This window comes from Cyprinodon tularosa, unplaced genomic scaffold (genome assembly GCF_016077235.1).
Source record: "Cyprinodon tularosa strain WSP-4 unplaced genomic scaffold, ASM1607723v1 ctg228, whole genome shotgun sequence".
Taxonomy (NCBI): domain Eukaryota; kingdom Metazoa; phylum Chordata; class Actinopteri; order Cyprinodontiformes; family Cyprinodontidae; genus Cyprinodon; species Cyprinodon tularosa.
In genome coordinates this window covers 2,104,876-2,176,964 of record NW_024038851.1, presented here as the reverse complement: position 1 = coordinate 2,176,964, position 72,089 = coordinate 2,104,876, and the positions used below count along the sequence as shown (strand labels likewise).

Genomic DNA, 72,089 nt, shown 5'->3' with positions numbered 1-72,089 from the left:
ACTTGCTGTTCCATTCTAAATTTTGTATAAAATAAATACTGTGTAACTCCTGTTTATTTGTTAACAAACTATAGTAAACAAAACAGTTTTACCATGTCAACTCATTATGGCAGTAAAATTATGTGATTATTCACATTATAGTTAAAAACATATTTCTCTTCTCTTTTTTTTATTTAACCATTTGATTTTGTCAAATCACTAAAGGAAACTGTTAAAAATTTTGGAATTTGATGGGAACTTGAAAGAGATGCTGAAACTGAAAAGAATATGACACAAATGATAGGCCGAAAGCAATAAGTGACACCGAAGAACTAGAAAGAAAACCAAACAAACAGGACAAGTGGGATTTAAAAAGCAAACATAGATGGCAGTGCTGTGGAGACAGGTGGAGTTTCTGCAGTTAAGCAAAGAAAAATGTCTTGGGGAATTTTATTGTAGGATAGAGAAGTGACATGAAAATGAGACGATCCAGTCACAGAGAATGAGCTAGTTTCTTGGAGGTTCTCTGCTTGTACTACTTCTTGGTAAGCAAAGGTCCCGCTTTCTATTTGCATTGTCACTTCAGGCCACCTTTGTGTATATAGTTACCATAGAGTAAGGTGGTGTTGTGAATGATGGCAATCAGGCTATGTATGACTCATACTGAAAGCAGCTCAGCCCGACCCTGCATACTGACAGAAGCCATGTGGAAACGACTGATCCATCCTCATTCTTGTTGTGTCACAGTTTCTAGTGTAACCATCGTTACTTAGCTACAGTTACACTGCGTGGTTCAGTGTGCAAATACTGTGGTTGGCCTCAACTATGACACAGCCTATTGATGATTAATTTTTTCTGATATTTCATCATAGAGTAAAAATGAGTCCTAAACCTGCATTACAGAGACCAAATAACTGACAGATACCAAACAACCCAATAGCTATGGAAACATAGTGTTGCAAAAGCAAACTGTACTCAAGATACTGAATATTATCCAGCAGAGATGAACTGGTAAACAGTGCCAGAAGGTGCTGTCAACACAACACCAATGATTAAGTAAGGGAACACTTTATTAGAAGCAACCGGAGAGTATGATCTTAAATACACATGTCAAGAAGGTCACATTTTATTTTTTCTCTTGCAAAGCTCTGCAGGACTTTAAAGGATGCTTCTGTGCCTTGCCAGCATGAGTCCACTTTCTCTGCAGGACCCCACAGACTGTTTATCATAAGCACTTGTTGGGCTGTCACTGTGCATCTTGAAGAGGCAGAGGCCATGTGGTGTCTCATGTGTAAAACAAGTGGGACCTCAGCAGGTGGTCTATCTGATTTTATCCTGAAATTGTCACTAGCGATTTGCTCAAAGGAATCCTTTCCTGCTTTTGTAATAGTGAGAGGTTTGCCCGATGAGATGATTCATGCTGTCTCTTGGTGTTATTTAGATAAAAAGGGATCAAGCTGTAGACAAGTGCAATATAATGGGAGCTCCCAGGAAGTGTTTGGATAAATTTTCTAGGTACACTGCATCTAGTGTGACAGGAAAATAAAAATCCCAGCAGAGCTTACAGAATTGAATGCACATGGTGTGACTGGGCCTTAAGTCTTTCTGAACTCTTAGGTTTAATTTGGCTATAACTATCATTAGAGAGTTATTTATTTATGTTTAATACATAATATGCATCCCAAGACATGTGTAACTGCATTGGTTTTACTTAAAATTAAATAATTCAAGTAACACAATAAAACAATTAAACAAAATCTCTGCATATTTTAAACATGCCACAATCCAGACCTTCAATCTCAAACCATAAAAGCTGATTCCGTATGATTCCTATTTGATTATCTACCCTCAAAGCTGCCATTTCTCTTTTAAAGTTCGAGAGACACACAGCTTTGCTTTTTGAAAAAACTATGGAGAAATTCCAGTCATGCTTCAGGGTCCATTGTAGTATGATGTTTGCCTTAAAAACAGAGAGAGCAGGGGATATCCATAGGGTAACTAAACTCGGCATCTAATCAGAAGCCCTCTCCAGTGGAACAGATAACCCGTTTTACCATGGCGATGGGAGAACAGAAACCTCTAGAGCTCGGCTTGTGGCCACACTCCCAGGGCAGAGGGAATAAGAAAGAAAGATGGGCTTTCTCATTGGTCTTACTATGACCTGGAAGTGTGGCCTCAAAATTAGAACACAGTTTTTCCAAGATTTACCAATACATACTTATATTTAGATTCAACATTTTTATTTAGGATATATATTTAGATTTAAGCCATGTTTACTAGATAAAAGATATAGATTTGGATATATACATAAAAACTAAGATATAAATATTGCATTCATAAAAGACGCAAAAATAGATGTAACAAATTAATATAACTTTAATATTTATATATATATTTAACATATATATTTAACATTAAGGTTCGATCAAGAATAGTCAGGAAAAAAAGCCCTTTGAAGAAATAATGCAAAATAACTAATAAATAACTGGGCTAAATTTTCAGATTCCGGACACAACTTTGTGTGCATTAGGCATGTTTCAAGGTGCTACATAACTTTACTCCCCCAAAAATGTACTGTCTAAAACAGCGGTCCCCAACCATTATTGCACCACGGACCACTATATGTCAGACAATATTTTCACAGACCGACCGCTGGTCTAAAAGACAATTGTTGATGGAAATGCAGCATGAACAACACTAAGTATCCTGTTCATCAGGCTGTTGTACAACAATGAACTGTCTTCAGTTAGAAGCATCTCCAGATCTGCTGACAAGCCAACAAGATCTTCGATAAGTGCATGAAAAAAGAAAAATAAATCTTATACCATGCCTTACAACAAAGTACGATTGAGTTAAAAAGAGCTGAATTGTCCAGCCTTGGGTTTTTAATGTGCAATTCACACTTAATTGATATGTTTTCTATTTTTGTCTTAGAACTTTGAATTATGTATGAAATAGCTGTTTTATTAACTCCTCCAACTTATCCATACCTCACATTTTTATACTTCGTAACAGCCACTTTAAAGAGAGTAAAACAAGGATAAAATAAAGGTAGCATTTTTTGGCAGCTGACCAGTTTGCTGTCATTTAAATGACAGCTTTCCCATTTGTTTAGGTTTCATTATCTAACAATCCAAGTTTTCATACAAATCTGAAAACATTTTTAACTCCATCCTTCTTTCAAAGCCTGTAGTTCCTCCAGCCAAATTATCCTACTGTGTTTACTGCGTGTGCCTGGTGATCTCTCTGCCGTGTTTGCTGTGCCATCTGTTTGCAGTCAGATGCACCACAAGTACACAGACCGGGAGGGAAAAAACCTGCTCAAGGCCATTCACTTTGACAATCATGGGTTATTTTTGCACGAATTAAGTAACCACCAGAGATATTTTTCTATAGTTCAGAAAATGATTCTCAGCCTTGTTTGGGACCAATTAATGCTCCTATTTTGTAAACTTAAAGCCACAAGTTTTTAAGATTTTGTTTAACATTATAAAGCATTGCATGCTACTCTGCATTAACTATTTTCTTGATTAAAAAGCGAGCTGCTTGTCACATTAAACTTAATTTTATGAGCTTTTGATGTCCATTCAACACCATTGAATCAAATTATTAATATGCATTACCAGTATGTAATCAAGTTTTACAGATTCCTCATAATAACCCCATCATCAAACCTCCAGACATACCTAAAAGGTATAGGATTCCAGGCGTAAAGGAATGCACTAACACCTGCGACAGACACAAATAGATCCTTTTTTTTATCCGTATTCAAGGATGTTATTTAATCTTTCTGTTATGAAGTTTAATATTTCAAATTTGCTTATAGGTCACGCCTTGTTATTACCGCAGCTGCAGGATGAAAACTAATTAAAGGATCCTGTCTTCAAATAAACATTGTGATTAAACATTTGCTTATCAAAGAGCTAATGTGCTGAGACAAATTTACACAAACACATGGTGCAACTGAGGCATGAATAAGACAGTGAACTAATGAGTGACAGGGTCTGTTTATAAATTGTAATCACATATTGTTATTGGTCATTACAATTTATTCTGCATGATTGGTTGTGTAATTGCTGCAAAATTGTGTGACTATTAAACATGATTATAAATGGAAGGAACAGAGGAAGATTTCGATCTGTGTATGAATTTCACCTCGTTTTTAAAAACTATTTTACTCTATATGTGTTTTAAATCCTACTGGGAACTGTGGTCAAACAAGGGATAGGTTTGGAGATTCCAACTTCGAAGCTTTGACCCTTTAAAAATCATAATTCCTGAGGTAAGGTTAAGGTTAAGACAGTCTCCGACATATTAGTTCACATACCAGTAATAAGTGAAAGATGGTGATAAATCATGTTTTTGCAGGAGTTAAGAGCTAAGAGAATAGGGTTAGAGGTCTGTTTGTTTAATTCCTGTTTTTTATGGAATCATGTTTGTTTCAGTAGGTCTGTTCTCTATTTGCATAAGCTCTACAATAGAGTATAAGACACCTTTAGAAGCATTGTTAGTTCGATGATTTTTGGGTAAAGTTTTGTATCCTTCTTGTATCTGTATCCTGCTTTGCTCTTATCGGGGCATAGTCACATTATGCCTTTAAAAGAATGATCAAAAAACATTTGATCATGATTAAATAAGTATATATATATATATATATATATATATATATATATATATATATATATATATATATATATATATATATATATATATATATATATATATATATATATATATATATATAATCTGAGACCTCACCTTGGAGACTGCTTCCCCAGAGGACATGCTGGATGGGGTTTGGTTCAGCCAGCTGTTTTTTATGACATTACACACACATACATTAATGACTAAAAGCAATAACTCAATACAAAATAAAGCTAAAAAAATACTTTTTTTTTTTGACATTATACTGGCATCAGCTCAAAGTGGACAAAGACCTGATGATACAAGGACACAGCATTAAAATAACAAATATTTCAATTAAATGACTAGAAAAAAAGTAATAAGCTGAAGTGTTTTCATTGGAATGAATGCCAATTTGACGTGCTGCACCTGCGGCTCAAAACGCGCTGCGGGACCATTTGCTGCACCTATACGCGCGTCAACCATTGACTTTGCATGTAAACACGCTGCTTCTGCTGCACCTGCTGGGTCCGGTTCACACCGATGTCGAGCAGCGTTAATTTGTTTCCCCATGTTTTTCACATCAGCTGTGAGATGGGCACGCATGGAGTCACATATTAACAGCAATGGTGATGAGTGGAAAAAAAACACCTGGTCTCCTTACATTCAGCCACTCTTTCATCATCTCCTCAATGAGGTGGTCTCAAAAGTCGCAGTTACAACACACATAAGGCGCACCGCACCAAAGGGCGCACCGCACATTTTGAGGGAAAAAAAAGACGTTTAAGTGCGCCTTATAGTCATGAAAATACGGTAAATGCATTAAGATGTTACTTTCCTGGTAAGCACCTTGTTGATGAGATTTGAATCAAATTTGACCCTGATAAGTCAGCTGTGTTTTAGCCAGCAGAAATCTGTACCCCAACTTATGATATAATTTTATTATTTTTCAATCAATCAATTTATGACGGCTTTTACAATTTAATGTAGAGATTAGAAATAATTTTTTTTATCATAAGCATCAGTCTTAATTATCCACCCATCATCTATGCAGCAACATCTGAATGCTGCATACATATTTAAGTCTTATCTCTCTTGGAGCCTTTTGTTTTTTTTTTGCATTTTTCACTATGGATTTGGACTTCATTATTTCCACAACTTTCCTAGAAGTTGTTAAATTGCTTAGCACCAGTGTTTCGTTGTTTGCTGTTATTGTAAATATACATGCAGGGCTTAAGTTACTAAGAAACTGAGCAAAAACAAAGCTTTAAACACAAAAAAAAACAAATCATACAGCAGTGGGATTCAGTAAATTTTGGAAAACTTTGTATGTAAATGGAGTGATTAATTTGAAAAATGTCATTTGGCGTTATTATGCCCATTTAAGAGGAGAAAATGTGAGGCAACCACGCTAAGGGAAAAAGTACCAACCTGGGACAAACACACACCCCATATGTTTTTTTTATTTTTATTTTTGTTCCTGCTTCATCCCCACCCAGTTTCAGGGTGAGACACCAAAACATATCTTCCCTAGCCTGAGCTATTATAAGTCTCCTGTCTAAAACTGGGATGAGTCCTTGTTTCCTTTCATTTCTCACTTGTCACCGCTGCCCACAGTGTTTGTGTCAAAGTTTGCTTTCATCTCTATAGCAACAGCAGCAGAGGGAAACCCATGATCAGCAGACAAAATCTGACGAAGAAATTCCTCTTGACAGCACCCTAGAGCTGTCCCAGAATAGAAGTTCTTAAATCCTGAGGCTTCGTATGTTACCTCATGTACTGAGACGGAGGGATGGCCCAGCTGTTTTATGTTACACAACTCATTGGATGTGAATTTGTTCTTCAGTTTTCCCAGGCGTTTAACGGAGATGCAAACAAGCATAAACAGAAGAAAATGGTTCATGGTCTGGTCAGCCGTTGAAATCCTACACAGCACAGATGTGTGTCACTAGGAGTCCTGGCACAGCTTCTTTCAACAGAAAATCCGGCCAAAGTCTACTTTCACACAGTGCCTGGTGGCTATTGTTCTAACTGTGATGGTAAAACCTCAGTTTAGCAACCTTAATTCCATTAAGGCTCTTTGAAAGATTATCTATTACTAGAGCTTTTATAAATAAAACTTGGTTTATACTGTGTTTATGCTGTTATACGTGTTATGCAATAAGATTTGGGTCAATTTTATCCCATATAACAGTAAAGTATAGTTAGGAGCAGGATTATGCATCCAGCTGTCTAAATATAGAGAGGAGCCTTGAGAACTCTCTTTCTGTGTGATCAACCAGGGAATCTACATTTAGTCTGCATGGGAACTGATAGGTAATTTGGACGACAAAAAGCTGTAGATTATTATGACATGAAACATAATAAACATGCATTAATTTATCTTTGGCGAAGGTTAATAAATAAGCCTAAAAATCAATGTTATAGTATTAGCAAATAATAATAATATACATGCAATTGTATTTGTGACAGAATGTAAGAATGCCATTTTCCTCCCAAAAGAAACATTCACAAAAGAACCTCAAAGGCTAAGCATCAACAAATGGAGCTTAGATATGTATGCAAAAATGTAAGAAAAAAAGAGAGAAGAAAAAAACATAATTTGTCAAAGAACTTGAAATAAAACTCCTTAACATTACATAGTTCAAAAATTAGTCGTTATGTTGTATTTAAAAATTCAACAAAGACTTTCTTGCTTCTAAAATGGCTAGACAGCGTGAATTTTATCACCACAGGGGGTGATTTGGGGGATTTTAAAGCCTTTAATTTTAATCAATCATTCTGTCACTTCTTTTATGGACCACCAACACTAAGAACATTTTCAAGGAGTAGAATTAACTTGAAGAACTTCCTAAAATTACAGACTGCTGCTTCTCTCTAAAGATTGTTGATTCGTTCTATCTTATCAGAATTTCTGCCCTGCAGGAGGTCTGGGATGCTCATCTGTGATGAATTAAGGGTTTTCCATTCATCAAGTGTTTCATCACAATGGAAGGCATGTTGCTCAGTGAACACACAGCACTGAACATCTTATTATTCTGTTGGAAAAGATCAATCAAAAATAACATTGGCTTGTTTCTAAAGACACATGAGATCTTTTTTTTCTTTTTTTGTCATCAGTATTTTTGTCCACAGTCTGTCTACTGAAACCTCCTGAGGGGAAAGGAAATGAAAACACAGCAAGACAGCCATATTCTATGCTGTGTTTATTTGGGTATCAGGTATAACAGTTATATTACTTCAACAGTGTTTCTGCAGCCCAACTAGACACAAAGCTTCAGCAGAAATTCAATCTGGAAGACTCTTATCAGCTGTACCTGAACCACCTGCAATGTCCCTCGTTAAGCTCCAGCCAATCAACTTGGGAGTCACACCTTCTCTAAAGCCAATCCTCTTGCAAGTTCCCCTTGTGTTTAGCTCCTCGTTTCTCTCCACATGCAAGCGAACTTTCACCCACCTTCACCCCATCTCTTCCCCCACTCTCAGTCCCACTCATGCTCTGGCTTATTCCACCAGCAGATTCCAGGCCCCAGGGGAAGACTAAAGGACTACTCTAATTCTTCATTAGGTTACTCATCCAGCTTATGCTGATTCACAGCATCAAAGTCTTATGCCGGGGCCCGAGCACCTAAGAACTTTTTTCGTGTATGTCTCAATCTGCTTCTATCTCCTTGAACTCAGTCGGCCTTGGCAGATGGTCACACTGAGCCTGGTTCTGCTGAAGGTTTCTTCCTGTTAAAAGGGAGTTTTTACATATTATATTATAAACACTTAGGATAGTTGTATTTCAAAATGTTGGTGTTGCCAAATTCTAAGTCCATCTGAAAATATTAGCTATATTTGGGCTGATCATACCAGGCAATATTTTTCCAACCATTAAATTTCTGCTATTTCAGGACTTGTGTGAATTGAAGCCTCATTTCCTTTTCTTAGAAGATTGAATGTCCTACCCATTGTTCTGCTACTGCAGTCTAACTGCTTTAAGAGTCAACTTTTTATTGAGATTTGGTATTCCACATATTTAAGTAGTGCATTTTGATCCACACACCTACCATTCACTGGATAGTTCCTCTTTTTGCAGCATTCTTTCTGAAAGGTAGATAATGCTAACACCAAAATAATGACACCAAATGTCATTATTTTTTATTGTCCTCATAGTAATTTGCTAAAGATTGTTTGATATTTGAAAGAGTCCCCAAAATTAATAAAGAAATGCAAGGAATTGGCTCCTCAGTATGAGATATTTGACCAGTTCCAACCCATTTACCACCTGTACCAAAATGTGCTCCTTAACATTGCCTTTAAATTAGGCAAACATTAGTGAATACAAGGGAAATTTAATGGGGCAACTATGGTGAGTAAAAAAAGGGACGATTCAGTGATTAACTTTTTTTTTAATTTTCTTAACTGAATGATGTTTTCCCAACTGCACAAAATATTAAATTTGTTTTAAATTATGTTCCCGCCAACATAGCTTTTAATCTGTAAAGCTTATGAATATGATTATTTTCTATTATTCATGTATGTGCATGTTAAATAATACCTAATAATACCTGCCTGTTATGTGTTAAGGCTCTGAAAAGCGAGCCCTGTGGTAAGTGCTGCCATTTGTAACCTAAGCCTTTTCTCTGGTCTGAGAATGATTACAATTTTTGTGAAAATCTGTTGTCATGTCTCATAGTTATATATGACATATACATTATTCAAAATGTTTGTTCAAAGTGATCTCTTCTTGTGAAAAGAACTGGTGAGAGAAAGCTTGACAGTATAGTGGAGGATTTTTGCGAATTTTTAAAAAGACCAACCCTCTCCACTTTGAAAAAAAATGCACATGCACAACCCTGTACCTGCTCGCGAGATGGGGAACACCTATTAAACGTGTGCAAGAGCATGCATGTTTCCATTTCTCCTTGTGCACACTCTTTGTAAAAGTGTGCATTTCTCATACAAGCTTACTTTCCAAAAGAAGATTTGCAATTTTTCCAATATGTCAGACCTGCCACCTGTAAGTAAAGGTGGGGACGAGCACATAGGACGGCCTTATGTAAACATATCACCGGAATGATTGACAATTAGGAGGACCACTTAATTTGATGATCTATACCGGAAAAAGAACAACTTCCACTATAACTTTAAAGATGAATTGTGAAAACAACTGGTGAGAGAAAGCTTGATGGTATAGTGGAGGATATTTTAATTGAGAAAGATTCCTGGAGGTGAAGCGAAACATCTTCAAACCTTGGAAAAAAAGTCCAGTGGATTGTTTTTTACAACTTTTACGGAATTTAAAGATAAAAACACAGAGCTTTTTAATTGTACAGTTACTTTAGGTATTTGTATAAATGGTGCATTTGTCATCCTGTCCTTTTTGAATTCAAGTTTTGCTTTAAGCCCCTAGATCAATAGAACCACAAATAAGACACTAATTTTGTGAAAGTTCCAACATTATGTCCTTAGACTTAGGACAGTGTTTCTTCAAGAAGATTAAGTGATCTATGGCTCTTCTTCTGTTAGGTGTTTTTTTGTGTGTGTATCTCAATCATCTCCTTAATTTGTACTGATGAACAATAGTCCCCACAGTGCCTTTGCACCAGAATGTTTTTGGATTAAATTGTCTTCAGGGCACTTCCTTTTGCATGCTAATTTTTTCCCCTTTTATTTAGTTGGTAAAAACAACGTGGTATTATCATTGCGTGACTCATTTTTGCTTGTGTATTTGGAAGGTTTCACCAGAATTTGACAAGAATGGTAGATCTCTGTGATGCAGTTGCAACCGATATAAACAATGACTTCCACTGTTGTTATATGAGAACGCTCCTAAAGGAACAGAATGTTTAACATGCAATGTCGTTTTCTACAATGATGGCATTCTTTGTGCACACTGAACAGAGTTGTTTTCTAGGACATCAAACTGAAGCTGCCAGTCCAGTCGTTCCTACGAGGATTTCTTTCCCACAGCTTGGTGTGTGTTTGATTCCAACTCTTAATTTAGATTAGTCATTTGCGGGATTGTAAAGAGGGCTTTAAAGTGGATTAGAAAATACAGCTTCAGTAAGGCTGAGATTTAAACTGCAAGCAAATCCTCCACCCTGCACACCCTGGATCTGATGCTCTATTAAAACCCCTTCGTTCATTTCAGCAACTGTTTTCATTGACTGGTTTTATGGGTATATTAATAGAAAGCCTGTCAGGGTATTTAGTGCTTTAAACTTTGATGGTGGGGTGTCATGTGTTAGCATCTGTTATTTTACTCTCGGCTACCAGTAAATAATTTAAAGAGAAATATAAAACACTTTGTGGATTTTCTCTCCAATTAAAATATAATGCTCCTTTCTTTTAATAGTGACAGTTGTTATCCATCCACCACAGCAAATTTACTGCAAATATATTTTAGCCTACTTGAAATTGTTTATTTTAGCTTTCTCTACTTCAAGCAAAGAAGCCATCCTTACATGGGCACAGCACAACATAGTTCGTAAACATATTTAACTTGCTTCCATATTTGTGAATTGCTGAAGATGACATTTTGAAATAAGGAATACTCCTTTACTCACTAAGTTACTGAAACTGCTAACTGTATTTACGGGTCTTGTGCAGGGTTGAACTGAGGTAGACATTACTCTAATTTTCCTTTAGGGTCTTAATCTGATAATGAAGAGAAGCAAAAAATATCAAGATTAATTTTATTCAAGCATTTAAAATGTCAGCCAACAGTAGCTCAAATCATAAAAGCTTTTCGACTATGTTGTTGCAAAATTTGTTTCATGTGTTTAAGAAGATAAGGATCAGGCACCGCAAAAGTAAATGTGCAATGTGTGTATATTATGAAACAACAAAATACTTTAACCACCTGCAGTTGCTATAGATGTTATATCTACTTTTGTAGGAATATTTCCCCAAAATAAGGAGTTTTTTTTCTCCTGTCTGTTCTCTGTGTGTGTGTCTTTTTTACTCAGCACCACAAATATGCAAAAATACTATAAACTGTACATATTTGGGGTAGTTTAGGAAGAAAATGCTATGATAGATGTTGATTGAATGATTAAATTAAAGCTGAAAGCAAAGCCATATTAAGTTACTTTGCATTAATTGAACTGAGTTAATCAAGTCAAAAGAGTTCAATACAATTGATTTCTTTGAGTCAAAGAGAAAATAATGTAATGTATGCAATGTGTAACATGGGTTGAAGGAAACAAGGTATTGGGCTTCTTTTAGCAGAAAGATACTCCATACGTTGGAACTTAAAAAGTTTCAATCAATAGAACCATGAATGAACCCCTTACAGAAGTGCTGGTTCTAGTCCCCCCAATACACCTGCTTTGGATATTAGACTTCTCTCCAGGATCAGAGGAAAATACATATTCTCTTAAATCCTGCATACATGGTAAAGCTTTACATTTAAGAAAATGTAGATTACTAAAATGTATGCCTCCACTGTGTACAACTAGCCAGACAAGGTCTGATGAGACAAGAGACAGGGTGACATCTGCTCTGGATAGATTATTGCTCTCTGAGAGGTCACTACTGGCCAGATCTTAATCCAACTACTACTAAGGTTTAACCAAAACAAAAGGATAAAAGACAATAGAAAATGTAATGAAACACGTATAGTAAATCTTTAAGTTGCTTTCTTTTTGGTGAAAAGGTTTCAAGCTTAAAAAAACATTACATTTGTATTGGCACCCCTCTATTACGTTTCAGCCAGTAAAAGGTCTGCTAACGAAAATCTGTTGTCTGATTTTCACATGACCCAAAAAAACAAACCAAATGAAGCAAAGATTGTAGGTTAACATGCAACATGAGAATTAATATAGGTCAGTTGGTTTAACACCACATACTCACGTGTGCCATAATTCCAGAAAAAAAGATTACAAATGTTCTCCGCTCTATAGTTTGGATTTAAATAATCTGTTTTTTTCAGTATTTATGGTTCTGCTCACATAAATAAATTTCTGAGAAATCTAGCACTAGATAACGGGCCAGAGGCAAAGCTGAAGGAACATGATATCTCCTTGGAGAGGACAGATAATTAAAGCCACAAGAGCTGAGTCACAGCAATGCTACTAAAAAATGGTGAGAAAGAAATACAGAAGGCCAAATTTTTAATGAAAAAAAAACATAAAATACTCAAATAATATTTACCATTGTATTTGCAAAAAATATTTCAAACTAATCAGATATATTCTTTATGTTTATGTCAGCATATCTATGCAAAACAGTAATAGTTGTCCTTCAATAAGGCTGAGTGATCTAGCTCGTTGTTTGTAAAAAGATAAATCTGTTCTCTTTACCGATCAAGAATTCCCAGAAAGCATTTAAAGGAATGGAACAAACAAACGTGACCCAATGTGACAAACTTTTTATCACTTTTACCTTTAGACAGTCCTGTTGCAGCATTTACTCTTAGTATTTTAATCAAAGCTCACCCTCTTCTGACTCCTTACATCATCACTTCCAAAGACCGACCACTTGTATTGATGTTCTTACTTTAAGTTATTGAGGAATGCTAAGGAATCCTATTCCTTAGCATTCCTAACATTCTGTTAACTGTAGGAACAGTAAATAAATGCAGTAAAAGAGGGATTTGAGCTGAAAAGACATGTGACTCTGCAAGCCAACACCATGTTGAGTCTAACAAGTCATCACCTCTGGCCACTGTTTAAAAAGTCAGTTTTGCAGGGTGTGCAACATATAGTTGTCTTGTCGACAGATTTTCCCATCTGGGCTGCCAGTCCCTGCAACCCCTTAATTTAGAATAATGATCCTGACGTGTTAATTTAGATAGAGGGCATTGACTTTACTGATAGGTTTTAAAGTCAGCCATAACTGCTTAAAATTTTAGATGAAAGATTTAACAGTGCTTCATGAGATGATCAACATTTACAAAGCCTTGTCTTAGGTAGTTTCATTGCTTAACCCTTCTTTAGAACTTCTCCTTTTTATTTTTAACCTGTCTGCTGTCTTACTTGGGCTCGGTCAACATTTATTGTTGGTAAGAATGCAACTATGAACAGCTGTGCAAAATCTTGGCAGTTGTTAGCCATCTAAACATCATTAAACATGTGAAACCTACTTGGATAATTGGAGCTACAGCATTTTGAAAGAGAACTAAAGAAAATGCAAGTTACACAAATGTAGCAAACTGTTGAAGCTTTCCATTACTCAAACCAAAACATATGAAGGTACATATATTTGCATGTGTCAGAAATGGTAACATGTTAAGCAGTGAGGTATTTTGTTGATTTCCTTGAAGTGGTCTGTACCTTTCATTTGGTTCTCTTTAAGTTTTATATTTGAGTTTTAATTGGTTTTATTTCCATTATGTGATATTCTAGTTAGTTTTGATTGTATTGAAGGTCTCAGGTATTTGCCCTCTGGTGTCAGTCTCCTTTTTCCTAGCTCCCTTCTAGACAACTCTTTTCAAACCTGCTCCCATCTGCTGATTAGCCTGGTCTTTGTTTCTCTCTCCCATATATGCACCTCCTGCTCAATCACTGTTGTTGGTTTGTCATCATTTTTCCCCTTTGTGTAAGTTTTTTTTCTGGATTAAAGTATTTTTGGACTCTGTGTATTTCCTTAGTTTGGATTCTGCATCAGTTACCACCTTTTTTATTAAACTTGCAAGAAACCACTTCAGCTTCAGTCTCTGCATTTGGGTCCTCATCAAACCTCCACCCAACCTGACAGTACCTATTCTTCAGCTGCATTCAGATTTCATACAGGTACCATTTCTTACCTCCTTTCTTACTGCCAGGACTAGTCAGACAGAACTTGTTATGGCATCCACTGACACACTTTGGCTAAGGAGGCCTTACCAATTTTCTGCTTTTGGATCGAGCCTTGGTCTTTATGAGAATGTTCTATAATGTTCTCTAACAAACCTGTGAGAAAATAGAACAGCTATATTTTGACTGAGCCCAAATAAAAAAAAATCTGATTTAGTTAGTAAATCTTGAATGTATTTCTCAAAGTAAAAGATGATGAATACAAATGCACACTACCTTTTTTTTTTTTTTTTTTTTTTTTTTGCATTATTTGCTAAATACTTTTGAAAACCATGCATCTTTTTAACCTTCAAGCTATAATTATCATTACCTTGAGCTGGTCTTAAAAATCCTAACAACTGCAGTTATTAGAGATGAAGGTCAGGTAGTTCAGCTAAAAGCTCAGCCCTAGGTGGCTAAAGTCCTTTTTCCAGTATTATAAGGGAGGTAACTCTTTCTTCGGAACCCTAGCGGGGCTTTGACAGCTGAGAGGAAATGACTGTGAAGTAGGTCGATGATCCTTCCTTTGTGGATTTCAGGCCCACAAGTCCCTGTATCCAAAGAAGAGAGAGTGAGCTTGTTTGTGTTGTCCGTAAGCCAGGACACAGCTTTCCCTCAGGAAACTCCTGAAAAATGCAGCGTCAGACCTGAGTTGTTCTGTGTGAGTCCCACAGCTGAGGCAGCAGCAGGAAAAGCTAGAAGGATTTCAAGCCCTTTTCCTTGGTTTATTTGAATCTCTGTGACACTCTGAAAAGCCATTGTTAGTAGATGGCTCAGGTAACAGGATATGACAGAGATATGGAACAACTGAAGATACAATGTCCTGGTTTGCACTTTTAAAACCATATAATGTTCCATTTCACCCTGTACGTCTGTAAATTTTAGGGAAATTCTTGGAGTAATTTCATTTTATGCTACAAACTGTCAGTCACACATCAGTAATCACTTACAGCACATGTGTCTGAATTTGCTATATCTAAAGGATGAATTTTTTATTTCTTGACTATAATGGATACTTGAGACAAAACTAGGAGAACTGACTTATTCTTGACCATGTTTTGCCATGTAGACCTTGCCCCATAGGGAATCTGCTCAGACAAGTAGGTCCTGTGTTTTTACTTAAACTCAATGTGGTCTTTGCTTTTTTTGATTTAAAAAAATACAAATGGAAAATCAGTGACCAGAAAACAAGGTTTTCCAGGGTTCAGGTCACAGAAATTACAGACCTTTCTGAAATAGGGGTTATTGTTATTTTCTTTGTTTTATATTTACAGTCATACATTTTGATGTGTGATGATGAAGATTGATCTGCATTCTAAAGCCATGTTTGCTCTTTATCTTGACAGTCATAATAGTCAATCCTTTTAAAGCAAACAACATGGTGTGCCACTATCTCACTTCAGCAATCATGGATTTAATTGCTATGAAAAAAATTACAATGAATTCCTTGTCTTTGTCACATAAAACAACTTATGCGTATAAGAGAGTGTACAGTGGTACAATGATCTGTATCATATGTATTTTAAAGAAGTAATTAGTTTGGAGGAAATACTACATAACTCAGTTCATAGAAGTGCATACAATATTAATGACCCAAATACACATACTCACCTTCTGAGCTGTTTAAAGCACCTCGAAAGCTGCTTATTAAAAATGTATTCAGTTTGGATTTTATAGGAGTAAATGCCAGACTGAACATAATATAGCATAACATAACATACCAAGTATAAGTTTCAGCAGAAAGGCTGATGTGTTTGCAGAGAATGACCCAAAAAAGGAGAACATATCTAATAAGTGTGGTTCGTGTGGATGAAAATATACAACTGAGGTATAAAGTATACCACATCTGAACACCCAGTACCATAAACCCTGCAACAGAAGGGCTAAAGCAGCAGAGGGCCGCTCTTGTTGTCAGCTCAGTGAAGCTAAAAAAATCTGACTCACTGATAAAATGTTGCTTGGTCAGATGTGGTTCAATGTTGGCTGCAACATTTATATGAATAGGTTTAGAATTTGCTATTGTCATCATGGAAAATAAACTTCCTGCTTTGAAGCAGTGATCCAGATGCAACACTGCAGTCTGGATATTGTTACTGATGTGACCATCAGCTGTAGAATCCCTGAATCAGTCAGTGAGCAACGTAAACCTCTTTTTGCATCTTTCCTTTAACTTTTTACACCTTTATAGAGTCCTGTGACACTCTAGTACATATGCACATCAAAACTGAAAATATTCAAACATTTCCTGTAAAGAAGATTATATTTAATGGTCTATTTACTTTTTAAGTAAACTAAACTATTAGGCGAGAAAATCAGAGGAATTAAGGCTAGGTTAGAGCTAAGTCAGCATAAACACACACACACACGCACACACATAATCCGTGTGTACATAAAAGCTCTGACGAGAGAGTGTTGCGTGTGAAGACTGTTCAGACTCCAATTGAGACAGTCCCGGCACTGATCTCTGTCTGTCTCAGCATTATGCAACACTGGCTTGGCTGCACCACATGCTGACTTCTGATTGGTTCTCTGGGATTTGCTGATTTCAAAGGCCTGCCCCTCAAAACAGTTTCACTCTGGAGTCACTCTGACTCTTTGCAGGGTTGTTTTTAAAGACTGTTCTCTATTTTGCAGCAGTCATGGTGGCATTTTGGCAGCTGCATCAAAGATCTTAAGCCAGTAAGCAAAATAGATAATTTCTTTTTGCAGAAGGTGGATAAACTGAGGACAGGAAAAACATATTAAAAGGAAAGAAAAGATCTTTGAAAAGATCATCAACCATGTTAGAGTAAAAAATGTAAACTTATCATGATAGTTTATAAAATACACGAGACCACCAGAGATGAAAAACAAAAAGATATGCAGTATTTAAAGTATTTTATCTCAGAGGTGAACAAGAAGAGTTTTTACTTGCCAGCAGAACTAACGGTTCAGGCTTCTAACACCCGAAGATTTCAGATATGCAATAACCTCCATTTTTCAGTGGGAGAGCTAAATGATCACCTCGACCTGTAGAAATCAGATTACAGAGAACAATAAAATATAAAATTATATCTAGATAGATATCTAGATAGACAGACAGATAGAAACCTATGTATCCACACATATGGATATAGATATAAACTGAACTAAATAGTTATATTAAAAGGATGAGGAATATTTCTGTCTGGGCCTGTGTTACTATTTAGAGGGACCAAGCTTGACTTAATCCAAGCACATGATAGACACTTGGGACAGTGACCTACCTGGCAACAACCATGGGACAGTCTGTCTGTGCAAATGAGGTGGTGTTCTCAGAATCAGGTTAATGTATTGATTTCCAGCTCTTTACAAAAGTCCGTCAGAGTATATCCAATCACATATCTTATGTAATTAATTGCTTATATTCTTTCCCTTTCCCCATCTTTGAATCTTTTAAATACAGGTTTCTGCTTAAATACAGAATATTGAATCTGTTTCAGTCAACAGCGTTGTAATGGCTGTACTAGATTACTTATTGCAAAGGAAAGATTTATCAGAAGCAGCATTGCAAAAAAAAAAAATCATGTGCCTGCGGTAAGGACACCAAACAACGTATTGCCTTGTTCCAGCTGATTAATTAAAAATAAATTTGTTGCATCCACTAAAAATGCTGACTTGGGCTTTAGCAGGCTCAGAGAGGTTAAATGAGATTTCTGGGTTAAAAGGCTCAGTGATTATGCAGGCAGGTAAACATGCAGTAGGACAGCTAATCCACACAGGGTCATCTACATCCAACTTGTTCCCCACAAACACAAAGTTCTCTCAGGTGGCAGAGACTCTATATTAATTCAAATATTTGCAATCTTATTTCAAGCTTTACCTGAAGTTTTTTTTATTATTATTATTACTTTCTCATGAAGCATGCACATAGCCGAGGAATGTCATCAAGTGTGCTTTTCAACTTACTATTCATCACACTCCTGCATACTGGAGAATTATGAACTAATCTTTGTCCCTGACCAGCCACCTGAGTGTGTTTGTTTAATCTAAATGTTTCTTTCACCCGAGCACATGCAAACTAGATATTGAATACAAGTTCTGGCCTGCCACTGTTTGTCCAGCGCATCTGGCTAACATAACAACTCATGATGCAAGAACTTAAGTAAGCTATATTAAAAACATGTCCGGCGGTGGGTGTCTATTTCTTCAATCATATATATACACTATATTGCCAAAAGTATTTGCTCACCTGCCTTGACTCACATATGAGCTTAAGTGACATCCCGTTCCTAATCCATAGGGTTCAATATGACGTCGGTCCACCCTTTGCAGCTAGAACAGCTTCAACTCTTCTGGGAAGGCTGTCCACAAGGTTTAGGAGTGTGTTTATGGGAATTTTTGACCATTCTTCCAGAAGCGCATTTGTGAGGTCGCACACTGATGTTGGACGAGAAGGCCTGGCTCTCAGTCTCCGCTCTAATTCATCCCAAAGGTGTTCTATCGGGTTGAGGTCAGGACTCTGTGCAGGCCAGTCAAGTTCATCCACACCAGACTCTGTCATCCATGTCTTTATGGACCTTGCTTTGTGCACTGGTGCACAGTCATGTTGGAAGAGGAAGGGGCCAGCTCCAAACTGTTCCCACAAAGTTGGGAGCATGGAATTGTCCAAAATGTCTTGGTATGCTGAAGCATTCAGAGTTCCTTTCACTGGAACTAAGGGGCCAAGCCCAGCTCCTGAAAAACAACCTCACACCATAATCCCCCCTCCACCAAACTTTACACTTGGCACAATGCAGTCAGACAAGTACCGTTCTCCTGGCAACCGCCAAACCCAGACCCGTCCATCAGATTGCCAGATGGAGAAGCGCGATTCGTCACTCCAGAGAACGCGTCTCCACTGCTCTAGAGTCCAGTGGCGGCGTGCTTTACACCACCGCATCCGACGCTTTGCATTGCACTTGGTGATGTATGGCTTGGATGCAGCTGCTCGACCATGGAAACCCATTCCATGAAGCTCTCTGCGCACTGTTCTTGAGCTAATCTGAAGGCCACATGAAGTTTGGAGGTCTGTAGTGATTGACTCTGCAGAAAGTTGGCGACCTCTTCGCACTATGCGCGTCAGCATCCGCTGACCCCGCTCCGTCAGTTTACGTGGCCTACCACTTCGTGGCTGAGTTGCTGTCGTTCCCAAACACTTCCATTTTCTTATAATACAGCTGACAGTTGACTGTGGAATATTTAGGAGCGAGGAAATTTCACGACTGGATTTGTTGCACAGGTGGCATCCTATCACAGTTCCACGCTGGAATTCACTGAGCTCCTGAGAGCGACCCATTCTTTCACAAATGTTTGTAAAAACAGTCTGCATGCCTAGGTGCTTGAATTTATACACCTGTGGCCATGGAAGTGATTGGAACACCTGATTCCAATAATTTGGATGGGTGAGCAAATACTTTTGGCAATATAGTGTATATAATGTGCATTAAATTAAATACTACTTATTAGTGCATTTTAGAAGTGCATTTCTGTATATCAAAAGGATAAATGTGTAAACTAGACTGATAAAAAAAAAACAGATCATCCATTGAAGTAATATTCAAAATCAGTATTTTGAAATACTGTTTTGAAGTTCTGTTACTGCAAATAAATACATGTACTCATGTTGTTGAAGAGATACGTTAAACAACATCTTGAAGTGTTCTAAAAGAAATTATGCTCAATTGAACATTCATATAGACATCATCAACACTTCTGTTGTCTCTAATTATAAACATATTTTTTCTGTAGATAAAGCTGTAGGAAAGCTGCTCTTTACATATTTGCTTTATGAATTGTTTAGATGTCAACTGAAGCACGTTCGTTCAAAAAAAAAAAAGCTTGTTCTTGCAGATCTAGGTTGTATTTGGTATGTAAAGCACAGCATGTACGTACTTTAAGCATTAAGAGATATGTCTGCATGCCTGCAAACCTCTCGGTGTCTCCAAGAACTGAGTATTGAGTGTCTCACGTGTCGACAAGCTGTCATGAGTCCAGCCTTCTTTCTATCAGGGTGTCAGTTATCTGAACACGAGCAGCTGGGAATGTTGTTTATAGATATGTCTCCTCTGCAAATTGACAGTTCCAGACAAATGATTTACAGAATGAGGAGGCGGTGGACACACGCATGGTTCTGATAGGTAAATCGTGTCATTAAATTTCAGATTGCAATGTGCAATACTAAAACCCAACAGACATTCATTTAGCAGAATCTTGGATCCCTGCTCATTCTAGCTGTATATATTAGTAACGCACTTTCTTAGTACCATATATTGACTTGCAAAACTAAGCAAGATATTCAAGTTCAAGAAGTATGATACTTTTGCAAGGCATTGTTTTTATTACTTTGTTTACACTAATAAAGTCACCAGACAAGCTTGTCACTTGATCAGTCACTTTAAATCAAGGGTGTTGTTTTTTGTTTTTTTTTCTGTGTACCACAGGTTCTCAGCTGGCTTTGTCTTTGGCAGTAAAATAACACTTTAATTGCCATGCAGGATCATGTGAAACACAGAACCAAAGGGTGCATTATGTGTTTGTGTGTTTTCGTACACTTAGTATTGCGTGCGACTGTGCTCATTTGTGGGTCTGATCATAAAATGTGTCATGATATAACAGTAAAATAACTGTTTTTCACATCAGGGTTGCTCAGACTTTTAATAATCCACCAAAGATTACTGTTAATACACCTAAACAAAACCTTGAGTGATGTTACACAGAAAGACAAGGGCGTGCTGCTTTCACATCTAATTGAATCAGAAAGTTGAAATAACTGACTCGATAGAATTACCTAATTCATTAATCCACCAATAATCCTGGGTTTTCCCTCAATGCCTAGATATTTGTTTCACAGTCAGTTGCAGTGACTCATTTCTCTAATGTTGTACATTGTCTGCTCTAAGTTCGTTCTATAGAAGGTATTCTAAGGCATTAATCATTGGCATCTCTCCCTTAAAGAGTACAGAGCAGAGCATGATGGAGGTCTGAGAGACAAACAAGGTCAAATGTGAATGAGGGTTTTCTGCCATCAGTCATCCCGATTGAGGGGAATTGCACCAAACAAACAAGTAATCCCTCCCATATACGAAGCATTTAAATGTAAACTTAAAGCAATTTTTTTCCTATTTTGACATTGATAATAGTGAACTTACATTGAGCACTGTTAGCATTTAGACCCCTTCAGATTTTCCACTCTTTGTATCAATGGAGCCATCTGCTAATATCAATAAAATTAATTTTATTTCTCATTAATGTACACTAAGCACTCCATCTTGACAGGAAAAAGAACAGAAATGTAATTTTTTTTTTGCAAATTTGTTAGTAAAGAAAAACTGAAATATCACATCATCAAAAGTATTCAGACCCTTTGTCAGTATTGAGTAGAAGCACCCTTTTGAGCGAGTGCAGCCATGAGTCTTCCTTGGGAATGATGCAACAAGTTTGTTTTTTTTTTTACACCTGGATTTGGGGATCCTCTGCCATTTTTCCTTGCAAATCCTCTGCAGTTCTGCCACCATGTACTCAGATTGTTTTATGTTTGGCATCATTTCCTAAACAAACATATTACTGTCTCTGCCATAGTCAGCAGTTACAAAATCCATACCACACATGTCTCGTGAGAGTCCCTGTGGATCCTTAGCCTTACAGTTAGGACAAAAAAAAATCATATATACACAAGAACAAATATCGTGATCTCTGAAATTCTAAACCCTGTGGTTTCGACATACATTTAAAGCAGTAGGTGATATCATACAGTGTTTGTCCACCTTATAGAAACTGTAAAGTAGTTGCGCATATACAAATTCTGGGTTAATATCTCTTGAAATAATTTGTTCAGTTCAAGGTTTGAAATGTTATAAATTGAGTCAAATATTCCACCACTTGGGATCATCTGAATGTTCTACAATCCTTATGCAATATGGCATCCATCTCCTACAGGTATGAAAACTATTGTATACACAGAACCTCACTCCAAAATGCTTTTGCTGTCCATTCCAGTTCATTTGGTTCTTTTAAGTTTTTTTACTTGTCACATTGTCATCCATCCAGCAAAGTAAAAGCTTCTTTTTGTCTCATTGTGTCTATGTTTTTGCAATGCTTGCCTTCAGATATTAATACATTTTTGTTTTTTTTTCATCTGCAAATACTAAGCTCTCAAGTTTAGAACAGAAAAATGCACGAAAGGGTATGAACGGTTTCGCCCAGCAATTAAGTAACCTCTAATTTTCACTGCTTGTAAAACAGTTACATAAGGTAGAGCTTCCAAACCTTTTTTTATCTTCTGTAACAGCTGCCAGATTTTAGCAACAGTGTAAAGACTGCTGGCTTAGGGGGTGGCCCCTTTCATGATTGAAAAGGATCATAGCAATGGAGTGTAGCTGCCAATTGAGAAGCATACAGATTTGGCTCACTGACAGTTCTTTCTGATCTGTAATTGCTTTGTTCAGATGGGAACAGGTTAAACAGCTGTAAAACAATTCTCATAAAGTTCACAAACCCGGAAAACCAGAGGAAAGCAATAAACCGAGGAAGAACATGATGTTCTGCCATCCAAAACGTGCTCAAGCAACCGTCCAACACAGTGGCAAGATCAGATGTGATTAAGTTTTGTTTATAATATCTTCAAATAAATGTTCTTTTTTATATTTATGTCTTAAATCAAGAATTCTAGCTCACCTTCCTTGGATTTAAGGTTGTTGATGAAAGTTAATTTGTCTGATTTAATGTATAAGCTATTAAGTTTTTTGCTTAATATCACAGCTCAAAATTATATTTCATTTGGATATATTTTTTACATTATACAGACCTATTAAAAACTGGAAAATCTTTCTATTACAGCGTCAGTGTCTGCTGATTTGTTTTGGTGCAAGCAGAAAAATAGCAAAGATAGGCTGTGTTATGAGTTTCAAAAAAACTTAAGCTACACATGTTTGTTTTAAGTCTAGGTTTTTACGTTAGAAATAGTTAGACAGTTGTCAAAGGCTTTGGCATCACAAGGCGAGCTGTCTCCTGTTCAGCTGAAAGATATGTCCTTGTCACACACGTCAGAGATGAGAGCCAAAGATGTAAAGAGACATGTTTTTTTTTCTGTACAAGGTGTTGTCTGCCTGCAACCTGTTGAGCCGCTTTCTGTCTGGCACAGATCTGTTGGCTCAACACGCAAATTGCTGGAGAGAAGTTATAACAGTAGCTCAGGCCTGTTTTGAAACATATTTGAATAGATTAAGATGACTCAGGTTGTTTTTTTTTTTCTTTGTTTTTTTTTTTTCCAGCAAAGAATCTCTCAGACTCCTTGAGTCAGCCAAGCATTTAAAACAATTAAGTGCAAAACAATATTAACCGTTCTGATTCCCAGCTCCTCTAAATATTGCAAAAATTAAGGCTATATTGGTGTTTATACATCTTAATTATCCTCATCAATGAGCTCAATAGCAGTTTATTGGGACATGTCACAGCAGCAAACATTAAGATGCAGGTCAAGAAGAATGGATAATGACTTAATTGAAGGTATGTAAGTCTCTTAATGTCCCTGATGTCGTGCATAACTGTTATTTTGAAAAATCGGATCCATCTGTCACACCTTACCCTCTCGTGCTTTGACAAGTGGAAAATGTTAAATGTTTGTTTTAGACATCTTTTACAGGTCCCCTGACTTATCAGTGACATGGGCAGGTTGGATCAGTCTTCTTGCCCACAGGTCAGGTCAATTCACAATTTTAGACAGAAGGGTTGAATTGAAATTGAAAAATCATCTTACATGCTCACTGTCCAAGTATTTAGAAAAAATAATCTGATGTTCTTTCAAGCATATTCATTTAGTTTAGCTCAATACTCACATTTAGACATAATACTTATATTTTCATTTTTTCTTCTGTTTTTGGGTGTTTTCTTTTTTTTTATTTATATGTTAAGCTGATCATTCTTTAACTTTTGTAATGTAGTTAATAACTTAGTATTTTTCTGTAGTATAAATATGATGTGTCACCAAGATGGCTGTAATCTCTAATCCACTTGCAACTATGAAGGTCAAAACAATTATGCATCTCGCTGTAATGAAGAGTTACTTCGGTGGTAAAGTTTACTGATGAAAAACTAAGGAAGAAGGTTGCTTTTTGGGGTTGGAGAGTCTCCATAATAGACATATGATGCAGTTTACACACCCCCAATTATTGAACAATTAGGCCTCCATTGTCCGATCATTACAACATAAACATATGGAGCTGGCTAATCTCCACTGGGTTCTAACTGGAGCCAAGCACTCTAGGTATAATTAGACAACGTTTTAGCAGTTTGGCAACAAACACTCCAGGTTGGATTGGTATGAAGCAAAGGATGTATACCCTCTGGAAAAGTGACTCACATCCATTTGAAGTTAGGACGGAAATCTTGGCCTTTTTCTTTTTCAAGTTTCTGTGAATGCTGTAGGAGTTTAAAATAGCATGTAGTCTGTGGAAAGGCAAAACATTTTAGTCAAAGATTTAGCGAACTTCCAAGGTGACTAAAATTGGATAATAGTTGGTTATTTCAACAAGATAATGGGTCAAATTTAACACTAAATCAGCCTTTCTATCTGATCCTCTCACAGACCAGATGTGAGTTCCCTTGGGTTCTCTAGTTGGTTGAGCTAAAAGGAAGGGAGTAAGGGAGAGGATCCAGCACCGGATCCCTGTGCCCTTCAAACCCAGCAACACCCTGAGACAAAAACTGTTCACCCCAAAGACAAGACACCCAGAAACAATGCTGACAACATGGTTTACGCGGTTCAGTGTAGTGAAGACCTTTACATTGGACAAACCAAGCAACCGCTGCACAGGCGCATGGCTTGACACAGGAGGGTCAACTCCTCAGGACAGGACTCAGCTGTTCACCTGAAGGCTAAAGCACACTCGTTTGAGTGTGCTTTAGCAACAACATCCATACTCTTGCAAAGGAAGAAAGAGGGTTTGAGCAAGTGTCTAAAAAAAATGGAAAAGCCATCTCTTCACAGGAGAGGGGGTCTTGGACTTAACCTTTCACCTACTTACAAAGGAGTTTTAGGAAAAATACCCAGTAGATTCAACTCTTAGCCGCCCTCACCTGACTCCCACCTCAATGGGGTATGTGACCGAAATCACTTTGACGAGGGAGTTAACGACCCATCAGAACCCCCTAATGACCATTTACACCCCCACACCCCAGGTGACCTATATGGCCAATCCAATAGGAGGGATCAGAGCCACCTTTGGTCCCCCCAATTCTCAGTTACACCTATAGTGTATTAATCTCGGTGCTTCTTAGAGCACTTAGAACTGCAGAAGCCTCTTCGATGGGAGGGGAAACTTCTAGAAAAATTCCTGTCCAGTTGCCTAGAATGAACTCTCTCAAGGTAGATGAGATAGATAGATTATGCTTAACATTTGATTTTTCTTTTCTAAACAAATGTAGTCAGCTTAAAGGCAGGATTTTTATTTGTTTTTCCTTTGGTTGTGTGTTGATGGTTTAAATGGAATTTGTTGCCTGTAGCAAGATTAAATCCTTTGTTATTTTCATCATTTTACATGTCAAAGGTGATCTGGAATCATTTTTTTTTTTTTTACAAAATATCTGTAAAACATTTTGTTTAATAAAAATTACCATTATTCTTTAAAGAAATTAGTCCTTCTGCCCTCCAAACATGTGGCTAACTGCAAACCTCTTTCAACTCAAGGCCTGTTTGTTTACCTCTAGCCTACTGGCAGCATTACTTGGCTCGAAACAAGAGCGGCAGTTAAGAGATGCTTACCACACAAGTCCCATACTGAGAGCACAGTAGGGGGGTGTTACATAACGTTTCACAAACCATATATTAAGGTCTTTATACATAGATTCACTCTTGAGACTGAACATGTCACTTTCAAGTTGGGCTGAGTAAAACTTTTCCACCTTTTAAAATGTAATTTTTTTCACATCTGAAAAATATACCTACACTTTATTATTCATGTTATGTAAGCATTTCTTCTAGGAACTACAACGTGTCACATGTTTTAGTGGGGTTTGAAGTAAGTGGGGAGTCTTACTGAGCAGCCATGCAATGAACTGAGGAAAACCCGAAACCAATGTCTCATGACCTTTTGTCTATACAAAACTATTATGTTCTGATCTGCCAGAAACCCTGTAGTGGCTTTGATCAGAGTGAATAAAAACTTGTGATATTGCAGAGGATCAAAACAGGTTAAATGATAAAGTTTGCAACAAAAAAACTATCCACACCTCTTGAACTTTTCCCCATGTTTTATTTGCATTTCATATATTTCTGTTGGTTTATTACAAAAAACAGTTACAAACTACAATAATGTTTATCGTTGTAAAAGAAAAAGAAAAAGTATGGAAAAGTTAATGGAGTATGAAAGCATTCATTTAAACTACTGTATATAAAGCTTTAGTTTAGATCAGTGTAAGACATCCCACATTCATCCATAAAGGGAATGATATTGAACCAGATTGCTTTCAGGCACATTTATGTAAACTCAGCTGGAAAAATCTGAACACAGTTAATTTTTATTCGGTGTATTTTCTTTAGATTTAAGATTCTAAGAAGCTATTTGGTTCTTTGAGCATTCTGTGTCTATGTAATGCCTTAGATTTTTATTTAGCATCTGATGATAAGTTAATTCCTCAAGTGTGTCATTTGCTTTGCAACAAACAACGGCAAGGAACCAGCACTAAGTTGCTGCAGAGGTTGAGCATATAAGGGGAACAGAACAAGGGATTAATGGAGCTGAATGAGGAGTAGGTGTGAGTGGAACTAGCTAGATGGAAGCAAAGGGGAAAGGAAAAAAAGCACGAGGGGGCAACAAAGAGTAATTAAAGACTGCTTGACTATAATGGAAAACAAACTAACGATCAACAAAAACAGAATAACTAATAACTGAAAACTAAACGGGGAAAACCATGACATAAATGCCATTTCATTGTGCTTACAAGCCAAACCAGTGGGTTTAATTAAATATTCATGATTCAAGACTAATAGCCAACCTGCTATTTTGCATGTTCATACTTTGTTCTGGTGGAGTTCAATACTGTTGAACTCTCTTTTACAAGAAACTGTTAGTGACGCACACTCACACAGAAGAAGATTGTATAAATAAACAAATCTGGGTAAATACTTCAGTGACTCTTACTAACGTAAAAGGAGATCCATGTAGGGGTTGTCGTTGTTTTCTCAAAATTTTCAGGGTCAAACATGAGTTCCCACTTTGAAACCACCTATTAATAGAATTGTTTGGTTTTGCATCTTTTAGGTTTTTGTGTAACTGGTCAAAAACCAATATTTCTTCAAAATCTATTTTCAGTAGTTTTTAACTCTTCTGAGCTACTTTTTTCACAAACAGTTCATGTATCTTACCAGAAAGGCACGGGTACAGATGGTTTAAAATAACAATTTAACAAATGTTAAATTTACTCTTGACATTGACATTTTCAAGCTGTATATGCAAAGCATGCAAGTTGTGCATGGAAAACAGTTTGACCAAGTGATTCCTCTACATGCAAACCCACATTCAGGCAGAGTTGCACCAACTCCCACATTTCCATCTGAAACACATGTGTATTCAGTATGCCTGTGGGTGGGGGTGTGTGTTTGTGTGTGTGTTGGTGTTGCATAACGCTGCTAATCCAGGAAAAAAAAGAAAGTCCTCTTTTTGGCTACCTTCTTACATGTAGCCTAAAACTTAAGTTCACAGAGCCTTTCATTTTATACTGTATGAGACGAAGATTTAGGTTTCTGCATTTTTCTAGAAGAAGTATTTACAATATTCTTGATCTTCCTTACAATTTTTTTTTTACACATTCCACTCAGAATTGAATAAGTCAATGTTATTGAATCCTCCTTCTGCAGGTATAGATCCTTTTGGGTTATGCCTCTCATGGCTACAATTTGAAAATATTGGGTTTAAGTTCACTTAAATTGAAAAGCTTCTTTTGAACAATTTTATTGAGCCATGATCAATATCACCCTGTCCTTGTTATCATGAATGTGGAACTTCTATCCCAGTTTTTATTTTTCCTTTTATATATTTGGTAACTTAGTGGGAAGTCAGAAGATATGCGCCATCTGATTTTTCTAACATCCATTTAAAAGAATAGCTTCATATTCGCTTCAAACCAAATAGAAACATAGCAGATTCTCATGTCTTCTTTTTTTTTTTTTACTTTGTTTGTTGCGTAAACATTTCAGTTTAATGGAAACAACTAGAGTAACAAAATCTGTGTGGGCATAGCTTTCTTGTTTCCCACTTTTGGATGCCCATTCTTTCCATCACGTCTATCCCTGCTGGGGTCGCAAGGGGTACTGGTGCGTACCTCTGGCTGTCAATGAGCGAGAGGCAGTGTACACCCTGGACAGGTTGCCAGTCTATCATAGGGCAACAGAGAGACAGACACAAATATTCACACACACTCACCCCTAAGGGGAATTTAAAGAAGCCAGCTACCTAACAGTCATGTTTTTGGACTGTGGGAGGAAGCCGGAGTACCCGTAGAGAACCCACGCATGCTCAGGGAGAACATGCAAACTCCATGTAGAAAGACCCCGGGCCTGGAAGCTGCAGCAGTGCTACCCACTGCACCACTGTGCAGCCCAGCCCTGCTCGTTCTTCGTGTTTGTTAATAGGCGAGTACAAGCTAATGCAACAATAAAGCCTCTTTCGCACCGAAATTAGCAGGTTAACGTGGGTTTTTCAAACATGGGTAGACCCACTAACAATCGGAATTTGTTACCCTGCCGATTGACAAAAAAAAAAAATTTGGATCTGAACCCCGCTTTAAGGTGCGTGGCCTCTGTCCACACACTGTTGCATGTCTGCTGACATTTTCACCTGTGTTAGCTTTGATGTTGTCACCAGTGCAACAAAAGTCAGGAAGGTAAACAATCCCTCTCATCAGTGCTGCAACATGTTTATCGACCGTAAACAGAGTATTTTCAACTGCTGCTGTGTTTTGACGTCCTTACGAAAATAGCGGGTTGACCCGGCTCTGGTGTTCCCACAGCATGCCCATCAGAGCCGAGGCGGTTTTAATACGTTTCGCTTGCCGAGTCGTTTGACCTGGGTAGACACGGGTGAGTGAGCTGTTCCCACTGCCACTAATAGCCGATTGTACCTGAGTTTAAACAGGTTTTTCGGCCAGTGGGAAAGGAGTATAACGGGAGTCTGGATATTCTGCATATCAAGATCACATGGAACACAGTATCGTCTTGCAAAGCAACACTGTATTTATCTTTATTAATCTTCCCATCAACTTTAACCAGCTTCATGCCCCTACACAACGAGTGCCCACAACATGATACTGCCAACACCATGTTTTTATCGATTGAACTTCTACGTTACAATTATGTGTTACTTTAGTCTGCTATATTGAATTTCGTGGTAAAACATTAACATTTTGCTAGTCTATTCAATTGAATTCAGTTTAATTATATAAGGCCAATTCACAACATGTCATCTCAAGGCACTTTACAATTCAGCCAGATCATAGTCAAATTGATTCAAAGTTTTCTAAGGACCATTGACCCTGTGTGAATTTTACAAGAGTGAGAAAATATTTGCTATTAGTTATCTAAATCCTGAATATAAAGTAGACACCACATTCTCAGCTGTATTTTCTTGTGTAATGTCACAAACATTAAAATGCCTGTCATCAATCTGTCTCAAATAAAACACAAGTAAAATATATGAGGAACACGCTGTTTATGACACAATCCTAAAATAGAACTAGTGAGCAGGCCAAGTAATAGGTTCAGCCACAGTCTTAATTGTCTTCAGGCTTTCCTGGGCCTCTATGGTTATTGGCACACTGGCCTTACAGCCGGATAAAAGTTTTCCTTTGTGGTTAGGGTTGTTCTTGCTATTAATAACATGAGATTGATTAAACTGGAGCACCACTGTAAATAACCCTAAAGCCCTTTTCATTGATAGACAAACCAGAAGTATTTTGTGTGAAACAGCCAATAAAGACCTGGCTGTTTCCTCTTTGTTAAATAATAATCCAAACTACACACCCATCTTGTGTCTAGTTAAATTCAGAAATTGGCTGGAGGCAGAGGACGCATTGATCTGGACAATCAGCTCTACACTGAATCGGTTGTTCAGTCACAAAACACCTGGAGAGGAAAACAGATATTAATCAGTGGTGATAAATTTGAGGCCAGATTGGAGTCGACTTGTTCTCAGCAATAGAAAGATTGGAGTCCAGTCTTCACATCAGGGAAGCCAAAACATATCTGGTTACACACAGGCAGCCAACTCATCTAAAGGAAAAATGCCCAAAGTACAGAGTGTTTTTCCCTCCTCTTGCAGATTCCAGTCTGAAGACAAACTTGCCTTCATTACTTAACTATCATTAGTGGATGTGCTGTTTTTCAGTCTGGAGTGTGGAAAATACTTGAGTATTGAATATAAACAATGACTGAGAATACAAGATTTCTCCTCTCCAAGCCTGAGGGGACAACTCTCAAATTTCTTTTGTGCAAACCTTTTTAAGATCTAGTCATGTATTTATAAAAGATCAACTTTTAATTTAAGATGAATGCAAATTATAAATATTCAAATATTTTTAAATAAAAACCTTGAATCTCTTTTAATATAATGCCCCAAACTAAAAAGATAATTGTTCAAATAATAGTCCTCTGAAATGACTTAAAATATGTATGAATATGGCCATCAGTAAACAACCAGCATCAAGAAAACCAAGGAAAACAACTGAGAGGTCAAGGTTGAAACTGTGGATGTGTTTAAAGCAGTGTTAGCTTTTTAAATTATATTTTAAGCTTTACATGCCCTTATTATATTCTGAAAATAAAAAATGTTTATTAGAACTGCAACCCAACAAGTGAGTTCATCTAGCAGACACACCAGAAAATGGGGTAGCTAAAAAAAAAAAAAAAAGCTAGTGGTGCAGTGAATCATAACTTTTCTGCATTTTTACTTAGAGTTTTGAAAAGTCAAGTATTTATCATATACTAGAATAAATTTAACCACAAGTAAGATGTAGCATAATTGTTAAAAGAATACAAAAAATATAACTCCACTATTCACTTCACTATGTTTTCCTCACAGTCCATTTAGGTGCTTTAGGAATAGTAGAGTTAATACCGTGCCACATCATGCATAGTGTAAAAATAGGGGGAAGGAGCATCAGTGACGCTTTAGTTAAGCATGATCTAGTAAACTGATCAGAATAGCTTGTAAAATGGTGGATTCTGACGGAAAAAAAAATGCTAAATGGTGTAAAGATTTAAAACTGGTTCAAAATATTCTTTTCCGGCAGGAGGTGTCTAATGGGACTTCTGTAATCAGAATATTTTCAAGCCTACAAGTACCATTACATATCAATGTTTGAATTATAGGCCCTGATATAGTAATGATAATTTTTTCATGTCTTGTCCAATTAGAGTTAATAAAGTTCTTAACTTTACACCCGCTTAGTTTTAATGAAGTTCAGCAAAATCATCTGATTATAGAATCATGTAAGAATTAGAAGTCAAAGACCAACAACTTGATATATTATGTAAACATACGGTTTATTGCAAATGTGCAGTCATATCCACAAACCACAGCTGGTCAACTGTTTCGAGGACAATTTACAGCAACATCGTCTTACAAAAATAAAGCAACAAACAATAACAACATTTAGCACTAACAACAAAGAAGACTTCTTCCTGTGAAGTTCTTAAACGTGGTCCTCATTTGGTTAGCTTTTGTTGCTGTGTGAAAATAAGTCTTTGGTAGCTGGATAAACAACAGCAACATTCAAAGTCTTGTCAGAAATGCGATCATCGCTTACAGGCACTGTTGTCGTGCCATTGTTTTCAAGGTCCCAACTCATTAAGGAAAGAGATCAGATACTGGACGGCACTACTTACAAACAAAACAGAAAACAATCAGGAGTGCATAGGCTGCTGGAAATACAGCTGTCTGCTTGCAAACCATCCTAACAGTGTTTACCTAAAGTAATTTCATCTGTATGTACATTGTAGTTTTCCTTGAGTTAGGCAAACCAAACGGCAAATATGGACGGACCTGTAACAAAGACAGCTTCCAAAAGCCTAAAACATTCCTCCTATAGTACAAGACACATGATTTTTGTTCTGAATTTAACAAAAACAGAAGATAAGCAGAATTAGTTGTCCCCCTCATAAGCAGCAAGCCCCAACAGCAAACAATACAATTTATGAGATATTACAGTATACTGGTTAGTTTACTGCAGCAGTTCATCAGCTTTGATGGAGTACACTGCTTTGATCTCCACCTTGGTAGCTTATCCTGTGTATTTTCCTTGTTATGCTTAAGATGGACAGGAAAATGGCAGCCATACACTATAGGTAGATTAAAAAGTCCTTATATGTCTGAAATGTGCAGCTGGTAGTCCTTTGAAGTATTTTGAGATGGCTTGAATCCACACGAATGGGGCTGATCTTGTTGAGACTTGGAGGACCATCACAGATGGGTCTCCTCTGGGTCATGAGGGAGCAAAGTCCCAGCACTTTCCAGGTTAGCACCTGCAGGGCAAGCCCAATCAACACCTCCTCACCCTCTCTACCTCAACATAGGAAAAAGAGGAGGGTGTTTTTTTTATTGGGAGAGTTTGGCCAGGTAGGGAAATCCCCTACCCGCTGTCTAGGCTAGTCTGCCCTCTCTACGCTTAATGCTCATGCCTAAGAAGAGAGACTACGACAAAGAGCTGGATGATACACAGGACAGGCCTGACTTGGCACCAGTTTTAGAGCGTCTCTAGTTCTGGTTATGTGCTTATCAGAATCAACAGTTCATTCGAGTCCCATCAATCATTCAGAGCACCGATGATTCTTCTTCGCTGTCTCGAAGGGGTCTCGACGGCGGCGATTTAGTAACGCTTACGTTCAAAAAACGAGGTCCACGACTGGAAGGAGAAAGTGGCTCTGCCCGCCCCAAGGCAGAGCCACTTATACAGCAGAGCCAGTGGTGTGGCTACAGCTCTGCAGCTGATTCTGTTGATGTCCCTCTTGGGTCACCTGGACGTTCTGATTGTCCAAAAGCACGTCCGTCGGGATGCGGGACTGGAATTTCTCCAGCTGCTCCGGGCTGGCCAGGTTCTTGAGGAGGTAGTTCTCCCTCTCAAGCAGGTTGTTCTTCTCCGCCAGCTCCTTGATCTGCTCCTTGAGGATCTCCACCTCCTCACGGACAGCATACATCAGGTGGTTCTTGACAAGATCCTGATATGGCAAAAAGGGATTAATTAGACTTGCAAGAATTGAAAAAAAAAAAACTAAATTTTATAAAACTAATATGCTTATCGCCAAACTAACTCATGCATTTGGTTTTCTAGGAGATATAGAATCTTCCCTGTCTCTTATAGCACCAAAGTAGCATGGAATAGTACTTTCTATGCATTCCTTTTGTTTTGCTTCTTGCACTCTGTTTACTCTGAGATGTGAAACAAACATGAAGCAGCTTGAGCCTGTGGCTCACAGCTGGGGCTTCCCGCTGCTTTTATTTATCAATAGCTTTTTTTTTTAGTCAAACAATCCATATGTGCTCTGATTGCATGCATTCTGTATTTAAAAGTCGTATAAAAGCTGTAACATCCCGTATAGGTCAGCTACAATAGTTTGTCTAAAATATGCATGAGCCCTACTGGTTCACCTTTCTGCACCTATAAGAATTGTGTTTGCTGTTGCTGCTCTGCTTACCATGGCCTGCTCGATCTTGTTGTCAATGGCCACCACGCTAGCACCAGAGGCACTGCAAACAGGAAGAGAGAGAGCCATAAATTCACAGTCCATAAACACCGTTAAATCCACATGCACAGCTTCTTCCAGACGTCACACATCAGACAGTGAAACTAAAAGCTGCAAGAAGCGAAAGCGATGCTTTTTCAGATCTATTACAATGTTATAAGCGAAGGAAAGTTAAAAGCAGCCAAGATAATCCTTCAATGGAAGTATAAGTTTAACAATAAACAGCATCAGACGGTAGTTTGTTGAAAACAATAATCAACTGGCGTCGCCCCGAGTTAATAACAGGTTAATAACGGGTTAACAACCTCGCACTCAGCTTAATAAATCTATGTACCTGTTGTCAAGTTTGACCGAAACGACATCTCCTCCGAGCAGCGAGGAGAAGAAAGAGATGGAGAAGTTGTGCAGCTCATAAACAGCCACCTCCATCGGGGTCTTAGCGAACATCTCTGTGCTCATGTTGAAGACCACACTCGTTTGGATGATGCTTCTCGCCACGATTGCGACTTTGTAGGTCACCGAAGTGAGTCAGTTAAGTAGGGATCCGGTTCGGTTGGTCGGGTTATAAGCAGCGATGCACGCTCTCTTTGTAAGGAGCTGAGTGCTGTGTCGGGTTTCTCTGTGAAGCTTCGCCGGTTCTTCTGAGCGGCTGTCTGTTGCTATTTCTGCCTCCGGCTTGTATTTGTAAGGCTGGTTTTTGTGACGTTTGTATAAATTATGCAGATTAGCTATAGCGGCAGAGAATAGGAAGAAGGGGGCAGAGCTTCAGCTGCCTTCAAGGGCCATCAGGAAAAACAAATCACTAATGAGCCATATTTTTAGGTTCTGATAAATACGCCCCCCTTTGCTTTTACATTATGCAACATAGTACACATTGTTCCGTAGGGTCCATAACGCGTCTAATTCACCGTGCTATCTTTAAACACGTAAATAGTTTCATCATGAGGATCTGCGCGCAGTATTTTTCCTTTTTTTATGACTGTTTATGAAGTTGAAAACAGCAAAACGATCACCTATAATGCACTGTGGAAAGGCTCACTGTTAAAAAGACACTTTATAAGCATTCCGGTCATAATAAGCATCATAACATCACCAAATGTTTAAGTACAAGGTTGTTTTCAGTTCTTCTATTTCCAGATAAGTTATAATATCTACTGTGCAATGCGTCAGCGCTCATATAGATCGGGTTTTCTCTGAAACACAAACAAGCTCTAAAATAACGACCGGTGAAATGAGCCTTTGAACGCAGCACCGCCAGTGCCCCCCTTCTGAACTTCTGTACTTTTTTCGAGTACTTTATGCAGTTAACCCACAAACGGAGACGTGCTGAAAATCTAACCGAGCGAACACTAAAAGATCTTTTGCATATGAGTAAATAAGGTGGCCCTATTGTTCAAAACAGCAGCAAAAAAGTAAAAAGCTTATTTTATTTATCAAATGTTGCACGCACCACACGTTTATTTAAGCGAATTTTAAATTACAATCTGGTTTATAGGAGGGATTAGTTTATTAGATTTACCCTGATTTGCTCCTGAGAGCTTCTTGTTATCGTATCATTTCCTTGAACAGTGCAGGTTTCTATCAGCAGTGTGGACCCCTGATAAAGTACAACATTGGGTACAAGAGTGACGAGAACGTGTTGTCCCCAAAATTTGTCCTCTACATTGTTTATCATAAAAGTCTATAGTATTATTGGATGTTTTTTCAACAACCAGAGCACATGCCCACCTACAGTTTATATAGGTATTTTTCCATCCTATACTTTGGTAGATTTCCTACAATTATATCCGAACTTCACCTCCCCCTAGTGGTGAGAACGGAAGTTACATTGTACTGTAATATCCATATATATATTTTTTTCCCCTTTGTGGATTTTTCCATTCACCTACTTGTAGCAAATCCTTACTTATTCTAAATCAATATATGCTATTCACACAATCATACATTAATGTTTATATGTCACATTCCTGGAAAAACAGTTATATGTGTACAACAAAAACACAAGGATTATTTTTGTAACATAAATGTAGGTCATTATATCTGCGATGAGCACCCCTATAACCATGCAAAGTATAAATAACCACTCATTGATCCCTGCTCTTTATTGCTTATCCTTTTTGCACTACTGGTAGCATTTTAAAACTTTTTCACATCTCACACAATTCTACTTGGTTTTTTCCAAACTAATAAACAGATTGTGGGCAGCAGTAAAAGCTGATAAAGCACATAAAATGTCAACATACTTTTTTTCCACTGAGTAGCACCTAAATTTGCTGTTAGATGTGTTTATGCTCTATGCAAAGTTAATCAGCTTTAATGTCATTGCTCAACACCATTCAGCTGTCTCTCTGTGTACTCATTTCTAACTGCAGTTTACTGATACTGTATTGATGATGAGCCGGAAACTTTCTTTCTTTGGGAACACCGCTGCGTAAAACATTCTCTTCTACTCACAGTAATAGAAGAACATTCTAAGTTAGTCAGTAACTTCTTTGGAATTCATCCATAGAGTGTTTTTTTGATCCATCTCTAGGAGCGTTCCCTTTTGTCTCATACATATCCAATCACAGCACATCAGGTAGTATTTAAAAACAGCTATTCAATATATACCAACACAAAGTAGTTCATAGTTATAATGTGGAATAAAAACACAGTTTTAAAAATCTAATTTTTTACAAAAACACTTCCAAAACATGTGCTGTGCAAATCTATTCATCTTGCCAAATCAATGCCGCGTTGAACCCATCTTTTAATCATATTATAGGGGGTATACCTCTAAAGCCGTACATATCAAGGGAGTTTTTCCCCTTTCTACTCAAAGAACTGCTTAAATACATTCAAACCGAGAATTACAGGGAAAATTATATTTAAAGTCTTGTGTCAGGTTTTCAATTGGATTTACATTTGGACTTTGACTGGGCCATTCTGTAATTTTAATCGTTTCTGTAATTTTAATGGCCACCCCCACCAGCAATGGTGGGGGTGGCCATTGCTGTATGTGGCCTCATTTTATCCCATTGATCTGGGGGGCCTCTGAATATCTGGGGCTGGGTTCGCCTCTTTATTGATCCTGGGCCCTGTCAGAGGAGTGTGGCGCAGTCCACACCTGCTATTAAGCATATTTTCCTTCTGAAGATGTTTTGTAACTCCTTTATGCTCTAGCATGCCCATGCATACAAACCACAGGATTTTGGTTTCAGGTGTTTGAGGATATACATAAATACTAAATACTAAGCTGCAGCTACAGATATTTACCACCCTAAATAATATTGTGTAATCACCATAGATTTTGCAATCCACACACATGGATATCTAAATTACACCCTGGAAGGGTTTCAATGCTTTCAATAATTTGGTTGTCTGTTGTCTTCTATCTATTGTATATCTTCTTTGTTGACTACCTTTGCAGTTTTGTTTTATTTTTTGGTTTTCATGCACTCTTTCCTGTCTCTATCTTTTTCTCTGTCTACTTATTTCCTATACCCTCTTTATTTCTCACATCCTTAATAATTTTCAATAAAGTTTCATATAAAAGTAACAAGCAGAATCTTATAGCAACAGTCATAATGGTCTGCTTGTGAAAGCGAAGCTGTTGGGCTATCGTCTAGGACACAAAAAACAAACATTTAAATAGTTTGACTGTAGTCTCTGTCCAACCAGCTTCATAGTCATGCTGAGGAAACATATTCCTAACATATCCCCCACCATACTTGACAACTGAACAGGTATGTTCAGGATGATTCAGAGTTTTTGTATGTTTGCTTTTTTATTTATTTTTTAAGCTCACATTGCCTTTTTTACAAAAGGCCAAAACGTTCAGTTTGGGTCTTATCTGACAGCCTTTTTAAAAAGGTTTTTTGCCCCCAACCTGTTGAAGTTGTTGCAAACTGCAAACTCTTCTACACACTCCTGTAAATGCTGAGCGCAACGAGTTGGTCAATCAGCAAATTCTTTCTTTTAACTTTTCTACAACTCCCATACTAGTCTGCTGTTTTCCCTTAATTTTTGTGATGCTGTTTGCTCTCTAATATTCAATAGCAGACCTTGGTGGCCTTTACAGCACAGCTGTTTTTTTTTTTTTTTTTTTGCTCCGCTTTTATTTAGGGAAGGAGAATAATATGAATTAGTATGTCCCCAGCCTGTTTCTAGATTGTTCCATCTTTTGGTTTTCTTTTCGGTGACAGCTCATGTTTAATGCTTGTCATTTGTATTCAATGAGTCACGCTATAGCCACACTTCCCATCAAATGTCTTTAGCTCCAAAGCCAAACATGTTATATCATAAGTTCATCCCCAATGATGGCTGAAAACGAAACAATGAGTCATGCTGCCAACTGTTTAGCTCTTGCTAGAAGCAACATGTCTAGGTTTTGACAGAATAATTTCAAGAAGAATGCAGCAGCGACTGCCAAAAATGCAAATGGTTAATTCAAAAGAGGCCACATGAAACAAACAAGAACATGTACATTGTTTTTGACTTGCTTTCTTGCTATTTCTCTTTTCTTTTCCAAGAGTTTGTAATATGTTGCCTTTTAGGAGTGTGATCTACCAATGTGCATAACCGCCAACGGCTGCAGCCAGAGGCTATCTCAAAGGGTGCTGATCTCAAAGGAAGCCGTCCATGTGGGCAACAACACTGACTACAAACAGTGAATACTAAATGGTCTCTACACACCAGGACACCCAGAGGCAGTCGTTACCACATCTTCTTCAGTCTCCTGAGCAGCAAATAATAAGGCTCATAGCTTGACTGTTTCTAATGAGATGTGTTATTACATCTAACAAACTGTCAGCATGTGCCTTTCAGTTGGAAATAGCAATTCGCTGCAAGGTATTTGATGAACAATTACATGACTACCATTGAAATCCAGTATCATTTGTGATCATCGCTGGAAGGAGAAAAACAAATAACGTGCACAACTGTTTTATCAACACAGCATGAATGAGAAAATGGAAATAAGTACGAGCTTTCAACATTAACAGGCAACAAATCCCTGAAATTGCTGCCATCTTGATGATTGATACATACATGTATCTAGAAATGTGTATTACTTGTTTCCAAATGTGAGAAGATGGGCTAAAAAAAATCCTCCCCATTATCTCTTTGGACTAAACAGGGTTCTCTTGATGCTTTTCCATTCAAAATAAGGTAAGCCCATTGTATTTAAGGTTGTAGAAGACAGCATGTTGCTAAAGGACAGGATTTGTTCTATTGTCTTTATAGCACTCTTTTTTAGCATTCATATTGTATAGAAAAATTGTCATAGATGCAATATCTTCGCATTTGAAGGTCTTCTGTAGTAATGATGCCATCTGCCATATATATTGTTTGTGTAACTACAGTGCTCATATGGTGAAAGTGTTTTTGCCACGCAATTTACTTTTGTATTAAATTTTTTTGCTCACCAGTTGACCAAATTGTGAATTATAAAGGGTCAAGTATAGGGCAAATCTGCTGCCAGAGCATTTTTTCTCTTTAAGCATTTTGTTTTCAGGACTCATCAAACTGAAAGGTGAGGTACCTCATATGTGCCTTATATAAGATACACGATAATACTGGCGAATGTTGCCATAGTAATATGTATATGTAATTTTTTTGCTGAATAAAACAAGCATCACAAAGTATATTATAAATATAGGTAGCTTTAATGCTCACCATACTTGTACTTAACTTTATAACTATTTTTGCAATCACAGCAGCATTCTGTGGCATATATATTACATACAGAGTTTTTGCCTTACAAATAAATGTGCTATACGTCGTGTAGCCCTACCTGGTATAAAGAATAGGAAATAGTTTGTTTCTTTGGTTGTTTTGCTCTCTTTTAAGACAAGTTTAACATTTATTTATCATATTTTACTGGATAAAATCAATGTTTTAGTGAAAGAAATTTAACAAATATCCATTAACAACATTAACAGCTGCTGACATATTGCCTCTTTTCTACCAATTTGCTTTTGATCTGAACAGCTGCTATGCCACCATCATGCCAAATTTTCTGTTAAATACAAGAAAAAGATCCCTCCCCACCTATTCTGCCTTCACTTACCGGCGATCTGGCCTTTTGAAGAGGCTAGGCGAGTATGGGGGCGAGTAGCTCACAGTTCTGTCTGGAAAGCCTAAAGGAAAATGTGGATGGTAGTAAAAGAATCTCTGAGGCGGCTCGATCACCTGAAGAGGTGTCACTATCCTAGGAGAGGGTGGCTTCGCTCCAGCAGAGGAAACTCCTGTGGGACACGTCTGAGACTGTCCCATGGTGGCGTTTGTATGAAGTGGAAGTAAAGGCTGTGAGAAACTCTAGGCTGTTTTCACCCAGTTCTATGGGTGATTGTACCCAACAACTCTGTTGTCAGTGCACAAAGAGATAATTGAACAATGACAATACCAGTGGCTCTGCAACCATGTCTGTGAGTGCCATTCTCAGACTGATACTTGCATGATGTGACTCTAGTCAAATGGAATACAATAGTCCCTGAGTCCAGATAAAGATGGCCATTCTCTGAAATGGCTCTAGTTTTTTCATGCCTGCATTGTAGTTTGTCTCTTTCGGACAGATGAGATAAAATTTCTATTTCAGCAGTCAAATATCAGGCTGGTCTGATTCCTGTATAGTGCTCACTTATGCTGCTTGAAAATGGACTCTACACTGGCGAAGGGGTAAAACGCATGACCCATGTCAAGAGTCCCAAATTCTAAATGCGGTTATCCTCAATTCATATCTTGACCCATGGATCCCCCCCCTCCTTTTATTTTTCCTGTAAGCATAATCTCCATTGATGCCTCAAGTTCCAAAGAATGCTTGCTATTTTCGTAAGCTTAGTTCGAACTTTTACAGAGAATGAAACTGGTCAAACAACATTTGACATATTGGAATGTGTTGCTTGCAAAAGCAATCTGAAACAGATAGACGAGTCTAATTGCTCACAGTGTAATATTTCTTATTGTATTTGGGGTGTTAAAGAAATCCTTCAAAGCTCCGGGTTTGCCTGAGGCATTAATCTTCTTTTGTCATAGAAGATATATTTGTTTGAACTGTCACTGCTTTGAAAAAAAAGGTCTAAAAAGCACTTTGGACTTGACAAATTGCACGCCTCTTTCCAGTTTGACAGCTCTGAATTAACAACTCATTTGACAGCTCTGCATAAGCATCTCACGTCTCTCTTTGAGCTTAATCTTGTCTGCTGGCAAGAATGATGTGACATTTGACATCTCATCCCCATTACTGAACAGAGACGTCTGGTGTCAAAGGTAGCCTCATACCTTAAAACCTGATTTTGTATTTTGTGGAACATTAACCAAGTCTGTCACAGACAAAGAAACCTTTCATTCTACTCTTTTCTAAAGAATAATAAAACTTATAATCAAAAACATAGTTCAGTAGCATTAAACAGTGAGATATTAGCTTCAAGGTCATATACAAGCAGAGTGACATTGTATATTTCCTGAAACTTGCTGCATTGTAGGGTTAGTCAGTTCAGTGTCTAGTCATGATTAATCATTTTCTCACTGTTTGTTCTTATACTGTAAGCCATCATATTGAACTTTAGCTAATGTTTATACATTTTTATTATTTTTTAATTTTCTTCAACATATCAAAGGTGCTTCAAAGTAATCATACAGAGTTTTGACATTTTGTATCAAGTTTAGCCTTCTATTAAGAGTGGTTTCTTTATTTTATTCACGTATTTGCACTACTGCAATCAGCTTCAAATAGGGGTTAGGAAGATCGGAAACAAAAGCTATTTTTACAATTGTATTATGGTCCGAAAGCAGATGGTACTTTCAGGGTTCCCTATAGTCCCTGAAAGTCCTGGTTGCCATACAACTTTATGCAAACAACAGCAAAGTATGTTATCTTTTTTATTAAAAAACATCCAACAGAATTATTCTTAACTGTAATGTTCTTCTAGAGGTCATCAGAAAAAAATGCAGGTGAAATCAGTTATTCTTCCTGTCTACATATAAGCTAGTGTTTCCATTGCTGCATGCTAGATGCTACAGGAATTCACTAAGCATAGTTGGTTCTATATTCGTTTGACTGTTCCATGATTTTCCATATAGAAATCGTTTAGGAATATACAATGTCTCCTAAGGCACTGCTTAGACAGATTATGGCCACTAAAGTTAAATGGTATCAACACCAGGAAAATCATAGCTTAGTAGAGTTCTAATAGAGATATATGCCTAGATTTAATCAGTAACATTACTTACTGTTCGTGTTGAGCGTTATTCTTATATCTGGGACATGTCTGCACCCTGTGAAGCAGCGTTTTTGCACTGCACATAATTTTCTAGCCTATGATTATTACATTTCCAACAGCCGTTTATACCTTTATTCAGTCAACATAATTGCACAGTTTACTAGAGACCCTGACCTTTAGCAAAACAACACTTTGCTGGAACTAAAAGATGCGGACTAGTAGAAAATGTGGCAAATGATGCTGTGCTAAGAAGATTGTTGCTCAGGGAGTTTGTAACATTGGGAGCCACAGCATGGCTCAGCAGAGGTCAAATATTTTTCAAGCAGATAAATAAAGATTTATCTTGTGACCTATTAAGCTCAATGTTCCAGTTAGATTTATTGCTAAATTTCTGTTGGAGTTCATATCATATGGAAAAGAACTCTTATCAGACAATATTCATATATCAAGGTCACATATCATCATGTCAAGTTATATAAACTGTAGTGTTGCAATAGAGGCTCTGTAATTTAAATTTTCTCATGTTATTTCAATAGGTGCATTTTTTTTAACCCTAAAGCTGCACTGAAAAGCCAACAAAATATAAATGAAACTGATATTTACATCTAACTTTATGAAAAATTGTTTTTGAAATTAGGCTCAAAGCTTAATGTGTTGCATGTCTGATACACCTCCCTGTTAAAATGCTTGAATACAAAGACATCTGTGTAACTTATGTCCTTGAATATTAAAGTGCACTGAAGGTCTCAGCTGTCAGTGTGTGAAGGTCATTAGACGACACACACCACATACGTATACAGTTAGAGTAATGGATTTTATTTTAGCCAAATGAAGCAAAAAAAAAAAAAAAGCTAAATAAGAAAACCAGTTGCTACATGCTTTGGGCTCCTAAACACTTGGTGTTTAATTGCTAATCTATCATCTGTTGAGCATCAGAGGGTAATTATGGTTAGCAAGGCTTTAACCGAGTGAAGCGGTTGCTGCAAATTGTTTTACTAAAAATAATAACTTGAAGCATATACTGGCTTTTATAGCATATTTAACCAAATGCAGATGCATGGCCTTCAACAACAAACGGAATTCTTGAGGATTTTTATCAAGCTAAAGTTTTTGTTGTAGTTTTCCCGCTCTCCCTTATGTGGTAAACTATATGTCTACATATAATTATCTTATGCAATATTCTTTCCCATCATCTTTCCTCTTAATTCTTTTTTTTTTTACATCCATCTTGCTGAGCTTGCAGCTGTGTGACCCAAGTCACAAACAACTGGAACACTGGAGCGACTCAGGCCCTCGATGGGCTGCCCCCTGGCGTGCGATTATGTGCTTAGATGTGTTTTTGTTTTCCAGTACGTACACTGATGCATGGTGCTTGCCACACACTTGTACGCCTACGTGGCCTGCTCCTGCACGTCCCACTTTGTCAGCAAGATCTGGATTTAACTGGATGATAGGCACCCTGCGAACTCTCAATGTCAGTGTCATCCAAACACTAAGTCGTTCCCACAGACTCCTGCAGGCTCCTCCGCTGAGCTTTAAAGCTAATCCTTTGTCACCTGTGAAATGACGACGGGGTGGTGACTAAGTTCCCATGGTTAATAGGATACAAGTCACTGGCAGTCATTCTGGTGACAATTTAAATAGAAAGTTTAACAGCTATGCAAATGAGCAATAAGTACACATTTTCTGTGTCTAAAAATTATGGATATATTTTCATGTGTTTCATGATTTCTTTCATTTAATTTGTGGAGCTGGTGTTTAAAATCTTTATTAAACTGTTAAATATCCTGTAAAGCACCTATAAGAAAAGCGGCTTACCTTTTTTTGGACAAGTCACTGATATCAGTAACCAGTCATGACTTCTTCCACTCTTATTCATACTAGCCTGAGGATATTAAGTCAGACTGATCTTTTCACAAGCCACACAAAGTATGTTATACAGCACTTAAAAGACTACAGGAATAACTCGGATCAAACAAATGTAACGCATCATGACAAACATGACTTGTATGCATGTAATTTGTCTACAGAACTTATGGAGATGATTTTCATTAAAACCAAGGTTGGCAGCTGCAGAATACCCATCCCTTTCGTACAGTCCCATGTTATCATAGCAGGCTTCAATACTAAGAAATGGATACTCGAGGTGAGCAAAATAGAAAGAAAGAAATGTAATTTTGAAATACGCAAAATTTTTTTGTGGAGTATTGGCCAAGTGCTTAAAGAGCAAGCCGTAAAAATGTACGTTTGAAAGTCAGTCTATCATGCTAGTTCAGAACACTCCTGAGGCAAAAGTGTATTTTATAACCCTTTAAACTTGACATTTATATTATGATGGCTAAACAAAATCTGGTTTTTGGTGGTAAAGTATGTGGTTGTTGTGTTATTCAGTTATTCAGCAGTGGCAGCCTCAAGTCTATATAGACTGATCCTATGTGCTTTTCTTTTTGGAGAGTTTTACCATTTAAAGTTGATACTGTTTTAAATTTTCAGACATGTGGTCTAAAATCCCCTCCTACATTTTTTTCTCTGAAATAATAGAAATGAACAGTTGTGTATACATGCTTCAAGCGCCACTATGGCTTGTTTCTTATTCACTTACCAGACTAGTTAAGCTTTAGTCTTTTTTAAATTATCTTAATTCATTTATTGCAGGTTCCATCAGGTCCAGATGTCTGTATGCATTAGCATTTTAGCAGAAGCAACTGCAGTAAAATGTCAAAATCCTGTTTTAAAGTAACCATAAATGGTTAGAGTGAGTACAAGAGAGAAACCAAACTGTTCAATTTGAAAACCTGCCTGTTAAAAGATGTAGTAGATATCGCATTTACTTGCAGCCTTTTATGTTTCCTTTGGTAGAAGTGATAACTTATTTGTATTTAAACTTCAAGCAACACAATAAACCCAGAATAAAGCTACGTTGGGTTTATATTAACAACCATCCATAAATTCGGCTCAATTTATTGCAGCTATTTGGGAGCTGAACTCACCATAAAAGCAAAATTTCTTATTTTGATCACCAGGGCTCCCGATGTATTTTATGGTGTCATTGTAAGGTAGTACTAAGGGGGAGTCAAGCCTATTCGGCACCTCTTACAGCTTTGCCTTTGAGCGAACTGTAAATATTAAAAGCATTGAACCTCACACCACTAAAAACCGCTGAGCTGAACACAGAGGAGCAGAGAGGATTTCACTTATACAGAGGAAAGGCGAAGCGTGAGAGAGCCTGATGACTGCAATATTTCCTCAGCCTGTCTGCCTGGTGAGAGTCCCCAACCGGCAGGGGACAGCGTGAGACAAATAGGGACAGATGTGCATACTGGAAGGAAACATGTTGATTTAGAGCAGAGCAAGGCCGTTGCAGCTCTGTCTGCTTTAAGACAAACTAAGATGTGTGTCCGGCTGTCGCCCACCAAGGTCAGTTTCTGAGTCATATGAATTTGCCTGCAGATGCATTTACCTTCTAAAGGAATTATTGTATGGGAAAAAACTGCAACCGTCATAATACATATTTTTATATTTTAATCAAAGCTGTTTTAATGCTCCTGCTTTTTTTTCTGTCTAAAAGGCCACACTTGACTAATAATGAAGACGCTGCAGTCAATACACTTTAATTATTCTGCTCTATGTTATCCATACAGTACAAGTAGCATTTCTTTCTTGTATTAATAGATAAAGCTGGTCTGTTTTGTAAGATGCTAAGCTGTAGTCACAAATTATGAATGTGGTTTAAAATGGCTGCACCGCTCTGTTTTTGTATTTTACTATCTATAGTTTTTAGATGAACATCTTATCCCTGTTTTGTTCCATTGAAGGGTTGATAAGAGTTCTGTCACCAAAGTACAAACAAAAATGAATCCATATGGCCAAGAGGTGATTGTAGCACTTTTACTATTTCAGAAATGTTAAAGAAAATGCTGTTTTGCTCTAATGGACATTAATCCCTCAAATTCAAATAGATTCATTTATGTATGCCTTAATTGAGAGCTAACTAATCATGAGCACTGATTAAACAATTAGTTGCCCTCTTATCTTATATATTGAGCTGAAAGTTCCAAAAAATCTGCAATTATTAGGTTTGCTTATTATGAGTCCTTGAGGTACATTTTAGGTTTTATACAATTTCAACCAACCCAACAGTCTGGTATTTTTTTTAATCATGTATTATAATGAAATTTATATTAAGATTTTATAGTAGTAAAAGAACATTCATTTTTGTCTGTTTGTTCCGATGATTTAGAAACGGTAAAATTTCTCAGTACCAAACTTAAAAAAATGAAGAAGACTTTCTCAGCATTGTTTTTTATGATTTGTGGATCCTGTAGAACTAGTAGTTTTACCTAAATGTCAAGCATATAGAAACTTTCAAAAAAGCAAAGTCTAAAAACTCTGGAATGTTTAAATTACAATTTTCTGGGAAAATTTGAGTCTAGTTTCAGATTAATCTCAAACAGTTTTTTAATGTAAGTCCCCAGTGCATAAAACTATGGTCATTCTTTTTTTGAAATTGTTTAAATTATCAGGATGGAGGAAAGTTAATCAGTTTAAATGGTTAATGACTGTAAATATCTTACTGCATGTTTATTATACACTCGTCACAACTGATTAAAAAATCATTCTACTACTAATACTTTACTTTATTTTCCACTTTACATAAAAAATTCTGCAAAAATAGATGGTTAAAAATGGTTAAAAGCTCAAATTCTCTAATTGCTCAAAGTGTTAAATATGCAATTCTTTAGGCCTCTGTTTCTTTCAACAAACAGGAAATGCCTGCACTTGAAGTAACTACCGAGTCCACAATCGCTCTACACACAGGACGAACTCTCTGTACATGTACCTTGGCTCATCTAAAACTCACACAGAAACGAGTAAACAAGGCCTGCTATCCCGGTCATTGTAGGCTCGGGCTAAATCTGCTGGCCTCCACCGTGTACACAAGGGGTACAAAGTTCACCTTTGAAACCAGGGAACACTCGTCTATCTGTTCTGCACGCACACTTTGTACAGGTACACTGATCAGTCAAAGCCCAGTGCAAGTGAAGGTGTGCATTCAAGCGTGGATGTCAGAGATTCCCAACAATGCATGCAGGCCAAAAGGATAAGGATGCTTCTCAACACAAAGACGTATGTGCGTGCAAAAAAGGGACAGACCAGTGAATGCTGTGATGTACGCAAACAAAAGCTCAGATGTGCGTATGAATGTGGACACCACAGTCTGCTTTTTTATTGCACACAAACAGTTTTTTTTCCCTAAACCTAGCTCTATGCAAAAAATTTTTAATCTTCACTAAGATCTTTTTTAATTGCAATAAAAACAGACATAATGATTTATTGTGCGTAACATGGAAATCAAGCAGAACAGCTTTACAAAATGTTATTCTCTTATGTCTCTCATGTCAATCAACTAAAAAAACCATAAAAAAAAACAAGATGATACTAGACATGCCTGAAAAATCAGTTGCAGGGAAAGCTGCATCTGACGTAAAACGTTTTATCAGATCTGGCTCTTGAGTGAGAAAATGTGCGCAAGAGTTTCTTATTGTTTTGAAGACAAGCAGATTTCCCCATGTAAGCAGTATTTGGGAACTGAAATGTTGTTACTTTATCTCCATAATGAAATCACGCAGATCCTGCTTTGATGAATGAGATTTACCCCGTGATTATAGTGCCTTGGATTTACGCTGACTCATCAAGGCAAAGGAAAAACACTTGGAAACTGCAGAAAATGCAGCCGCTTGTTAATGCTAAAGGAACATAATATACTATGAAGCACTGAAATGTGGACAGAAATCACAAAAGTAGAGATGATCAGACAAGGAGAGGCCCACAAGGTCAAACATGCATTGCACACCACAAAGTTTGCTGCACTGCAGGGTTGTTCTTGGCTTTAACCCTGAAAAAACAGAAGTGCAAGATGCAAACGAAACATACCAGGCTTAAAGTCCATGAAGAACAACTGCACCCAAAAAAAGATATGAGCCAGCATGTTTGTAAGCCACTAATAAATCATCGTGTCCACCAAGCTAAATGCTGTTGATCTAAAGGTATCAAACAATAAAACTCTAGAATTCTATTACATAACCTTGCTATTGAGGACTAATAATGATACGTCCTTAATACTCAAGTTATTATTTATTGATTTTATTTATTGATTTATAGATGCTATTTAAATGAATATGAAATCAAAACATAAAATAAGTACATTCATTATCAATTAAGTTTTATAGTTTTAATTCAATGGGTAACAAAAAACTATGCTTAATTATGCGATTACATGCAAAATTACACAATTATTAAAATATTTTTTACTGAACCATTCTTAGTTGCATTATAATGTTAATTTACTTTATCTGTTACTATTTTCCTTCTTAATCAAAGGCTGCTGCTGTTATTGCCATAGACAAGGTGATTGTTTGAATTTCGCTATTTTGTCCATTTGAGAGTTATTTCTCATTGACAGATTATTGTCCAAAGAATGTCACCACAGAAGATAGTCACCAAATTAATCATATTAACATTATGTTTTTTTTATTTGCATATGTAATAGATGATTTTTCAAGTAAATAAAGATATGGTTTGATTTAAAATATTTTCTTAACTTATGTTAAAATCATCACATGCATAACTAACAATTGAAAAATGTATTTGTTTGCTTCTTGACGCTTTGACCCCGCCACCCCCTCCTGTATTTATTTGAGTGAAATGTAATAAGCACTATTGTAAAGGGCCTTTTAAAAAGGTTGCCTCATGTCTAATGCTTTTTGTCTTTACAAATGATACTCAGGAATTTTACAATACACCAAAGTCAGTTAGACTATTTTGGGGAACTATGCTCAAATTTGAGGAACTTAAACAAGAAAAAAAAAAAGAAACACCTGTCACAGGCTCTTCAGCAAACCCTGAACATGACACATACACATAATTTGAATGCGTGTCTCAAATCACCTCCTTGTTTTGTATCTTGGATCTGGTGGCTACCTTTCATGCCTGTGGTTTTACCTTTTTGTTAGACTGTAATTGCAGTCTGGCTACAGAAATGAAAAAAAAAAAAGGCACAACAAAAACAAAATGAAAGGATGCACACCTTTCCAAAGCAAACTCTTGTAGTGATAAAGATAGTGCTCACTTTTTTTCTTTTTTCAAATGCTATTTACCTTAATCATTTTTCAATATATTAGAAATTGTGCTGCTGTTGACTGGCCATTTAACTTCTGTGTCTTGCCTGCCACCTTGTGCACATCCATTTGTCCTACTGTCTCAACTCTGCAGCTCTTTTGTTAGGCCTGTTTCGCTGTTCATCTTCTCTGTCTGCATGGCTCACCTTCTTTAACAGCTGTTAGTATTATGAATCCTGTCTGTGCTCCACATCTCTTTGCAGTAAAGCCTTTCTGAGTGGCACGCTTCAGGAAAGTCTAACCCCGACTTTGTCTCATGATCATTATCCTGTCTCTGACCTGTCTCGTCACATTCCTAATTGCTGCCTGTTGTACAATCCTTGCCTATTTTTGGCACAGTTGCTGCTGTTGCACCACTGCAAGGACTCGAAAGAGACTGGTGGACAATGAACTTGTATACTGGTATTTACTCTGTAGGTGTACCATGTCGGGGCTGTGTTCCAGATGAAAGGTAAACATGCAACAAGGCTGCCCTGTCATGCCCTTCAAGCTTGGTGTTAAGAGAATGAAAAAATAATCGTTTTTTTTATTGTTTTTGTTCCCAAACGCATGCATGAACTAGTAGATGTTTGTTAACCACAGACAGGGAGAAAAAATGAACAAAGATAAGAAAATTTGCATGTGCATCTCTGGATGTGTTTAAATAGTGATCACACAAAGTGCCTTTATTTAAAACACACTTTGATTGCAGAAGAAAGAAACACACATTTCCTCACATCCCACAACACGCTCAGCCGATATTTCCTGTATTTGTATGCAAAAGGCAGCATGAAACTACAAGCCAGTCGGTGATCTGCATTTCTTAAGGTTTGCTTTAATTTCCGTCAACTCTGAGGTCAAGAGAAGCGATCACAGGCACAGGCAGGCAACACACGTCAAGCCAGGATATCAGTTTTCATTAGAGCACAGTTCACCCAGCGGAGGAGAGCTTCATGTCAAGAAGTCTGAGCAAAGCATGACCAAACACCAAAACAGGAAAATCCAAAAAGGAGGAAGAGAAAAGACAAGGAGGAGAAGGAGGGAAGATTGGGGGGAGGGCTTTCACAGCTGTTGTTAGGCAGTGTTTCCTCTGATAGATCTTGGCTGTACTCCCAGTTCTAACCCAAAAAAAAGACATGGTTACCTTGAGGTAAAAGGGGAGGGGAAAAAAGGTAATGGGGGTCATGTTGGGTTGTTAACAAAAAAAGGAAATAGATAGCTCTTACACTAAAATATAGGAATACTAGCATGGATTTCCCACAATCAAGAAAATGTGGGCAGCAGCACGATATTATGACAACCCACACTAAGTTAAAGCACTTAGTTTGTTGAAGGTACAACAGTAACTTACTTAAGGAAAACATGATGCATATGCACCAGACATATCTCAATATGATGCCTTCAAGTAAATAGTTTGCAGACATCTGCAAAACGTGTTAGCCTCTTATCCTAGGATCAAGATGATAAGAGGAATTTAAGTCTTTAATCTGTCCCACTGGATGTCTCAATGTGTTTGTGGAAACAGGTGCCACACACTGTTTATACTATTACACCAGGCCAGCAGTTTGCACAATTACTCTATTGTATTCCAATAACCATTATGATTGTAGACCAACACAGATTGTAGAAAATACACACCGAAAGAAATAAGTGGTCACAAAAAAAAGAAGTGACATAACCAAGCTTTTAATGTGTTTACATTCTGATAGTTCATACCTAAAATCACAAACAGTCCCCAACAAAAGTATTTATTTTTGCTGTATTGAAACCAACGTCTGTGTGGGTTTTTTTGTGGTGTTCAAGTGGAAAGTAAATACTCAGAAAAATCTGAATAATTGACCTCATACCTTTTGTTTATGCTGTTTTCTTTACAAGGAATAACCTCTATATAAAGAGAGCAAGGTGTGTATTTGTCTCCAGTCTTATTGGTCGATACTTTGTATAACCACCTTTTGCTGCAATTCCTATTGCCGTTCTTTTGGGGTATGTGTCTTCTAAAAGTTAAGTTTTGCCAATTCTATTATTCTAAATCATTCAAGCTCAGTCATTGTATATACATTATATAAATTTTATATACAAAAACATACAGCAATGGTCAGGTCCTCCAAGAGACTTATAATATGATTCAGGTTTATGCTTTGACAGGGCCATGTGTCTAAGATATGAATAAGCCTTGATCTAAATACTTCTGTTGCAGCTCTGGCTGCATGTTTAGGGTCCCTGTCCTGCTAGAAGGTGAATCTCAGCTAAAGCCTAAGTTTTTTTTTGCAAACTAATAGTTTTTATCCGTTTTTCGTCTCTTAACTTTAACATCAACTTTGACCTGAGCACAACCAGCATCATTTAAAATGCTGACTTCCGGCTATGGGTCGGTCAAAAATGACCAGTCACGATAGTTTCACTGTGCTTTAGTATTTAATTTTTTCAAGAAAAAGGTCTCAGTGTTAAATATAGAGGGAAGACTCTCCAGAACGCTTCTGATGTGTATTGCTGCTGCTTTTAATTGGTAGAAAAACACTCAGAAAAAAGAAAAACCTTCTCCAAATCTGACATCTTATCTAGACAAAATATCTAAATTTGAAAAGATTTTGATCTTGTAGGATTCCTAACTGGCAAAGAATCAAAAACTTCTTTTCACTATTGATCTAAGATAAAATAACTTCCTTTTCCTTACAAACCATAAGAAAGTGAATGTGAGAATAAAAGAATAAATACCGAAAAGCCTTTGTGAAAAACATGGTTCCAATACTACTGTGATTCAAGCTGCCTATTCAACAGGTAACACAATGAACTAAACCATGGAAGGATTGTTTTGCCAACACATTCCCAATATCTTTGTGTGTGTGTGTTTGTTGTGTAACGTGAGTTAAGAACAGGACAGCCTAGAGATCACTTACACTACAGCTACAGATCTTTTACGGTTGAAGGGTCAGAACATTTAACCATGGGTCGTCCTAATCCAGAAAAACCTAATCACTCATGGAGGGTTCGATAAATCAAAGCGAGGTTTTTTTTTAGCTTGCCCACATTTGTTTTTCTTCATAGATTCAAAAACAAAAAAGGTTGAGGTTGTATTTTATTAACTTTAAATTCATAAGTATAAATAAACCACTAAGAACATTCAAATTATGGAGCAGGCTGATACATGAGATGTTTACCTCGACAACAATACCTTAGAAACTTTTTGGGCAAGCATTCCTTCCAAAAGCATAACTTTTTAACATATTTTTCAAACCCTGAGTGAATATTGTTTTTTAATAATGACTCAGGGTTATAATGTGAGCGTGACTTCCACCCAGGCTAACCTGTAATCTCTGCACCTAATGATTTAATTGTAATCATCTTGGCACTGATTGCTGGCCTAATTACCGATTCCATTCACCTGTCTAACTCTGCCCGGTTTCTCATAACTGGTCATGTGATCCACCTGCCCCTGCTTCTATTCAAACTAATTTGTCCCAACTTCAAGTGCCAGATTATTCTTGAGCCTTTGGTGTAGAGAGTTTTTGAATGTAACTATAGTGTTCCGATTGCCTGATCCTGACCTGTTTCTGACTTTTAAGCCTACCTGCCCTGTTTGCCTGACATGTCTTCAGATTTCTGTTGAATTCTGTGGACTGAACCTGGATCTGCCGCTTGACTTCGCCTTGTGGATTATTCACGCCTTCCATCATCTGCTTGGATCTGATATCCTGTCAGTTCTGCAGCCTTCTAGGTTTCCGTGTCTGGGAATCAGTTTTTTTTTTACAATCATGTTTCCCTAAATGTCGCAGAATCCCAGAAGAGGGTTTGAACTGTGAAGTGTTGAATTACTCAGTCCAGATCTGGGCAGTGTTTATAATGTTTACTTGCTCGTATCTATCTGAGCTTGTCTTGATGCCACAAGGAGACAAATTCCTGTATTCACTGTTTGAAATAATGATGCCTAAGTTTAGTCCAGAGTCTTTAAGAGTGAAATGACCATTTAATTAAGTTGTTGATGCAGAAAGTCAGTTAGGTTTTGACTTCAGTGTGTTTAAAAGCTATTATTTTTACAAACAGATGCACTTTGCACAGCATGCGGGATGCCCAATACCATTGACTCACTGAGAATCCCAGTAGGCAATAGAAAACTTGTTGAGGGTACAATTGATTAATTTGTATTTTTATTTTCTCTTTGGAGACCCTGTTGCGCCCACTGACACAGTGGTGCCCTGAGCAGAGAGCCATATGGTCTATATTGGAAATCACAATATTCTTGTAGATCTTTTTAATAGCAGTTGCCAAATCTTTTCAGCATAATTCTAACAGTTTAACCCATCTAGGGCCTTTTAAATTTTTTATAGAATACATCAAACTTGCTGTTAGTAGACTGCAGAACATCAAAGCACTGGGAGTTTTCCAGATATTTATAAAATATTATGTGTTGATCTAAACCCTTTTAATAAAGTTACTGCTGTAGGTTTTGGTTTGATAACTTGCTGGAGAAAAAGCAGCCCAACAGCATGATGCTACCACCATCATCTACTAATATATGAATGCTGTTTTCAATGTTTAATAGCTTTACAATCCAAAAACGCTTTTCAGTAAAGGTCACATTTAGGGAGCTTTTTCCTGCCAATAGATAAATCCACCTTAGCTGATTATCTCCTTAGCTCCTATCAATGTAATATGTGTGACAATAGTCTACAGAGTATGAAAACCTTTTGCTAGGCATAGTCGTTTTTTCCGAGTTCTTTTTCCCATCCTGAGCATTATCCAGCAATACAGTTGTTATGCCTACACTGATATTTAAAGTGCTTAAAGCTAAAAAAACATCTCTCTCTTTGCACTTTGACTGAACATCTCAGATTCTTTTTTTGTTAACATTCAACAGAAAAAATACAGTTTAGTAACCTCCTCTCCAGCATGTGTACTTCTCCCTCCCACAACATGACCTGGCATACGAGAGCAACTTGCAGCACGGTATTGCTCAGATGAAAGTTAAACAAGCCTAAGGATGATGGATCAGCTTGCACTTAAAGGTCAGATGAAGCAAGTGTGTGGAACTGACATGTAAATAAATGGTGCAGGGGAAAGAAGGAAAGGCTTCTGCAGCATTTTATGATTTCCTGATGGATTCCTGTAAATGTAGGGCACCTTAGCAGTCCAGGAAAATAACTGAAAAAGTGAATATGCAATGCTGGTTTCAAAAAGGAACAAAGGTTTTTTTGTGTGTGTATGTTTTAGCATATTACTTAAGAAGTAGGCTATAGGTTTTCTGAAGTGTTCTGGTTGACTTGTGCTGGATATGCAGCTGTGATTGTACATATACAGCGAAACAAGGGCGTAGGTGCTGGTCTTCCTGTTTGGCTTGAGTTCTCACAACTAAAAATCCTCCCAGTTACACAAGAAAACCACTTGACCCCAACCAACTTAGAGGGAACAGAAAGGTTGCGACCATATTATGTAAAGAAATCTCTCTCTTTCTCTCTCTTTGCTTCCTATTGAGGCTAACTGTTATGTTACACTTTAAAGGTAGGTCTTTGAGTGCATTGTAGGGCCCTGGAAGGCTTGTATCAAAGATGTGGATGGCCGCCTAGATGGGATCTGGATCCGTATGAATAAAAGTGGAAGCCTAGAGAAAATATAGTCAGTCTTCCCCTCTTCATATCCACCTGATTGCGTTGAGCTTTCTTGTTCCAGAGGCTTCATGCAGGACTTATATTTCACCTCATTCCAGATTGTGGACACAATAAAGCAGGCAAACTAATAATGAATGCCTGAGTCACTCATTCTAATGACGCCATACTGGAAAGAATGCAGAAAGAGGGCATTTAATGCCGCTGTTGCTAATTGTCCCCCGAGGGTTGGTGGGATGGCAGAAATGGAAGGGAGAGGGATCCCGTCAGATCTAACCAGTCTAAACCGCTCCTTTCTGGAGAGTGAAAAAGACAGAAGTGAGGTCACGGACAGGATGCATCTTGTTATTTTCCCTCATTTTACTTGGCTGCTGCTTCCCACTCACGTCAGACTCTTTTCTTTCACTGTCAAAAAGCCAGAAATAATCACATATTCTGAAACTTGGCCAGTATGTTCAGTTTTTTCCTTCTCAGCATCTTGTCTCCCAGAAAAGCAACCGTAAAGAGTAAATCAGGGCTAGACTGAACAGGCCAACCTGTTGCCTGATATTTTCTAACCTTCACTCGGCTCAAACGCTTTGCTCCATTTGACTACAGTTCTCTTTTTTCCTAGCCTCTACTATTAACCTGTTGTAACCCTTACTAACCTTTCTCAGGTTGCAGAAACTCTTGAATACAAACGGATTTTGGAAATTTAGAAGCACCATCGCAACACAGGAAACTCTATTCATCAAACCCAGACTTTTATGGTTCATGGCAATCTGCTAGCCAGCTTTAATATAGGGCATGAATACTGTAACTTTAACTCAGAATGTCAGCTACGTTTTATTCAGTGTCTGCCAAGTTTTGCTGTATTGTAACACTGAAATGAGGTTTCTTGGATGAAAAAAAGTAATTTATTACAAGCCTGATGCAACAAACCCATTGCTCCACAGTGGAGGCTGGTTACCAAACATGTTCTCCTGTTTCCCAGCCTTACACCTGGGTGAGGTGCATTGGTTGTTTACCTTTTTTTTCTCAAGCAGTCAGTGTTGCACAGTTTAATGAAGCGTTTTCCCAGAAGTTCTGTGGGTGCTTGGAGCAACATGTCAGATGTGAGAGATTTCAACATAAATCCTGTTTAGTTTGACTTTAAAAACATCCACTGTTGCAATTTTGCAGGGGGAAAAGTAGAAAGAACACTTGTGCCCATATAACTTTGTGATGTATAACTCATTTCAAGATGGGCTCCCCGCCTTATTACCAAATCTATTACAGTTTAAAGCATTGCATGACAGGAAAAGTCTTGTTTGGGAAACTCATGGGTTCTTAGATTGCACCTCCACCCCAATAATTTAAAGCTGTTTAAGGAACACATACATTTTATCAGAGTTGCCAAACTGTCGGCATCCTGTAACTGTAGGCGTCCTGTTGAAGCAACTTTTAAGTTCTAGAAAAAGATTCAAAAACTCATGCAATCAATAAGTTGCTGTTATTAGGTAGGAGGCTCTATGAGAAATGTAATTTGTGAGCTGAATTAAAGCTGATATCATCAGCCGCTGCACAGCTGCTGATCTTGCTTATCTATCTCATAAATTAATTATTTTGTATTCTGTATTAATACAAGTGTTTTTTTTTTTGTTTTTTTTTTAAGGCTGGATTGTGCGTTACTTGACTTTTTATTGGCAAACATCACAACCTTCTATAAACGAATACATTTTGAAGTAAATTTTATATCTTAACATTTGTGTTGTTTCACAATTTTTCTTTCAGACCGATCTTTCAATATCTCTTCATAGAACAGTATATGCCAAAGATGAAGGTTGGATGTACCTCTACAAATAGAAGCCTATAAGTAACTTGGTTTTTGTTGTTGTTTTTTTTACTTAATAAAAAAATGTTTTTCTAAAAAATACAATGTAACTTTTTATTATACAGTTAAGCCCAAATTGTTCATAAGCCTCCAATGTTAGGGAATACCCTAGACATAGTCCTAACTAAATTTGTTAGAGAATCTGTGAACAGAGCTGAATATTAAGGTGATGATAAGAATGTTTGGGGATCATGACCAAAGATAAATAGTTAACATACTAGATAAAAGATGCAGAAGTCAGCATTTATAAGAAGACATTCTTTTTTAAGTGAAGGTTGTTCTCAAGGTCTTTACAAATAGTACATTTCTCCAATGATCTGTTTCAATTAAGCCTTATTTGTATTTCCAAGGTGAAAAATGGGCCTGAAAAGCTGAAAAAACATGCTGGGCTGACGATGATTTCATATGTTTCATTACTGGCTACAATATCCTAAAGACAAAAATGATATTGGAAAAGGTTGTTTTATATTTCCATTAAGAATGCACATTAAATGGACGTCTACGGAAAGGTTCAGTAAGAATAGTAGGACATAACATGCATGTATGCGTGTGTGTTCTCTTGTCTTGTGGGGCCCATTTTTTGGAAAAATAACACTTTGTGGGGACCAACTGCTCCTTGTGCAGCCTGATGCATGTACCCTAAGGAGCATTACTGTTTTTGGGTCCGGGGTCATGTTTAGGAGATTAGGTTGGACTGTAGAAATTAATGGATGTCAATGGAATAATAAAATCCAGGGAGAATTAGATGGTCTAATGGTAGGCCGGAGTCAGACCTGCTCCACAAAAGCACTGTCTAGGTGCATTGTGTAGAGTTGGCTACTGTGGTTAAACAAGAGACAAAAAATACAAAGAAAGCAGAGAGGGATGAAAAGACTTGGGATTGTGGAAGAGACATCCAACAGAAAGAAAAACAGATGGTGCCAGCATCCGTTTCATTCTCAAATAAAGTCTGGGGATGCCAGTATTTGAACAACAAAAGGGTATAATTATCTCAGTATGTCCAAACACATGGTTTAGTTGGAAAATATTGACTGCATTACTTTAACTAGGTGCACAAAGAGTTCAAGCTTTTAAAGAGAATTTCCATGGTTTCCTTCTCCTGTAAGATAATTATCCACTCATCGCATATCTCCTGAAATCCTCTATGCTCATAAATTGCTATTTGCTTTAACTGTTGAGTATCTGATATGCAAAACTTCAGCTTTTCTTAAGTCTGCGAACAGTAACTGGAAAGGTCAATATGTCACTAAGGTCAGAAAATAACTCTGATACACCTGCTACTGAAAGCAGAACATGGGAAACCTCTCAGAGCCCTCCAGAAGCTTCCACTGAACCTGTTATGCAGATATCATGTAACCTGCTTTGTCACATTATAAACATAAACTTGTTGTGACTTGACATGATAGACTAATACAAATTGGGCATAATGATTTGTGGAAGATAAATTACTTATTGTGTCTGTTTTTTTTTTTTATTTCTCTGTATTGCACACCCATGTGTTGTACAATCTCAGTATAACTACAGCTTATCTGTGAGAGCATCAGATGGAAAACCTTAGCTGACAGACATGAAGAACAGGTAGCTCACTAGACATGTCTATTCACCAGTGCAGCCAGTGAAAACATAACGACAGACTTGACTTAAAAAAACAAAACAAAAAACAATATGGTAGAAGCAAAGCCATTCCAGGAAAAATAATATAAGGTGTCGAGTTCTCAGTTTGGCACAGGGAATGTAGAAGACAAAGACAACATTTAGAACAAGGTATTTTGTCTGGAAGAGATCAACTTTGAACAGTTTGACAAACACGTTAACTGTGGTTTAAAATTTACACTGCCTATCAACCCCAATACAGAATCCCAACAGTAATACAAGGTGGTGGCAGCATCATGGGGGGAAATGTTAAGGTTCCTCTTCCAGCAAGAATATAAAACTAGAGTTGTGCCAGAATGGAACAGTTTTCTTTTTTAAATCTAATCTAGATGTTTTCAATATAGTACATCCTTTCTGTTCATAAAAGTGAACTTGTTGATCTATAGCAAAAAACTATAAAAAAAAAATAGATTGAGGTTTGTAGTTGTAATAACATTTGAAAATGTATAAGTGCCTTAATATTTTTACACAGCATTGTACTGATCCTTTGTATGTTATCATTTTCCTATTTTTATATTGTATATCATCTATATAAATGGTATCAGGAGGACTAGACTGAGTATTTGTGTTGGGTTGCATGTGAAGTAGTGTGTGTTGACAGGCTCTCATATTATCTAATTAGGCGCCACAGTCATGGTCTGGAAAGATAAGAAGGGGAGCAGAGGCCATGGTTGCTCCACCCCACCACATCACCACCTCCTCTTTGCACACTTACGTCACCCCAACAACTGACAACTGGAATGTTTATTAAGAACTGTAAAGTTAAGAAATAAATACAATTACATTTCATAATTATGACAAGGATTGCTGTTACTGCAGATTATATCCTTACTGCAGGATTTTTCCTCCTGGAGGATTTCTAAACGATTCAAAAACATGATATCTATGATTACTATATCTACAGTAAAATTTCATTTTTTTTTAAATCACAGCATTTTGTTTAGGTTTTGTTTAACTGAGTATTGTTTACAAAGCAGTCTTGTTTTTGTTTTGTTTTTTCCACATAGCCACTCCAGTAAGTCATGAGAATTCCCAGCATAGATTACCAAAAGCTGTTTCATAACTTATTAAATTGCATGTCTTTTTTTTTTCATTTCATTGAAACAATAAAACATGTAAAATAAAAATAGCTTAAATCTTGATCAACAGGGTTATGAAACACATTTCAAGCATTTCTTCTTTTTAATTTGAATATATTCTCAATGAGGCAATAAAATGTTAAAATTAGGATTTTTTTTTTTTGCAATGATGGATTGCTTTAAAAGAAAGTTGCTATGAGAACCACAGGGGAGTAATTCTACTCAAATTACATAACAAAATACCAGAGTCAGATCAGGTGCCCGGGAACACTGGTGCACTTTTGACGCAGTGGAAGTCCTTTTCTTTTGTCCTGCAATCTGATATCTGGCTGTCCTTAGTGCCTCCCTTTGTGTTTGGACCTAGTTGGTTGTGTCTGCTCTAACATGGAGGGTTAACCAGGAAATACTGAGTTTTCAAGAAGTTACAGCCTTTTATACAGCCTTTGTAGTTGTGTGTGGATGTATTTAAATTCAAAGGTCTGGAAAAACACTGCCATTGGTTCTTGAATATAATTCTTAATCACTTCTCTGCACAATATGATCTTGAGGATTTGACCTCAGTGGCCAATATGCTTTACTTATAGATTTGCAATCCTCCTCTGATACATGTGTCAATGCTTGGGACAAAAGAGCTTAGATGGATTTAATTGTTGCGCTGTGCCAGTGATGCCTGTGCATAAGGCAGGTATCCATGGTTGGACAATCTGAAGCAAATTATTAGAGGCCAATTTCAAATCATTTTTTTCGTTTAATTTTGCCAACATTTAAGAGCAAATCATAGCTCAAAATCTGGCAAATTTAATTATCAATGCAGAGGATATACATTAGAACATTTTAATTTAAAAAATCTCTATATTTTTTTATTTAAATGTGTATTCATTACTGCAAAAATATTCAATAAAATTAAAAACTGTCATGGTTTAAGTATATGGAGATTACATAATAGTGGCAGCAGGGGATGAAATAGCAATTTATGAATTGGGAGTACACATTCTGAAAGAGATCATTTTAACTAGGGTCCCTTTTAAAATCTTGATAATTGTTCCGGTGTGGATGTTTTTTGTCTTTTTTTTTTTTTTTTTAGAAAGATCTATCTAGTTTCAAATTATTCTAATATAGTGAGGAATCTCTTAAGGTGATTAAACTTTAGACAATTGATGCATCAGGTACAAATGATTAAAAACACAACAAACACACCTTGGTAAGGATGCAAAGCCACATAACAAAGGGGTCCAATTATGGGCTATCTGAAGCATATCATCACTCTATATATTTTGCTATCTTTTATATGTTAGAGCACATATTAAATGAATAATGTTTATTCCTTTGGTGACAATAATATAATCAGCCTGCTATGCAATTACAACCGAAAATCAATATGTGAAGTGGAAGGAACATTTTCTTAGCCACAATAAAAAACTATCAAAACAAAGTGCATAAAAAGAAGGGAAAGGTGTCTAACAAGCACTTTAATACATCCCTAATGTTTGCAGTGTTGCCAGGAGCCACTGAACATGAAGCGACAGCAGTGTTAGAAAAAGGCTGCACGGCACAGATTGCACGAACTTGTGGTTCTGGGTGTGCCAGTCCATTTTGACACACTCACTCATGTCTGTCTGCACAACAGAATGATAATAATGGATTCCATTGTCGGTGTTCTTTTTGAGTGTTCAGGGAGTAAAATGTATGCATTCTGAAAGCTCCATCTTCTCTTAAAGATCCTTTGCCTCACAGACAGCAGACTGGATCGACCAGTGTCTGAGGTCCTCAAAATGATCACAAAAAGCTTGACACACTTCTAAACTGGTGCACAGTCTATGTGAGGTTGGCTCCAGGAATATTCTGGCAATGCACCAAGGACATACTATTCACAAAGACACAGCACAACAAGGCAATAAAACACCCATTAGAAAGTAATTATTGTTCATTCATTTTTAACCTGGTCCTCCAGTAACAAACAAGGTACTTTAATGTGTTTCAGAGGCAGACAAATATGCCCTTAAGATTTAGTTTTTTAGACTGAATGGAGTTCTTCTTTTTATTTTTATTTGATAACAAAAAACTTAGTAAACTAAGGTAAGAGGAAAAAAAAAACTTTCATTTGTTTTCACATTGGCACTGTTGGATTTACACCACAAACATCAGGAGGTCTGCTTAGCTTAGCTTACTATCAACAGCATCCTATTTTTAGTTAGTCCGGACAATGTTTTGTCTAGTTATTTCTATCCCACTGTCTGACAGCCTGAGTCTTTCTGAACTCTCCATCCTGGTAGTGCACTTCATGCCCTTTATTTGTCAGAGCCATGAATGTATTGCTTTCACTCTGACATCAACGGCCTTATTGGTCTCTACAAGTGTGTTTCAGATATTGATAATTCAACAGCTTACTCTTACTCTAAAGGCACAAAGAATAAAGTGTAATAAAGAGAGAAACTGACCAGAATGTCCCTGCACACTCTTCCAGGCATCAACCCAAAAGCCAGGTGTCATTAAAGGCTCCAATTTAGACTTTAATGCCTCTGCCCAGAGTGTGACTCAATCTATTTTGTATTGGCTGAAGCTTCCTTTATCCCAAGCCAATACCAAATACACAAGGAAAAGAGTAGATTTATATATTTTTTGTAGGCTCTTTATCCTGGATCTCTTCAGGAACCTACATTTCACAGGACGGCCTTTGGGGGTGTGGGTTTAAATACTGAGATTACAGGATCGAATGAGAGCATTTAGAATTATATCAACTAAAAAGAAGTAGATTTTTTTATGTTTTCAGGTAAGCTGGTGTTTTAAATATATGGTAAGATATGAAATAAATGTTTTTAAGAATGTAGATCTCTATGATTTGCACATCTTAAAAATGGTAAGAAGTGTTTGCATGTGCAATTCAGTCGTATGCGTCCAACTTATGTTTTTACTGTGCCTTTATGAGAATGCAGATCAGACTTTGATGACCGAACTCTGCAAGTTTTTGAGTAGAGGAAATACAGATATGAATACTTACTACCTAAAAAGCAACTTATCCGACCTGAAATTGATTGCAGGAACAGTTCTGCATTTAGCGTGTTATATCAGGTGCAAATTCATGCAAAAATGCATGTGGTCATTGTGGCCACAGAGGAGTCACTTGATACTATGACAGATAATGGACAGATTTCTGTAAACATACTGTATTTAGACTGAGAAATAAAAATGGTAGAATATGTTTAGAGGACAAAGACATCTGAGAAAGATTATACACCACTGCAGGCAATTTTTATCTGGTTAAATCAAAACAAAAACACCATGACTGAATTTTAATGGTGTAGAATATTTATAAAAAAAAAAAAAAAGATTATTAAAAACCACTGGAGTATGAGGGAGTATAAGGATAGAGATTTTTGTTTTTAAATTTCAGGAATAAAGAGATACAATTACGGGAATAATGTTGTACAATTACGAGAATAAAGTCGTAAAATTACTAGAATAAAGTCCTAATATTACGAGAATAAACTACTTTTATAATGAGAATAAAGTTGTATTTTATGACAACTCTTACAAGAAGCACTTTTTTCCCTAAAATGAGGAATGTCGAGCATCATGTGAAGTTATAATTTGGCATCGGTTTGACAATTAAGGAAATATTAAGTCTTTTAGCACACCAGCATCAAATTGGGTAGTATGTCAAAGTGGACTCAGGTTGCTGTTTGCTGGTGCTGGTTGGCCGTCATATGCTGGTAGGAGCTTGAATCTCTCTCTATGAAACAGGTTGATGTATGATGACTTCCTTCTCGTTATTTTTCAACTTTATTCTCGTAATACTATGACTTTATTATCAAAATAATCTCTAGCCTGACCCTAATACTTCGTCGTACTGGAGAACTTGTAGCAAGAGGGATTTCCCCCCCCCCCTTCTATGTTCTTTTATTGGAAGCCTGGTTACTTATTCTGACCGTAGCTCCTTTTCTGTCAGAGCGGGTTGGTTTAGTGATTGATATCTAATCTTTGAGATTTAAATGTTGAAATTTTTTTTGCACTTTTATTAAAAGTTTCTAGCAATTTGAGATGCTTATGTAAAGTGTACTAGAAATAGGACAAATCATTTCATCATTATTGTTTTGTACATAATTACTCTTATCATTAAAACTCCATGGTATAAAACTTTTTTATCATCAATCTCAAACTGCCTGCAGCACAAATAATTTGCTCCTTTAAATAGGGCGTACCAACCCTGGTAAACACATCTTTTGCACAATATTTTTTTTTCAAAGAAATTTAGCTATCTTTATTTTGATTCTTATTTGATAAATTTTTTAAGCATTAAAAAATATATAAACATTAGGATTGTATGTTTTCAAGAAATTTCCAGGTGCCATTTCTGCGGTCCATGAGAGACATCACTACCAACTTTAATGGGACAACACTGACAATACTTTTCATCTTTGTTTTACAGGTAATAAATGTTCTTTTGTGGTTTGTTTTTCATAAGAAAGCTCAGATCAAAATATGTAATTAGGAAACTTTTATGGCTAATAATGATGTTTGGCATTTATCATCCTTTCATGTGTGTACTGCAAGGATATTTAATAACAGTTTTGGGAACAGCCTCCCGGGTACTGTATTGTGCTGTGTCTTCGCAGGATTTAAGATTACATCGCCCTTGCACAAGAATGTCTTTGTAATATTGGAAAAGGGACAGCGTTGCTCCAATCTGTGGGTCTGTTTCAGCGTGCAATACATCTAAGATGGTTTGGATAAGCGTATGTGCTTTCCTGAAAATGTATTTTGGATTATGTAATAATGTTCTAGAAAGAGCAATGGTGATCTTTTTTAGTTGTCCCACATTGTGAACTGTAGAAGCACTGTGAGCACAGTAATCAGATCCCTTTTAATTGCTTGTTATTAATGTAGAGGCCTAATTATGAGGATGACAAGAAAAGCATCCACAATGCATAAACAATGAGTAAATCTGAGTGCACAGCCTGGCATGGATTTTCCATATGTCAGTTTACCATCCAGCAAATTATAAAGACCCCTTAAAGCTGATGGAGTCACAGTCAAGTCAGTTTTCACTAATAAGAGACACATTTTCAGTTGTGCCTTGTGTTTAAACTAACTCAATGGGTCACTGCCTGGGCACACCTTTGATTAAGAAGGTATTTACAGCCTTCTCCTGCATATTTGCTGTGATTTGATAGCAATAGGGAAGCCTTGTTGACTGATGATTGCAATATAATTTCATTGAAGATTAGACGCACTTCAGTTCAAAAATTAAAACTGATTGCTAGATGTGAACTGATACGATAGATGACCCATGACATTCCACTTCCTCCACATGTTTTGGCACCCCTGACATATGGAAATGCTTGGAAAGTCTTAAAAAAAACAAATCTTTACTTGCAACAGTACAATCTCCCACTGAAACATCTCTATTAGTGCACTCTTTAGATTATCTTTAACCTTTTCTTCACTATGCATGCTGGAAAGATAAACTGGTTCTCGCCCTGACTTGTTTATCACAGTTGTTGCAGCTGTTTAGCTTTTCAATTAATGGTCTGACGGTGGTCACAGCCATGTCCTTACTTGAAAAGATTACCTAACATCTGGTTTATTTGAATGGCATGTTTGTTTTTTTCGCATTTCATAGATTTGCTAAGAAAAAAGTACTTAAAATGTATATTTATTCTAATTTAGAAGTAAGTGATTCCAAAGATAAGCACATATTAGTTAAAAAACCTGGAATATAGATAACAAAGTTTTCTACATACTATAATGTTATTGCGGTGTCACTACTTGAGGGGTCTTTTTTGAGGGTGGGATTCTTTTAATTTGATTCTTTTAATCTGATCAGCTCCTCACTTCTCTATGAGATGGTTAGGTTAGGCTCTGAAATTAAAGGACCAAGCAATAAACTTAAAGGTATAGTGGAGGATTTTCATAAAATTGAATAGAGCTGCCCTCTCCACTTGCAAATGCACAACTCTCTAACCGCTCCCGAGAGGGAACGCCAATTAAACGAGCCAATTTCTTCTTGTGCACGCTCTGTTTAATAGTTTTGTTTGCATCGCTCATACAAGCTTACTTTCAAAAAGAAGATTTGCAATTTTTCCGCTATCTTAGACTCACAAGTAAAATGGGACTATGACATAGGAAGGCCTTATGTAAAAATATAAACAGAAGGATTGACAATTAGGAGGACCACTTATTCTGATGATCCACCCAGAAAAAAGAACATCCTCCACTATAACTTTAAGTTTAAGCGGTGTACAGTTTCCTGTTCAATTAAGTTTTAATCTCTGATTGAGCAAACAGAAATGGTAACATAACAACTAAAATTCAGACCCAACCAGACATGATGACTCTCCTAAACCATCTTCTGCTTTTCTGAGTAATTTTAAATACAAAAGACACATTGTTTGTGAGAGAAAACACTCCCTTAAAATTACAGCCATTTAACACAACTTTTTTATCAGGAGATCAAATCCATTAGATTAAAGTTATATTTTATCCTTTTATAAAATATGCAGCAGAATGCCCACACTGTTCTAACAGCTAGTTGTTATTTCAACCCATCACTCCCAAACGTTCTCACACATTGTTGAGGTTTTCACTCCTTGCAGCCATAAAATTTGAGACATGAACCTAAAATTCTTTATACCTTCGCATTACTTAACGTGGTGATGACAACGTTGTTGTCCTTTTGTGTATGGATTCTGTGAAAGGGAGTAAATTGTGGTGAGCACATATGGGAGGATTTTTATGAAATAACATTTTGATGCTGTGTGGGAGTTTTCCCTCCTTTGTGTTTTGACTGTTTACTGGCTGCTTAATAAATACTTAAGGTCTCATGATCGATCTCTACGTCATTGCTGGATGTGTTTGAAACCCTGCAACTTGTCACATGACGGCACTTTTGTGACCGCTAATTAGGCAAAATGGTGCACAATCCATGTCCAATCTTGCTTTTTTTGTTTCTCTCAAATGTATTGTATTGTTGTATTTAGGTTTTCCAACCAGAATTACCCAGAGCTGATATTTAGGTGTAAACTGAAGAACAACTTTTACTATCATTACTACTGACTCCATCAGCAATAGTAAATAAGGATGACAGCTGCCAGAGACTAAGAGCAACTGTAAAAGTAATGCTTGTAAAGCCCAATCGGGTGAGCAGTACAATGAATGGCTTTATGTCCTCTGTACATTCTGTACTCATGCAATATAGATCATGACCCAAAGAGATAAGAATAGCACAACAGTATACAAGAAAGTAAAGGTTTGTTAAAGTTTAACTTGATTGGATAATCTGCCACCATCATGGCTCTAAGCCAGAGAACACAACTGATAAGGTTTTCAAATATACAATTGAATGAAAGTAATCACATTTTCCAGAGTGTACCCAAAAGGTATTCAGGACAGGTATCTGTATAGATATTTTAATCTTAATATTCATGCCAAAAAAATTAAGGTTTAAAAACCATCTTGATATAATAAAAAGCAATGCTTTTACAATTGTGTTTGTCCATTTTTTATTTGTAATAACTCTTTAATTGATGGTTGTTATATTAGTTATATGGACAGCAATATTAGCCTTTCGTCTCACAGTTAAACACTGACAGTTAACATGTATTGATAAAAGTCACCTCCATTGGACATAATCTAATGCAACTTAGCTTTTCCGAGAGGCATCAGAATGGAGACTTAGAAACTGAGTGAACCAAGAGAAATGTACGCAAAAATAAAAGAATATATGGGATATTTTAAAAGGGGTAAACAAAGGTAGATACAGATGTCAAGAACATTCCTAAGATATCCTCTGATAGCCACAATAAATCAATAAAATATTTATTGCACTGTCCAATTATTGAATCTAATATATTTGTGTTTCTCAATTGCCATTTTGTCTGAATGGTATTCTAGCATTTATCCAGCTCATATATAGAAATTACATCAGTCCAACCTTAACTTTGGGAATGGAACACTGAAAACAGAGGCACATTAGACCAAATAAACATAAAGCTTTATGGTTGAGGAAAAACACACTTTAACATTTCAGGATTAGTAGGAAATTGTCCTCAAAAACTAAGTAATGTATATATAAACATAGCTAGAGTCTGAGGGGGAAATTTTACACTTTTAATTGATGTTAAGTCCAAAATTATCTTAATAAATTTATGGTATAAACTGCTTTCTAACATAAATCTTTTTTCCTCATTGTCCCAGTAAAGATTGCAACAAACCATCTATATATATTGGTGTGCGAACTATATAGATTGTAGGTAACCCTGGGAAGTTCAGAAGTTAGGTGTGTTTGTTTTGTTTTTATTTCTATGTGCATGTATAATCGCACACACAAAAATTGAAGAAGAATAAGCATATTGAAGGAATTTTGTTTAAAAACAAAAAAGTTAAGCTTTTTTATTCCTTTTGGATTACAAGTAAAATGTGTTCCATAAATCTGGACAAAATGTAGTTTTATATCTATTTTGATTTCATTTCATGTACATATCAACAGGTTACTTCTGCAGGGTTTCTAATGAATTATCTAAAGCACCGCAAATAAATCAATTACAGTACAGATAAAAACTTTATAATTTCTAAAAAAAACTTCTAAGATTGAGTTGCTGATTTATTGGTTAGGTATTTTTTTTATCATAACAGAAGATGAAACATACCTGTGAAAGAAGAGTAAAATGGACAACATAGTCTGGTCAATGCTGCTGTTACAGATTCCCTCATTGAGCAGAAAGCAGGGGTCCCTCACCACCGACTCCAGTGAGTCCTGCCTCATGATGTTGTTCAGCTTGTCAGTGTTTAGGTTCTGGTACATCAGCTGGTTGCGGAGCAGGCGGAAATGGTTCACACTGGGGCTGGTAGGGCTTGGTGGCAGAGCCCCTGCATGGCCATGTCCCTGGGACAAGGAGTCATCACAGCCGTTGGCCAGATCCAGGCAACAGCTGCAGCAGTCCAGACCTATGGAGGAGCGGCAGTCTTCATCTGACATCTTGGTAGGCAGGTGAGAAAAAGAGTAGGCAGGTGCAGGAATGACAGAGATGGATTTTTAGGACAAAGTGGAAGAAGATCAGGAATGCTCTAGTTTGTCATCCTGGGATTCAGGTCCTCCTCAGAAGCACCTTCAAGCTGTGCCACTCTGCTGCTTCTGTCCTTGAGTTTCCACTCTTCTATGTTAAAGTTATTTTGCTTCACTGTTTTACTGAAGTGACAGGAACACAGAGCACAATGCAAACAGTCTCAGCTGGAGTCCTCTTGTAAGCAAAACCCAGAAGCTGCTTGCTGCTTATCATAGTTTTCCTTGAACTTTTTTTTTTTTTTTTTGCTTCCTTGGGTTGGCGTCCCAGAGACACAGAGGAGGGAATGAAAGGGGAGGGATGCAGACAGAAAGGGTGTGAAAAAGCCATGTGATTGGCTAAAAGCACCACTGTTTGCAGAAACGGGTCCCTCCTTCTTTCTCCCTCAGCTAATCAGGATGAGGAGCAGAGGCAGACAGGGAGGTTACCTTTGCAGTGCATGCTGAAAACATGTGCAACTGCCCAAGCTCCACCTTGCTGTGTTGACAGCACAAGGGTTGGCTGCAGGAGGAAGTTTTGCAGCAACTCTAAACTGTGATAAGATGTGCTAATTTGTGAAAATGAAAACGCACAGGGCTTGCCTCTGCTAAGTTGGCATGTTTGATTTAAAGGTCAGGTTGTGGTAATGACTATATATGGTCCGGTCCCTTACAAAGATATTCTCCCTGCACTTTCTTTCATTTTTTTTTCTTTTGCAATCACAAAACTTGTTTACCTGAAACCATTTCACACCAGATCTGTCACACCAGGACAGAAAATAGAACCTCTGACTCTAGTCTTAGATCTTTTACAGCCTCCAACAGTGTTTCTTTCAAGCCTGGCTTGCATTTTGCTATTCAAACTACCACAAACTAAAGAAAAAGTATTCCCACCTCATGCACCACTATATTTCATAAAAGGGAAGTCATATATCAACTACAGGTGTTCAGTTTCAATTCAGTTTATTTATATAGAGTTCACCAGATCATACAGTCAAATTGATTCAAAGTTTTCTATCTAAGGAAAACCAGTTGATTGCATCAACTCATTGAGTCGAATGCAATCCCTCACACTAAGCATGCTTGTAGCGACAGTGGAGAGGAAAAAACTCCCTTTTAACAGGAAGAAACCTCAAGCAGACCCAGGTGTTTTCGGTCACACAATTCGTTTTATATATAGGCCACAAAGTATATTTTTTGTTTCACTTGTCCATTTATAAAAAGTCTGACCTTTGAACCTTTTTGCACTGAATATCTGAGAGACCTGTCAATGCTTGAGCAGTTGCTTAATATTCACCACTAACTGATGCTCCTTATCTATGATGGATTTGATAGGGTGAATTTATCATCATTATTTTGTCATTTTGTTATTGTGTGTATGTAAAGCCAGGAGAGTGTGTTCTTAATAGGCAGCAGGCATAATCTTATCTGGTCCCCACTGTCTCTTCTGGAGGCCATGTGGGATTGGGCTGCTTTTTGTGCTGCGTGTTTGCCCTGCAAAAAAATGTTTTACAAGCTTTTCTACAAACTATTACAGTTTCATTGCAACTACACTTATGCTTCGTGATGATAGCACTGCTGACCTTGGCCACTGACTGTGTATGCAACATGCTGTAAACAGATGGATGGTCACGCAAGAACATGGCAACAAGATAATTGTACTCTGAAACATGGCGCTGTTAGTGCTGCAGAAAAAAATATATCACAGCACATATTGTAGGGGAGCAGGGGGATCAATTTAGCAGAGAAAATGACTGACTATTGCTTTATTGAGTGTGTAATGATGTCCTCAGGCAGCAAGGCTGCTACAGTTTGGTTAGGTTATGCAGTATTAGGCTGCCATCTAGTGGAAAATAGGTAGTACTGTCACTAAAGCAGCTTCTGCCTGCCAAAAAATTGCTTTCTTAATTCAAATTGTACAAGTTTAGCCCATTTTCTTGTCCGAGGACTCAAAAATGTTTTGTATTTAGTCATTCACCCATTTATGTAGATATTCTTACTCTAAGGGTGGTAATCTACATTTAAAAAAAGAAAAAATATTCCAACCACATATAGCAGTTATATTACAGTTAGCAAAAATATACTTAACCTTCAGAGGTTAATCTATTTTTATTAGACTTTGAAGTCATTGTGGGTTGAACTTAAAAAAGAAAAAAAAAAATGCTAGAGGAAAGTCTATCCATTCATTTTTCTCTCCCTGTTTACACCTGCATAATAGCTCGGGGGTTTTATGGCTCTGGAATATCATGTTGTTTGCCCTTGAAGTTGTTGGTTTAAATATTGAAAATCGTCGGGATCAAAGTGCATGTTTGTTTTCCAGACGAAGACCCCACTGCAGGATATTGCCAAAGGAGGAGTTTCAAAGGACATTCTGAGAGAGCTTGAGGTGTTTGCTGTGAAACATACCAACCCACACTGTTGACAACACAGTGACTTTGTTGTGGAATGGAAGGCTTTATACAATAGAATAGCGTAGAAAAAAGGTGATGTCCAAATCTTGAATGATTAAACAGAGTCATTTTGAGCTGCTATTTAGAATAAAATTAAAATTTTTTCTGAGAGTGTGGTTAGAGAGTGGGGGTGCAAATAACTGGACATTTAGTTTGCACCATGCTAAATGATACATTTTGTGTAAAACATTGATTGGAGGGGAATTTCTTTTAACAGATTAAGCCCCACAGGTATCTAAAATAGGCCACCTAAAATGCTGTAGGATAGTGAATGCGCTGTTTCAGTAGTGACAAGTTTCCAAAATCAGTGCAAATACCTCATATTTCAGCTTCAATGCATTATGTTTTTCAACAGTTTGTTTCAAACTAAAAAATGGCAAAAGCTCAGCTTATATCAATTTAAAAGATTTATCATTGAAGTCCATTTAACACTCCGAATTAATGCAAATCTGTTGGCAAGTTGGAAATTATGAGAACTGGAAAAGGCTAAGAATGTGCTCAATTGTAGTAAATTGGATGGACCATTTAAAAAAAAAAATGTATTTATTTATTTTTTTTTTCTGTATAAAAAATTCATTATCATAGAGAAGATAACTTCTTTTTGGTTTCCAAAAGTATAAATCATGAGAAGCACCTTGAAAATGAAAGCACAAACCCTACCTTTTTTCTTGAATAGAACTGTAGCCTTTCAGACTTGGATAAAACTACTGCATGAGTTTTTATTTATTTATTTTTGGGGGGTAACAGTCAAGGTCTTGCTACCAATGTAAGAGTTTTCAAGGTGGACATTGTATCCCATTGTTTTGCCTGGTAGACAAGAAACTGTTGGAAAACATATGTCTCAGCTGTTAAACGACATAGTAAGGGAAAATAATACTTAAAATCAACAAGTTGCAACCAGATTTCTACATACCCAGGATAAAATATTTAATCCCTTTCCCTTCATGGTCTGACATTTTTAGGTT

General features: G+C 37.1%; 1 protein-coding gene across 2 annotated transcripts; it reads right to left on the bottom strand.

The window, feature by feature from the left end:
• Positions 1 to 31,878: 31,878 nt before the first annotated feature.
• tsc22d3 (TSC22 domain family, member 3) lies at positions 31,879 to 68,900 on the bottom strand. 2 transcript variants are annotated; one of them, XM_038286551.1, is made up of 3 exons: positions 68,283 to 68,900; positions 34,048 to 34,099; positions 31,879 to 33,570 (listed from the first exon to the last, which is right to left on the bottom strand). In XM_038286551.1, exons 1-3 carry the CDS (start codon positions 68,609 to 68,611, stop codon positions 33,301 to 33,303), a joined length of 651 nt encoding a protein of 216 aa, XP_038142479.1. In that variant the 5' UTR covers positions 68,612 to 68,900; the 3' UTR covers positions 31,879 to 33,300. The 2 variants fall into 2 exon arrangements, with proteins under 2 accessions (XP_038142479.1, XP_038142480.1); XM_038286552.1 differs by lacking the exon at positions 68,283 to 68,900 and adding an exon at positions 34,430 to 34,761.
• Between the last annotated feature and the right edge of the window lie 3,189 nt (positions 68,901 to 72,089).

What these genes read in the sequence shown, in the direction of transcription:
- tsc22d3 (XM_038286551.1), bottom strand. Translation starts at nt 68,611, where the DNA reads ATGTCAGATGAAGACTGCCGCTCCTCCATAGGTCTGGACTGCTGCAGC. An exon ending in ATTTTACTCTTCTTTCACAG is followed by an intron (nt 34,100 to 68,282) that starts GTATGTTTCATC and finishes TCCTGTTTGCAG; the next exon opens with TGCCTCTGGTGCTAGCGTGG. An exon ending in ACAAGATCGAGCAGGCCATG is followed by an intron (nt 33,571 to 34,047) that starts GTAAGCAGAGCA and finishes TTGCCATATCAG; the next exon opens with GATCTTGTCAAGAACCACCT.